Raw genomic sequence first — 64,221 nt, 5'->3', positions numbered from 1 at the left:
ATATATATATATATATATATATATATATATATATTCCCTTTAATTTTACTCATTGATTGTTGTTGTTTTTAAGCACTTTGATAACAGGTTCTGTTTTAAATGTGCTCTATAAATAGAGTTGACTTGACTTGACTTCCCCCTCCCTGGGCTGCCACCTTACCGTGGTGGAGGGGTTTGAGTGTTCCAATGATCTTAGAAGCTATGCTGTCAGGGGCTTTATGCCCCTAGTAGGTGTAGTGAACTAAGCCTCAGGTCAAATCTGGCCCTGAGGGCCTTCCTGGGACAAGAACTGTCATTTCATTGATTTGAGTCCAGAAACACAAAATTAAGTTCACCCAGAGACTTTCTAAGTGTGTCCTGCACTGATCAATTGAAAGAACACTCTCTCTTTTATTATCATTACTATTTTACAAATGTCTTGATAATCAAAAGTGTGTTTAGTTCAAACCATTTTAAATGTTGAAGTGAACTACTCATTTTAAATCAACTGTGAAACAGTATTAATGATTTTTAATCCTCATTCAAAGTAGAAATCAAGTTAATGTTTGTTACAAGAGTAATTATGCATTTTGATTTTCTGTCTGAAATGAGCAAGTTGTAAGTCGGTCAAAAGTCAAGTTTCGGTCAACTACATGTTTACTGGAAAGAAATGTCATGTTTAACTTTTTCAGATAGATAGAAGGAGAACTGGCTCCACAAAGTCTCGGTTTCTTCAAAACATCTTCTGTCTGTTCTTAAACAACCTAATCTTTCTCCTTGACTTTTAATAACCTCTTACATCACTAAGACCACACCCTGTTGGTTCGTTTCGACCAATCAGGAAGTTCTCATGAGGAGCCGGAAGTGAACTCTTTAAAAGGGTCAACATTTCCTAGTTCCAAAGAGAATGCTGGAATGTAGAACGGAGAATGCAGTTCGGAACGCAGAACAAAGTTCCGAGTCTCGTGGGGATTATGGAATATTTCACATCTGAGTGGAACCTCTGACGGACTCACAGCTCATGCGAGCCCACTCAGAGGTGAGCTGCTGTCGAACGAAGTACCGTCACTACTCCGAACGGTTCTCTGCTATCCTTACGGAGACGCTGGAAAGCGTTGAAAGAGAACTCTACACCGAGGCCGAACTATCGTCTGCAAGGTAAAGAGTCGATCTTCAACTGCGAAGTGTACCGTGGGATAAGCTGGGTCCAAAGGAGCATGTTGTCGTTCTGGTCTACAGACCTACATCTTATACAGACACATATTCCCTCATCCATCTTTCCCTCTCCATTTAAACTCCTTCATTTTCCCATCTTTAAAACTCTTCTATCTGCCAGTAATTAATCCAGATATTTTCAGAAATGTCTGTTGTAAAGCTGACCCAGATACCATGGCCGTATGGTTTCTGATTGTAAAGCTAATTAATTAAGCTGTTGTTGAAATCAATGTTGCCAAATTAATGTAAATGTTTGATGTTAAACTTTGATTCTGTTAATAAATGACCGCATTCATTTTGATGGGTCAAAGAAAATTAACGTCTCACATCACATTTAATCATTCAATGCACGATAGAACTCAGTCCAGAAAAATGAAAGAATACGTTTAATTTATGAATAATATCTCACAGATATATGTTCATTTACATAGGGTCACCCATGGCAGACAGGTGCTAGGTGAGGGACCAGACAAAGTGCAGCCCAAAGACCCCGATGACGAGACAAATAAATGGACCTAGTGTTCCCTTGCCCGGACGTGGGTCACCAGGGCCCCACTCTGGAGCCAGGCCTGGAGGTGGGGCACGCGGGCGAGTGCCTGGTGGCCGGGCTTTTACCCATGGAGCTCGGCCGGGCACAGCCTGAAGAGGTGACGTGGGTCCCCCTTCCCAAGGGCTCATCACCTGTGGGAGGGGCCAAAGGGGTCAGGATGCAATGTGGGATGGGTGGTGGCTGAGGGCGGGGACCCTGGCGGCCTGATCCTCGGTTACAGAAGCTGGCTATTGGGACGTGGAATGTCACCTCACTGGTGGGGAAGGAGCCTGAGCTGGTGTGTGAGGCTGAGAGGTTCCGGCTAGAAATAGTCGGACTCACCTCTACGCATGGCTCGGGCTCTGGAACCAGTTTCCTTGAGAGGGGCTGGACACTCTTCCACTCTTGAGTTGCCCCTGGTGAGAGGCGCCGAGCAGGCGTGGGCGTACTTATTGCCCCCCAACTTGGTGCCTGTGTATTGGGGTTCACCCCGGTGAATGAGAGGGTGGCCTCCCTCCACCTACGTGTGGGGGGACAGGTTCTGACTGTCGTTTGTGCTTATGCACCAAACGGCAGTTCAGATTATCCACCCTTTCTGGAGTCCTTGGAGGGGGTACTGGAAAGTGCACCTTCTGGGGACTCCCTTGTTCTGCTGGGAGACTTCAATGCTCATGTGGGCAATGACAGTGAGACCTGGAGGGGTGTGGTTGGGAGGAACGGTCCCCCTGATCTGAACCAGAGTGGTTTTCTGTTGTTGGACTTCTTTGCTCATCATGGATTGTCAATAACGAACACCTTGTTCAAGCATAAGGGTGTCCATATGTGCTCTTGGCACCAGGACACCCTAGGCCGCAGTTCGATGATCGACTTTATCATCGTCTCATCTGATCTGCGGCCACATGTCTTGGACACTCGTGTGAAGAGAGGGGCGGAGCTGTCAATTGATCACTACCTGGTGGTGAGTTGGCTCTGATGGTGGGGGAGGATGCTGGTCAGACCTGGCAGACCCAAACGTATTGTGAGGGTTTGCTAGGAACGTCTGGCAGAGTCTCCTGTGAGACGGAGTTTCAACTCCCACCTCCGGGAGAACTTTGAACATGTTCCGAGGGAGGTGGGGGACATTGACTCTGAGTGGACCAAGTTTCGTGCCTCTATTGTCGAGGCGGCTTACCAGAGCTGCGGCCACAAGGTTGTCGGTGCCTGTCGTGGCGGCAACCCTCGAACCCGATGGTGGACACCGTCAGTGAGGGATGCTGTCAGGCTGAAGAAGGAGTCCTATCGGGCCTTTCTGGCCTGTGGGACCCCGGAAGCAGCTGATGGGTACCGGCAGTCCAAGCGACATGCGGCTAGGGTGGATGCTGAGGCAAAAACTCGGGCATGGGAGGAGTTCGGAGAGGCCATGGAGAATTACTTCCGCACGGCTTCGAGAAGATTCTGGTCCACCATCCGGCGTCTCAGGGGGGGAAAGCGGTACCCCACCAACACTGTTTATAGTGGGAGTGGTGTGCTGCTGACCTCAACTCGGGATGTTGTGGGTCGGTGGGCGGAATACTTTGAAGACCTCCTCAATCCCACCGGCATGTCTTCCACTGAGGAAGCGGAGCCTGGGGACTCTGGGTCAGGCCCTCCAAACTCTGGTGTTGAGGTCACCGAGGTGGTTAAAAAGCTCCTCGGTGGCAAGGCCCCAGGGGTGGATGAGATTCGCCCAGAGTTCCTTAAGGCTCTGGATGTTGTAAGGTTGTGTTGGCTTACGCGACTCTGCAATATTGCGTGGACATCGGGGGAAGTTCCCCTGGATTGGCAGAAAGGGGTGGTGGTCCCCCTATTCAAAAAGGGGGACCGTAGAGTGTGTTCAAACTATAGGGGAATCATGCTCTTAAGCCTCCCTGGTAAGGTCTATTTGGAGGTTCTGGAGAGGAGGGTCCGTCGGATAGTCGAACCTCGGATTCAGGAGGAGCAGTGCGGTTTTCGTCCTGGCCGTGGAACACTGGACCTGCTCTACACTCTCAGCAGGGTCCTGGAGGGTGCGTGGGAGTTTGCCCAACTGAGCCTGGTCCGCATCGCCGGCAGTAAGTCGGGCTTGTTCCCGGTGAGAGTTGGACTCCGCCAAGGTTGCCCTTTGTCACCGATTCTGTTCATAACTTTTATGGACAGAATTTCTAGGCGCAGCCAAGGTGTTGAGGGGATCCGTTTTGATGGCCTTAGGATTGCGTCTCTGCTTTTTGCAGATGATGTGGTCTTATTGGCTTCATCAGATCGTGATCTACAGCTTTTGCTGGAGCGGTTCGCAGCCGAATGCGATGCAGCCGGGATGAAGATCAGTTCCTCCAAATCCGAGGCCATGGTCTTGCGCCGGAAAAGGGTAGAGTGCCCTCTCCGGGTCAGGGAGGAGGTCCTACCCCAAGTGGAGGAGTTCAAGTATCTTGGGGTCTTGTTCACGAATGAGGGAAAAATGGAGCGTGAGATCGATAGGCGGATAGGTGCAGCGTCTGCAGTGAAGCGGGCGCTGTACAGGTCTGTCGTGGTGAAGAGAGAGCTGAGTCAAAAGGCGAAGCTCTCAATTTACCGATCAATCTACGTTCCCACCCTCTTCTATGGTCACGAGCTTTGGGTTGTGACCGAAAGAATGAGATCTCGGATAAAAGGGGCCGAAATGAGTTTTCTCTTCAGGGTGTCTGGGCTCTCCCTTAGAGACAGGGTGAGAAGCTCGATCATCCGGGAGGGACTCAGAGTAGAGCCGCTGCTTCTCCACGTCGAGAGGAGCCAGTTGAGGTGGCTTGGGCATCTGTTTAAGATGCCTTCTGGACGCCTCCCTGGTGAGGTGTTCCAGACACGTCCCACCGGAAGGAGGCCCAGAGGAAGACCCAGGACACGCTGGAGGGACTATGTTTCTCGGCTGGCCTGGGAACGCCTCGGGATTCCCCCGGAAGAGCTGGCCCAAGTGGCTGGGGAGAGGGAAGTCTGGGCCTCCCTACTTAGGCTGCTACCCCCGCAACCCGACCCCGGATAAGCGGAAGAAAATGGATGGATGGATGGATGACTTGACTTCCTAGTCATGTTATCTGATTTGCGGCCATTTGTTTTGGACACTCGGGTAAAGAGAGGAGCTGAGCTGTCAACTGATCACCATCTGGTTTTGAGTTGGATCAGATGGCGGGGAAAGATGCCGGACAGACCCCGTAGACCCAAACTTGTAGTGAGGGTTTGCTGGGAACGCCTGGTAGAAGAACCCTTCAGAGAGATCTTCAACTCACACCTCTGGGAGAGCTTTAACCGCATCCCAGCTGAGGTGGGAGACATTGAGTCTGAGTGGGCCATGTTCCGAACCTCGCTTGTTGAGGTAGCTGCCTTGAGCTGTGGCCACAAGGTTGTCGGTGCTTCTCGCGGTGGTCATCCATGAACTCGGTGATGGACATCCCGGGTTAGGGAGGCTGTCAAGCTGAAGAAGGAGTCCTATCGGACCTTGTTAGCCAGTGGGACTCTGGAGGCAGCTGAGGAGTACCAGAGGGCCAAATGGTGTGCAGTCTTGGCTGTTGCTGAGGCAAAAGCTCGGATGTGGGAGGAGTTCAGTGAGACCTTGGATAGAGACTCTCGGTCAGCTCCGAGGAGATTCTGGCAAACCATCAGGCGGCTGAGGAGGGGAAAGCAGCACTTTACTAACAATGTGTTCATTGAAGGTGGGGTGCTGTTGACCTCAACCACTGATGTTGTCGGGAGGTGGAAGTAATATTTTTCGTACCAAAATCTTCACCTCACGAACTACAAATCTCAACACCTTCAACTCTAAAACATTGGCAGTTCTCTTTCTATTACTGACTACCATATAGTTAGATTTAGCTAAGTTTAATGATAATTTATTAAGTTTAAACCAAGTTTGTATTTTTATCAATTCTGTCTGCATTAACTCCAACATCCGTTCTATATCTTTACCCAAACAAAAGAAATGTGTATCATCTGCAAATAGGACATATTTAAGGAGTCCTGACACATTTACCAAGTCATTCACATATAAAATAAATAACTATTGTCCAAGTACAGAACCTTGAGGAACTCCACATGTGATAAAAGACAGGTCAGATCTTACATCATTTATTTGTACAAACTGTTTTCTATCTTTCAGATAGCGAGATACCCATTGTAGTGCTTGTCCTCTAATACCATATTTATTCAAATTTTCAAGGAGAATAATGTGGTCAACAGTAGCAAATGCTTTCTCTAAATCAACAAAAATACAAACACAATGTTGTTTTTGATCGACAGTAGTTGAAAGATGCCCCTAAAACAGTCCAACACATGATAGCAGTGCGTAAAATTTGGGCAGGCAAACCATACATGGAACGCCATAACCAAGTGGGTGGAATAATATGCATACTGATCGCTGCAGAGGAAATGCATAAGTTGTGGAGAGTCAAAACATCGGCAGTCCCAGTGATCATTAGAGTGCTCAGAGCTGTGACAGCCCAAACTGAAAGAGTGGCTCCAACACATCCTAGTACCTCAGAGACCTCTGTCCAGAAGAGTGCAGTCCTACGAACAGTTAAGACACTGCACAGAACTTCAAACTCCCAGGCCTTTTATATAAATCTATAAGTAAAAGATGTAAAAAAATATATATATATTTTTAAGTAGTATAAGTACAAGCCAGGAGATGGATACAGTCTCCAAACTTCCCCAGTACTTCTGTTATATCCATTATCAAGAAATCAAAAGGATAAGGGACATTTGTAAATCAACCAAGAGGTCAAGGTCAAGGTTCTTTATTGTCATTTGCATCACATGTGGTACATGTGGTTGAACGAAATTGTGTACACAGGGTCCCAGTTACATCCAACAAAAGTATAAATTGTAAAATAATAACAGTAATAAGATCTAAGATATCAAGTAAGAAATATACTAAGCATAGGGCAAAACAATATGCCGAGCACAGCAGCACGAACATGAGTCTGTGTGAGCAGATGAGTAGGAATGAACACAGCAGCATGAAATAATCAGCAGCATGAGATCAGCAGCATGCATAGTCAGCAGCACATATCAACAATCAAGTGGATTTACAGTGACTTTTTTTTTTTTTCCACAGTGATTATCCTGGTTAGAGATTCATAAGTCTAACAGCTTCAGGGTATAAGCTGTTCCTCAGTCTAGTGGTTCTACCATAATGTTCCTCAACCTCCTTCCTAGGGGGAGCAGGGCAAAAAGTGTGTGTGCTGGTTGAGTGAGGCCATCCTCACAAACTCAGTGACAGTGCAAAAAAGAGAATAATGAGAGCCTCCACCAAGAAACTTGTGACCACCCTGAAAGAGTTACAAGTCTTCAGCAGTTGAGATGAGAGACCATAGAGACTCTGACTTTTCCCTGGGTGCTTTTTCAGTCTAAATAGTATAGAAGCATAGCAAAGAGAAAACTACTTTAAAAGAAAAATAAAAAAAAAATAAAAAAAGTAAAAAAAACTCAATTTCTACCTTTTTTTTTTTTTGTCATTTGTCAATAAGTCAATTTTGTCATCTTATAAAGTGGTATTGATTAGTAGTTCTTCAAGTTCTCTGGAGGTCTTTCAACGTGTTTATTTAACTTCAACTGCTTTATTGATTCTGTTTTTCTTTCTTATTCCTGTTTGTACAGCTGATTTATTAAGATTTTTTTTTAATCCCCTATTTTAACTCATTGTTAATGTTCGGCATGCTACCTGTTAAGAGAAAATCTCTCACTAACTCTGTTTACCCTAAAAAGAAAAATACTCAACGGCAGGAGAAGATTTTTAACCAGCATTTTACTTGCAAGGACCCATTCAAAACAGATTACGTACATAGATACAAAATACATGTAACATGTCACATGTCACAGAATGAGCATCGTATAAAGTAATATGCAGACTTTTATACAGCAGCAGAGTCCAGTGGGTGTTCCCTCATAGCCAGCTGCAGTCAGACGCTCAGACATGATCAATGGCCGTCGGCGAGTCAGTCTCCAGATGGAGAGAAGGGAATGTTTTGGACATGTTCTCATATCCACAATACCAAGGAGGCACAGCAAATCAGCAAGACAACCTCCCGGTAGAGATGAAATTGGTAGTCAGTTGGTTTTCATGGCAGAGGAAAATATATGTTTCCCAGCCATCTCAGAAAATCACAACAAAACATTCATAACCTTTGACCAAAAATTGTCTGACTCTACCAAATTAACATTTATTGATCTATGCATTGTCTCTACCTGGTTCATCCTATTCAGGCTTATGGGGTTTTCTTCATCAGTCAATGGGTTTACAACCAGGATGGGTCACAAGTCCATCACAAGCCAGTATAATTACATGAATCAACTGCGCACACACACGTACACCTAAAGGGGAAAGGCACGTTAGCTGCAATTTCTATCTGCAATCATTTAGCTGTGCCACCTTATCAAGTCATCAATGGGACTATTTGGTTTCAACTTGAATATATATCAACTAACAGTATGAGAAATATGTCAAATGGGAGTCTAACAGCAACCCAGTACATGAGAAACTCCTTTTTACTCGATAACTATGCAATTTTTACCGTGTAAAAATAAAAATGAAATTTCACATTGTGTCTTACAAAGTGAATGCAAATGGATTCAACCTTTACATGAAGATACAAGTTAAAAACAAAACTGTGGCTGAAGTCCAGTCATCCATTTTTTAGTGTGCTTGTTCCTGTTCAGGGTCTTGAAGAGCTGGTGCCTATCTTCATCCACCATGGACAGCTGGTCAGTCCATCAATTTAGATGATCTGGGAAAGTTCACATTTGAATTCCACTGAATTATCTGTAAGATAATTTGAACGAAAACCTTCAAGCAATGTTGCAGCCGAAGATAAATTAAAATGAAAGAGGGATCAGTGCCAAGTTGTTACCAGACAAATAAAATAATAAAATAATAAATAAGTTTAAAAAAAAAAGATGAACACAAAGAATCTCAATATAAAACAACATGGCAAAATAACATTTATAAGATAAATCATAACATACAAACCCATGACGGTGTATACTTAGTAAAATCAGTACAGGGCCAGATTAGCACTTCTCGGTACACTGGGCAACAATCTTCAAGGGCCCCATCATCACGACCCCAGAATCACCATAATATGTCAAAATACAGAATAAATTACCATAATACACAGTAAATATACTTAAAATTTTATCAAGTGTATTTTTATGTATAAAAATCCAAACACTCATAGAACTATAAATGCTACTATGTCCTCTTGGTGACGCAAATCATCAAGACTGAGATAAGTTGAACGCACTTTGAACACCATATGACATCATGTGTACTTGTTTAGCAACGTGTCGGCCATTGGTGTCAGAAGCATTTGTAATGTGGTGGGGGGCACACTGATGGGTGGGGGGTCTGAGGGTCCTCCCCCAGAAATTTTTGAATAAAGTAGAGGCCATTTCCTGCATTCTGGTGTATTTTAACGGTTGTTTAACATCTAGTTTTGCCTACACAAAAAAACACTTGGTTCAATAATTACTTAGAGCAAATGGCACAACAAGAAGTAACCTGACCAACAGCTGATTCAATTAATTAAAACTATTATATATTCAAAGGTGACAATTTGATGCCCACATTAAAATTAAATGCTTGTAACTTAGTTGACTTCAAATGCAATAAGATTATCACTGAATGTTTGTGACAAAGGATTTAGTGATTATAACAAAGATTCCTTCAAGAAACCTCCCAATATGAATCATAAAACCAGAATGACTTCTGCTCATTCTAAATTTGTCAAATAGCCTAAATCTCCTAAAGGAGAATCATTTAAAAAAATAAATAAGATATATCCTGTACCCATGTTTCTTGAAAAAGATTTAAATTTGATGTTGATTTGAGTGCCTTTTGTAAGTCAGAAGATGAATCCCTCGAGCATTTTGTTTTCATGTCAATACAAAGACTTTGGTCAGACATCAGAAACTGGATTAATCTCAAACTTAACATTCCTTTTTTTGATGCTGCTGCCATTTTACTTTACGTGGATAACTTAAGCTCAGCTTTCTCTAATGCCATAAATATAGTCGTACTTATAGAAAAGTACCACATCCTGTAGTAACAGGAGGGATAATAAGTCCTTCCTGTTTTATGAATGATTTTAAGTCATATTATTCTTCATTAAGTAGATTAAAAAACTGCTAGAATCATCTCACAACAGATAACAACTTATTGTTTTAAATTAAAACAAGAAGTTTCTCAAGAAAAAAAAAACTGATGAGCTTGTCAGCAGGTATGGGGCGTTTACCTTCGGGACAAATTGAGGTCGTCGATTGGTCAGTTACTGACACGCCTTATGAGTTGATTGACAGGTCGCGCCATCGAGGATTTGACAAAAAAAAAAAAAAAAAACACGAGAGCTGCAGCAGCCACGCTGGGAGGAGGCGGGGATGCCCAAATGCAGTGGAAGCGCAGCAGTCTCTCTGTGCAGCGCAGGGCTCCAAGTAACGCAGGACATAACCAGATATTTTGTTTGTGACCTCACTGCCCTGGGCCCCTTAGAGATCATGGGCCCCTGGGCACTTGCCCAGTTGCCCATATGATTAATCCGGCCTTGCCAGTGACAGACTCTTTCTTGTATGGCTTTGTAGTCACAGTTTAAGCATACATTTTCGACAGTATCTCCCCCAATAACATATTAACATGTAAAATTTGATCTGAGTTATTTGTTCTTCTTTGTCATCAAATCCAAAAGTATGTAAATATGTTTTCTTCCACACAATCACATTTTTTTCACAGCATGGCAAACCTGTCCATAATTACTAACATAATAAAATCAAACATTCCTGTTATCCAGTGGTGGGATGTAACTAAGTACAAATACTTTGTTACTGTACTTAAGTAAAGTACAGATACATGAAAAATGTACCTAAGTAGAGTTAAATGTGGGTACTTTATACTTTTACTCCACTACATTTTACATCAAGTATCTGTACTTTCTACTACACTACATTTTTATAAGGCATTGCATTACAAGTTACATTCATGTTGTGGCTTTTTGATTTGTTTGTTACTTTGAAAGTAACCAATGGTGAGAGGGGAGTTGGTCCATTGAATCACTGCAAAGTGAGCAGGTAACGTTAGGCCCGCCTTCAAGAAGAGCTGGGCCCATCCATCCATCCATTTTCTTTACCCGCTTATTCCATTTTGGGTCACGGGGGTCGCCGGTGCCCATGTCCAGCAATCACTGTGGGAGGAGCGGGGTACACCCTGGACGGGTCGCAAGTCCATCACAGGGCCACATAGAGACAAACGAGACAAACAACCATTCACTCTCTCACTCACACCTAGGGACAATTTAGAGTTACCAATCAGCCTAACATGCATGGTTTTTGTCTGTGGGAGGAAACCGGAGTACCCGGAGAAAACCCACGCATGCAAGGAGAGAACATGCAAACTCCACCCAGAAAGGCCCCTGGACCGGGGTTTGAACCAAGGACCTGCTCACTGAGAGGCAGCAGCTCTACCAGTTGCGCCACCGTGCTGCCCAAGAGCTGGGCCAATGACATATATTCTAGTATATATGTCACTGAGCTGGATGCACCCGCAGCACCGCTAACACACCCAAAATGTATTCCACCGCAAGAGAGTCTGCCAGAAGATACACGCCACCCATAGCCTTATTGAAAGACTGCTCAGTACAACAGGACAGATTCTCTCTCCAAAAAGAGCCAGATTGAACTCAAAAATCTTTGAAAACCAACTTCTTCTGAACTTGAACAAGAAATTCTTGCTGCAATATTAAAATGTGTCAGTTCATGGATGTTAGGAGACAAGAGATGTCTCCAAATGGCTCAACACACGGGTCCAAGTTTTAAAAATGGTGTCAGGAAGTTAAAATATTGTTCAATATTGACCCATTACAAGGTTGAATAGACAGTATTTTAACTAGAGTTGATGACAAACTGGAGTTGAACTGATCAGAGTCTGTTCCTTTGTTAGTTGTGTCTAATGCTCTTGTTGTTCAGGCAGACAACTTTTACTTAAATGTGTTTACTGCAGTTAAAATGACACATTGGTTTTACTTTGTGTTAAATAAAAACTTTCAAAGGTATAATCATTCCTCTTTCTTATTTTGATTAATGACATTCAACTCTGCAGGTCATCCCTGAAATTCTGACGCACAGAATCACAAGTAAGTAATCACGAGTAAACACAATAAAAACATGTATTATCTGCAGCATCGTTCATTAAAATGGCTCAACACTATTAATTTATTACAGAAAATATACATATGGTACGCAGACTTAAAGATATGTAGACCATTGCATTATGTAATACATTCAGGAAGTACTTTTACTTTTAATACTTTAAGTATTTTAAAAGCAAGTACTTTTACTTAAGTAAAAATGTTAATGTGGTACTTCTACTTTTACTAGAGTACATTTTTGTTTGTTTATTTGTACTTTTACTTAAGTACAGTGTTTCTCCACCACTACTGTTATCAATTTAACCTGTCAAGCCAAGAACTATTTTCAGAGTCCGTCCTGTTATCGCCTGTGTAACTTTTTTAACGGCTCATTACGTTTTGACCCTCTTTCAGTTCACTTCATCACACGGACTTGAATTTACTTAACGTAAGCAGCAGAGATCCACCTTTCCGACACATTGATCCCGGGTTGGATCTCTGTTCTCTAGGTGTCTGGACTCAGTCTAATCAGATTAGGAGTGTCCATGATACTGATTTAATTATAATTGTATCATTAGTTCACAACATTAGAAGTCCCCAGCTGTATTTCTGCAAAGACAGTAAATCCAGTCGTGTCATTCTGTTATACCGTCATCTAAAAGGCCATGTAAGCAGCAGTGTCCAGGGATTCATCAATTCTTTCTTTAATTACAGCAGATACAACACAGCAGGAAGAAATGTATAAGAAAGGAGTTTTGCTTCCCAGATTAGTAATATGTCTTTGAGAGTAAATGTGCTTTAATTCCCTTGACATCTAATTTGATAATGCCTCCAGATTAAAAGAAGTGTTTTGGTGAACATGATTCCAGCGCCATTGTTTTGACAAAGAACAATGCATGGCTATTTCTTGTTTTTAGCACATAATCAGTAATGTGTAATTAGTTTAATCAATATTAGTGAAATAAATCCTCCCTGTGCGAGACCAGCGGGCTCCCCGAGCAATAATAAGGTTAGAAACACAGCAAACACCCCTTGCCTGTTAACTGTTAACTCCTTACTGATGCACATGGAAAAAGGCATTCTCTGTTTTGCAGAAGTTCAAAAGATGAGAACAGCTGTACGTGTCACGATCATTTCTGCATTGTTTACATTCCACTACCCTGAATGCTTTCATCTTTCCCTGAATATGACAAATGCTTGCTATATTTTTAAGCGGCCGTCGTGCGTGTGAGTGTGTGAGTGCGTGTGTGTGCTTCCTGTCATTGCTGAAAACAGTGGGAGTCATCTGAGTTGAGTATTGTCTAATCTGGCGTAGGCTGCGTTCCATCTGTCAGGAACAGCAAAGTATCAGAGAGAAATCTCAGGCCTCTCGCCTCTTCCATCCAGGATTAATTCACTTGATTCAAAAACATCTTAGTACTAATTGTTTGCTGGCCTGTTAATTTACTCTCAGCATGCTGACGTTGAAGACGCAACAAGAACATGATTGGTAATAAAAAGGTTTATACTTTATTAATTTGAATGAGGCCTAGAACAATAATTGGCATGAGTGCATCGTGAGCACATCCCGCAAATGTGCCAGAGTTAGCCATGTATGCCAGTTTTCATCTGCAGTCAATGGCAGGTTGATGGTCAAAAGTGAAAAAGATTAATGGGTAATTTAAAACACATGATTAATACAACTACGTGTTGTAGGATAAAAAATAAAAAAAAGACCTACATCAAATTAGAAAAATGCCGATGAATACAGTGAGGGTTATCCCAGTAATTCTAATCAGTCATACCCAGAACTAGATACAAACAACAACATTCACTGATATGCCAAGAGACAAACGAAGAATATTGTTACAGCTGTGCCTTAAATGCTCTGCTGGTAATCATCACAGCATAGAACAGCTGGACAGGAGCTGTCGATGAAGACAGCCCACCCAACCAACAGAGACTGTCCCCAGCTCACCAGCAAAACAAAAGAATAAAAACAGAACAGAATTCTTATAAATCTCTGTAATATTTATTTTCCTTTATTTTCCCAGAAAAATCCCTTTGAGATCACAGATTTATTTTCAATTCAGTTCAGTTTTTTTTATATAGCACCAAGTCACAGCAGAAGTAATCTGAAGGCATTGAAAAGAAACATTCATATATATAAATAATTTAACACTATTTATCTGAGAAGCAGACTGTTTTGAATTTAACTGCATCACAGAACTCTCATCTTGAGCAAGCATGAAGGCGACAGTGGAAAGAAAAAATTCCTTCACCAGGAAGAAACTTTTAGAAGAACCAAGCTCAGGACAAGCGTCTGCTTAGACTGGCTGGGTTTGAGAGGAACAGGAAGGAGGAACAGATACACAATGGCAGGTCGAGAATCACATTGTTAGGATAGAAATAGCATCAAATGAAAACTATTCAATTTTAACAATTAATTTTACTTTTGCAAAATAGGCCTGCGCCTGAAGGCAGCATAATATGCATGTTTTCCATCCATCCATTTTCTTTCGCTCATCTGGGGTCAGGTCGTGGGGGTAGCAGCCTAAGTAGGGAGGCCCAGACTTCTCTCTCTCCAGCCACTAGGGCCAGTTCCTCTGGGGAATCCCAAGGCGTTCCCAGGTCAGAGAAACATAGTGCCTCCAGCACAGCAGGCAGGTAGATGAGAATACGTCCACAGAACATTCTTTTCAACTCATTTGAGATTTGGGGCTGTAGCTGAGATATTATTTGAGCTTTTGAGATGTTAATCAGCAGCTCCTGATTGTAGAAAACTGCCTTGTTGTCATAGTTACGCATCATAACAAATGTCCAAAACTAAAAAAAAGTTTCATTAAAAATCCTTCCAGCTGCACAGCATCTGATACCAGAGGAAACAACCATCCAAAAAGGTGATTTACATTCAGAAAAAGAGGAATTAAAGTTTCCAAAAGCAAAATCTAAGAATGAAAGTAACAGAGCTGCTCCAACATGCAGCCACCTTGAGCGGCGCAATTCTAGAACATCCGAGATCTCGATCTTTCTGTCACATCCCAAAGCTCATGACCATAGATGAGGGAACGTAGATCAACCGGTAAATTGAGAGCTTCGCCTTTTGACTCAGCTCTCTCTTCACCACAACAGACCGGTACAGCGCCGACTTCACTACAGATGCTGCAGACGCTGCAGACGCTGCAGACGCTGCAGACGCTGCAGACGCTGCACCTATCCACCTATCGATCTCTCACTCCATTTTTCCCTGATTTGTGAGCAAGACCCCAAGATACTTAAACTCCTCCATTGGGTCAGGACCTCCTCTCCAACCTGGAGAAGGCACTCTACCCTTTTCTGGGTGTGCATGTTTTATTTATTTATTTTGGACTGTGGTAGGAAACAGAAGCACCCCGACAAAACCTACACAAACATAAGGAAAACATACAGACTCCACACAAAAAGACCTCGGCGCCAAACCAGGGATTGAACACAGGACATTTTTTGCTGTGAGGCAACAGTTCTAACCACTAAGCCATTGTGATACCAAAGGAAAATCTTATTAGAGAAACTTTTATTTTACAGCTTATTATTTTCACATTCAGCCTTTGTGTATGTTTTAATTGTATGTCCAAATTTATGAAGCCGTTACTATTTTATTTTATTTTTTAAAAAAGACATTTGTAAAATGTAATTTTATTAGCTGGTCAGTCTCAACAACTGACATAAGATCATTCCTTTGTATTGATTGTATTACGTTGAATCTGAATGAGGTGAATCAAGCATTGTATATAATCGTATCATCTCTTGATTAAATCCTGAATCATATCATATAGTGTTGCTGATCATGTTTCCTGACTTAATAAAATTGTTGACAGTGTATCGAGACATGCATGGTGTCAGCCAAAGACCACAGATGTTATGTTGTGTTGTTTATGTGTCTTATGCATGTTAACACAAGGTCAACAGTGCAATGAAATGTTCAAGATGAGAAGAATCGATTTGACTCGCTATAAACAAACAAGCAAAACAAACAAACAAACAAACAAAGAACTACTAAAGATGCAATAAAGTTACCAAATAAAGTACCAAAAAGTGAAAAGAAAAATATTATTTACAAGGTCCAAAAGAATAAATATAAACAACATGGTAGAATGTAATGGTGCAAGTAGGATGAATTTGTATAAATAAGTATTTAAAGGAAGTAATATAGGCTTAAATGCACATGATATGCATTGCACATATACAATAAGATAATTGCACAGATAAGATGCACTATTTTATTCAGCATTCATTAAAAGTGTAAGATTAGGTGCTGTTAAATGACCTTTGATGTTTTTCTTGTATCATTGTCGGTAAGAATGGCAAACTGAATCTGATGTTGCTTTTCATTTATATCTACATTTTTTGTCATGTAAACCTTTGTAATGAGCTCTGATAAATTAATCTGTTTAATGCTTTAATGTACACTGTTTGAAAGACTGTCAAATAATTCAGGCAATGTACATTTCTTCTAGTTTCATTTCACAAATGAATAACAAAAAAATGTTAGTGTTTAAAATGCTTTTCTTTTTCTTTTATCAATTTTTTTTTCAATCTTTATTTAGACAGGTTAATCCCATTGAGCCTTGGGGACTCATTTACAAGAGACACCTGCTTTATTTAACATAGCACAATGACAACAGTGAGTAACAACGACAACAATAGACAGTCACAAAAGAGGCATACAAAATTTAAAATTCTTTTTTTTTTTTTTTAACAAATCAAAACAAAATAGCAACCAAAATGACAGTCAAAAGGAAAAGTACCGAGAAAAAAAAACAGCTAAGGTGGACTTCCGGGAAACAGGAGTGGAGTAGGAGAAGGCCCTTTTGCCTAGTTCAGTCTGCACTGAGGGAACACTGCAGGTAATAATGTCCTGAGAGCGCAAGCTCAGACATGTAGGAGGAGATGTATGAAGGCAGCAGACCAAGAAGTGATTTAAAGAAGAAAATGTAAAATTTGATCACTATTTAAGTTTTTACTGTCATTTATTTATTTATTTTTACAAAAAGTGAAAACATCGCCCTTTATTTTAATTTCTTGGGAGTTGAGTAAAACACTTTCTGATACACTGCTCGAGTCCTGGCAACCCAAAAGAAATATTTAAAACACTGTGGTGTTTCTGGGGTTTTGTTCTGTTTCCTTGTGTTTCATTCACCCCTCAGTGTTGCTCCTCCCTGTGTGCAGCTCTGGTCTCACCTGTGTCTAATGCCAATCACCACAGGTGTTTCTCATTCGTCCTCATCAGTATCTGTATATGTTCTGTATATGTTAACAGAGGAGACAAAAAATTAGCCACATCTGATGGATGTGAAATTCTGGCTATAACATTCTGACCTGTACTTTACTGTATTTCTAATCTTTCCGTGAGTTATTGTAATGGTGTAAAATGACGTATGAAAGCTTAAAAAGTGCCCAAAGCAGTTAGCTATTTATACAGATTATGTTGGGTGTTTAACACTCCAAGTGAGATTTTGCAAATGTGTTTTATTTTTGTTCCCCTTACATAACACGGAGTCGAACTGTTCTTGGAGTGCTCACTGCTTGCCACCACTGAGAAGAACACAAACTAGTTTTGCTCCTCTCTGAAAGAACCAACCAGAGACAGGTCACACATTGCTAGCACAAAATTATATACAGTGAAACACAGGAAATCAACCCACCCACCCCCCCCCATCCATCCCTTTCCCCAGTGGCTCTGTGACATTAAATGTTCAGAGATGGATTTTGAGAAATCCGAGTAGAAAGTAAAACAATTTCTTTCAAGCAGTATCTTTCGATACAATGAAGAATGCAATTATTAAAGTCCCAGCAGTCCTTCCTTTGATTTTATCCTTTAATGGTGCCCCTATTGAGTTTGTCAAGTCCTACACATATGTGGGTCTCTTAGTCGATTTGCATATCTCTTAAGCTTCAAGTGGAAAACTTGGGAAAGAAATTAATTTTTTTTTTTTTTTTTAATTTTCAGAAGTAGATCCTGTTTAACTCTACATTCTGGAAACACCTTGTAAGTGTAACTTTCCTTCCCCCCATTGACTACGGTGACATGATCTACAGTATATGAACACTCCTACAAGAACCCTGCAGATGTTGGACGCTGTCTATCATGGTGCACTAAGATTCATAACTGGCTGTAACTACCATACCCACCACTGCACCCTGTATTCACTAGTTAACTGGACATCATTACCTTCACGTAGACTCTCTCACTGGTACATTTTCATCTTTAAATAACTTCTTGATCTGTTGCCTTAATACATCTCCTATATCTCATACATGTCACTACGTGAGTGCAACTGTAGTGAACTAAGCCTAAGGTCAGGATTTGACCTTAAGGACCTTATGGGACAGAACTTGTCATTTCATTGATTTGCATCCAGAAATACAGGTTGACCCATCCTGAGACTTTCTTTCTTGAATTAATCAAGTAAAAGAAGACTACTTTCGATTATCATTACTATTTTACAAATGTTTGATGATCAAATTGTGTTAGTTCAAACAATGTTTACATGTTGAAGTGAACTACTCATTTTTTTTATTAACTGTGAAACAGTAATAATGATTCTTAATCCTCATTCAAAGAAGAAATCAGGTTAATGATGCATTGTCTGATTTTCTGTCTTCAATGAGCAAGTGTGTAAGTTGTTCAAAGTTCAAGTTTCGGTCAACTGCAAGTTTACTGAAAAAGAAATGTCATGTTTAACTTTTACAGCAAGATACTGGAGAAGTGACTCCACGAAGTCTGAATTCTTCATAACAATCTTTTGTCTGTTCTTAAACAATCTTAATCTTTTTCCTTGACTTTTCATAACACCTTACATCACAAAACACACCTCTGTTTTGGTCAATCGACCAATCAGAAAGTTCTCAAATGAACCGCAAGTGAGCTTCTTTAAATGTTGGCACTTCCTAGTTCAACCAAGAGTTAGAGTTAGAGTTAGAGTTGGATGATGGAGAGTTCTGCAAGAGGTTCCACCTCCAGTTGGAGTCGGGTGGAGAGTTTGCAGCTCCAGCAGTTCCAGAGTTCATGAAGGCTGGAATTCAGGATGCTGATGAGAGAAAGAAAATCAAGCTGAACCAGAGAAGATTTGGGAATTATGAAAGTCTGTTGTGGATGATCTCACGACTCTGGAGGTTTAGCTGTTCTTACGGAGACGCTGAAAAGTGGCTCGAAGTGGAACTTTACGCCGGAACTGACATATCTTCAGAAAGGTAAAAGTCGATCTTCAACCAAAGTGTACCGTTGGGATAAGCTGGTCCAAAGGAGCGTGCATGTTCTGGTTAAAACAGACAAATTCCCTCACACATCTCTCTCCAGATAAACTTCATCTTTCCATCTTTAAAATTCTTCTATCTGCAAAAATCATTCCAGATATTTTTAGACATGTCTGAAGCAAAGTTTGTCAATCACCGCCGTGTGGTTGACGTTTGTTGTTTTGCTGGAAGTGAGAAAACAATCGCCGTGTTGTTTACTCCTTGCTAAACTGATTAATAAGCTGTCGTTATTTTCAATTCTTGCCAATTAATGTAAATGTGTGATGTGTTAAACTTGATTATGTTAATAAATGGCCCACTGTCGTTGGTGAGTCAAAGATAATTAACGTTTCCGTCCACATTTTATTCATTCAGATGCACGTCATTATACAGTCCAGAAAAATGAAAGAATCAGTTTAAACAGTATGAATATATATCAGTATATGTACATACTACACAGCTACAGCGTGCACTCAGGACATTATTACATGCAGTGTTCCTTCAGTGAGGACTGAATTTGGCAAAAAGGGCCTTTTCCTACTCCACTCCTGTTTCCTGGAATATCTTGCAAAAAGATCTGAAGCTCTCGACCTTGACCTCTCTAAGTGGCTTTAAACATCTGTTATGTTCCTGGGGAAAAACCAGTGCAGACATGTTCCTGTTTTTAAAACGTTTTCTACATCACCTTACAACCTAGCTGTTTTTTTTTTGTTACTTTTTTTGTTTGTTTTAATGCCATTTTATTTGCACTTGTTATTCTCAATTTGTACACATCCTTTATGATTGTCTTTGTTGTCTACTGTTGTCATCACTCTTTGTTAAAACCAGGTGTCTCTTGTAAATGAGTCCCCGAAGCTCAATGAGATTAACCTGTATAAATAAAGGTTGAATGAAAAAAAGGTATTGCGTTTCTTAGAGTATCAGTCATGGCCTTTTTATCCCAGAGTTTAAAGCTAAGATCATCTTGTGTTGAGAAATGAGCTGTAGCCCTTTTGATTAAATCTTTAAAAGACAGTTTTTGCGATCTCAGGCTGTATTGCCAGATGTCACACTCAAACTGTTAGAAAAGACACTCGGCAACTACCACATCAAAGTTTAGCTCAGCATCTGTAAAATTAACTCGAACTATAAATCATTCTCATGTTTGGGCTAATGTTGACAAGCTGTGGCAGACAAGATATTTCACTGACTCCAAAGGTTTATCAATTGTACTGATTACTTCTCTTTGATTTATTTATTTTTTTTACAAAATCCATTCAATGGTTCACGTGACATTTTGCTAACAGACTGTAGTAGTAACGTACGTACGTACGCCACCAACTGTAGTATGACAATATAGGGAAATATATTCATACTTTTCACGAGTTCCTCATCTTTCTGACTGTGTAATGTCGTGCATTGAATTTTAACAGAAATGTAACGAGAGACGTCATTTATCTTTGACCCATCAAATGAATGCGGTCATTTATTTTCAGAATCAAAGTTTAACATCAAACATTTACATTAATTTGGCAAAATATGAAAATAATAACAGACAAGTTTCACAAAATAATGGGCTTCAATCACACGGCGGTGATTGAGGACTTAGCTTCAGATATTTCTAAATATCTGTACTGATTTTAGGAGAAAGCAGAGTTTAAGATGAAATGGAGATTTATCTTACAGAGAGATATGTGAGGGAATTAATCTGTTATGACCAGAACGTGCACGCTCCATCGGATCTCAGCTTGCGACGGTACGCTCGGTTGAAGTAGATCGTTACCTGGTTGACAATGAAATCAGCTCGGTATAGAATCCTTCAGACTCTTTCAGCGTCTCCGTTGAGCAGCTGAAATCCTTCGAGAGTCGTGCGTGGTGTTCAAACAGAAATTATAATCCCAACATCGTCACTGCGTTCTGTATTCCAACGGAAGCACTCTGGGCTTCAGACATCAGACTTTCTCCATCGGACATCAGAGTTTTCTCCTTCAGCCTTCAGAACTCTCAGACTCTAGAACTTCTTCAGAACCTCCATCACTCTGAGACTCTTACTCTCTAACACTCCCAGACTCTAACAGAACCGGGAAGTTGCCACATTTTAAATGAGTTGACTTCCGGGTCAATTTTAGAGCTTTCTGATTCGTGGATGGACCAGAAAGAGGTGTGTTTTGTGACGTAAGATGTTATCATAAGTCGAGGTCAGAGAATGAGATTGTTCAACAACTAACAGAAAGATAATTGCAGAACAACCAGACTTCGTGGCGTCTCACTCTTATTATCTTCTGAAAAAGTTTAAACATGACATTTTTCTCGGTAAACATTTTAGTTGACCGAAAACCGACCTTTAACATACTTACAAACTTGGCTCATTTCAGACAGAAAATCAAGAAATGCATATTAACCTGATTTCTTCTTTGAATGAGGAATAAAAATCATTACTTACTGTTTATGTAAAATAAAAATGAGTAGTTCTCTTCAACCTGTAAACATTGAGTGAACTAACACAATTTGATTATCAAACATTTGTAAAACAGTGATGATTATAAAAAGAGAGTGTTCTTTTCACTTGAATCTTCAAGAAAGAAAGTCTCCAGATGGCTCAAACTGTATTCAGATCAATGAAATAACAGTCCCTGTCCATCTGATAGATTTGGGGTCAGATCAGGTTCAGATCAGGTTCACTACAAGACAAAAAGAGTTGACTCCAACTGTTAATGCTCACATTTAAGAAACTACGTTTTGCAACGAGTGGCACTTGTATTTGCTTTTGTGAATGATGCCCAGTCATAGTTGGACCAACATTTAGCACAATAATTGTAAATTTGACTAAATTATAGCCAATTTTGTGTTTTCTAGTTGGAGTTGATCATGGCAGCCATCTTAATCTGGGTTGGCTTCAAAAAAACGAATCAATATTAAACAAATATCTAATGATTATTTCCTGAAGGGTTCATTAAAATCTATTCATTCATTCATAAAATATTTTGACAAATTTGATTGTCTTAATTTTTACCTTTAACTATTTGCAAATAAAATAGGAAATCGGTTAGTCCTCAAACTGTGTTCGGGACTAATCTCTGCTGCTACTGCCACATATTTCTACCTCGATAACTTTAGAATTATTATAGCAATAGCCATTTTGTGTTTTAAGATTTGTTGGATGTGGTAACCATCTTGAATCGGGTTGTTTCCTGAAAGTCAATCAGTTTTAGATACACTTTTAGCAATTTCCATTGAACAATGTTTAATCGTTTTTGCTAACAGACAAACCCATGAACACACATACATAGGCATAAAGATTACTATATGACCCAAAGTTCATGCTCAATAATACAGGTATAAAATCCAACAATGTTCAGTCAGGTCATCTGGACTGTTTCTTTTTTGTGCTGAGACATTTCGCCCACCATCCAGAAGGCTTCATCAGTCTGAGGAAACACCAAAAGATGCTAAGATGGCCTCTGGGGCATGCCCTCTCCCTCGTTGACAGTCTTGTTGAACTGGTTCAAAACACCAAAGTCCATGCTCAATAATCCAGGTATAAAATCCAACAATGTTCAGTCAGCACAATAAAGGAACCATCCAGATGACCTGATGGAACATTGTTAGATTACTATATGACTTGTATATTTTGATGTATGGCAAAAAAATGACAGAGAAGAGACACGTGCATAAAAATAGTGTTTTAATTTTTTCGTTACTTATAAAGTCAGTGATCCAAATCCTAGACGAGGCAATAAACAACGTTAGATCTCAGCAGACTAGATGTCCATGTGGCGGTTGGAACTGAAGCCACAGCACAAACTATTTTCATCCCCACCTCCACATATGCACCAATTAATTTACAATCATTCGATAAAACACTTGGCGCTGTGAGAAAATAAATTAATTTTATGTGGTTTGGTTGTTTGTGTTGCGGCATTTTTTGTAGGAAGATAAATGTTGTTTTCAGCTCAACTCTAAACAGATTGTGGAGCTAATTATTTGTCTTCATTAGACACTGCAACCACAAGAAAAGGCCTAAAAAATTGAGATGGCAAAAACTGTAGGTAATATATGAAAAATAAACTCTGTGCCTAAATAATTCATGAAATTATGGATGAAAAATATTTTCAACATTGAAACAGACTGTGTACACATAGTACAGAATTACATGCGTGATATTAATTGAAAACAAATATTAAAACTGAACTCCGACTGTAATTAGATTAATACAGTGTTTTATTTTCTTTGTGTGGGTCATGTGGTCAATTATTGCAGGTTTTATAAATTAAGGCCAAAATGTTTTTATCACCTGCCTGTATACAGAAGGTGGATAACTACTGTATACTTATAAATATATGATTATAAATTTACAGCGGTGGCGGGAGTGGTGGCGCAGAGGTTGGAGGTGAACCTGGGATTGGAAGGTCGCCGGTTCGACCCCACAGACCGACATCAAAACGTGGGTGTAAAAGGTGAAGCACCCATGCCTGCCTCCACCCTCATTTGCCCCAATCTCGGGTCCATAGCAAAACCCTCAACCCCCACCATCTACTCCACTGGCCATCCTAGCTAGCAGCTCTCTGCTCCACACAGAGGGCTGTGGTAGCTCGGTGGTCTGTGGTTGCGTCAGGAAGGACATCCGGAGTAAAAACAATTGCCAAGTCTTTGTGCGAGTTAGTTCGCTCGCTATGGCAACCCCTGAAGAAGACAGCAGCCAAAAGAAGAAAAATTATAATGTTACAGCAGCGAGGTGGCTCAGCTGGTGGAGCTGTTGCCTCACAGCGGGAAGGTCGCCACATCAAATCCCAGCCGTGGGTCTTTCTGGGTGGAGTTTGCATGTTCTCTCCGTGCATGTGTGGGTTTACTCCGGTTTCCTCCCACAGACCTAAAACATGCATGTTAGGCTGATTGATAACTCTAAACTGTCCCCAGGCGTGAGTGAGAGTGTGAAAGTTTGTTTGTCTCCATGTGTCCCTGTGATGGACTGGAGACCTGTCCAGGGTGTCCCCCACCCTTCACACAGTGATGGCTGAATATGGGCACCAGTGACCCCTGCGAACCAGAAAAGAAGAAAAAATGAATAGATAATTAATTGATTATAGCGTTATCAAAATATATCATGAACCTTTGAGCAGACTTTAATTAAACTTGGAAAAAAAAAAAAAAGGTGATGAACTTCAAAATGGCTGCCACAGCCAAGTGACCTGAAAATCACAAAATGACTTGAACTACATTAATTTAATGTAATAGCACCGGAGAGTCATCCCCAACACATCAAGGATTTACACATCATGCACCTTTGTTCTAAATGTTGCCAGTAATTATTTACTAAACTTTGTTTTTAAAATATTTTGTAAACCACTGGATGCATTTAAATGAAAATTTAGTAATAAATACATACAGCCCAGTACATAACAGTTATTGCTACTGAAAGTAATTTTTGGTTACACATCTAGAACTGATAAACTTCTGGCTTCAACCCAATTCAAGCTGGCTGTTATGGCTAAACAATCTAAGTAAACACATTAATGGCTATAACTCGGACATATTTAATAATATTGAGTTAAAAGTTAATAGACTAGTAGCTGAGAGACATTCTCAGCATATACTTTGAGTGTTTGGTAACGCATCTCACAAATCTTGCAATATCAAAGAGATTGAGCAGGATGGCATTCACAAGGTTTGACCAAAACAACTATGACTCTATCGCCCTTCAGCATATGATGATCACAGTTTAAACCTTTGACATGAAAGGTGGAAGGTGAGATGCATTCCTTTACATCCTGCACATTTAATGTACTGCATTCTTATTATCCTAACTATCCATGCCAAAAGTACAGCAACTCAAGTTTCCAAACTTTTCTATTTACATCATGAGCTGTACATTCTACACTGCTTATACTCCCCAGTCATCGATTTAAAATAAAATAAAATAAATTAAACTATTTTACGACTCGCAGAAGTTCCTGCTTGCGCTTCTACAGCTCACCCGCTCCACCACCAAAGCCTTCGTCTGTTCCACCTCTGCTCTCCAAGTCTTTTACTTTTCCATCACTCCATCTCGTTCCCCACTTCCCCTGCCTGTATGAAGCTGTTCCAGCGTGTGATCAAAGGCACAGTGTGCTGGAGTTCTTTCCTCCCTCTGTCAGAAGCTCTGAGACAAGCGAAACAAAGGCCCGACAGTAGTCTGCCACAAATAACCTCTTCAACGCACAACCTTTGCTCACAGACATGCACAAACACATGCATACCAACTCAGCCTATGGCAGTGGTAGAAGTGAACGTGACAGATATGTGTGAGAGCGCTGAGTGTATCCTGCCACTTGTTGGCTCTCTATAGTGATTCCAGGCATAAAAGGATGCGCCTTCTAATTATCTCCTATTCACAACAAACTGACACGACACTTGGAGAATGACTTGAGTGAGAGGGGAGTTGACTGCCTGCTTTGTGGTGCAGAACGGGTGTTTGAAAATGTGGTACAGCTGAAATGGCACATGCACAAAGAAAATCATGTTCCTTCTTTCCAAAGGAAAGGAAATCAGTTAAAAATAAAACTGAAACTATTATTTTAAAGCCCATTGTCTTTCACCTACCTGTTCTCTATTTAACATGACCATTCATATGATCTGCTTTGCTTTTATAGCATGGATTTAGTTTGGTTGTAGATCGGATAGTATCTCCCTCACTTTGTATGCACCTTGGCAGGAGCCCCCACATTTATGATTTAATCTATAATACATTTGTGAACCTGTATGCTCCACACTGGTTAGTCATCATTATCTGCATCGTTTTTTATGTCTATATTCTGATTTACCTAATTTTGTATTTTGCATTGTGTTACCTGTTGTTTTGTCTGTACATCACTTTGGTTGGCCTTGTAGCTGTTTTAAGTGCTTTATAAATAAAGTGGTATGGTATGGTATGGTATGGTATGGTATGGTATGGTATGGTATGGTATGGTATTTGTGAAATGAAGATGTTCAGATTCGGCCCAGTTTTTAAATAATAATTATTATTATAAAGCAGCACTGTTTTTAGATCTAGGTATTTGGAACTGTGTCCTTAAAGGTTTTCTGTCTAAACTAGAACACCCATGCAGGTGTCAGTATGCAGGTCTAGCCCCAAACAATTTATGAAAACCCAATGAAGATGGGTTCAGAACAAGTTAAAGACACCCGTGACAACTTTGTGACAATGTTGAGAGAACATTTATCTCACAAATTCTTTGAACATGTTAAAAATTCAACAAAAACAAGAATACAAGACTCTGCAGTTTATGTGAGGAAATTAATGGCCTCCTGTATATGTTTTGAGATTCCCTCATAAATGCTGTTTGTTAACTATTCACTAACAGTTGCAGCCCAGGGAAAAATGTCAATTCAATTCAGTTTATTTACAGTATATAGCGCACAATTACAACAGAGTTGTCTCTGGCACTTTACAGGAACATTCACATACATAGAAAAGCCAATTAGTAAAGTTCTCCATCTAAGGAAGCCAGCAAAAACTGGCTTTAAGGTCTAATGGAAGCTTATATATTGGCTACAAGTCCCATTATTTTCAAAAACAGGGGAAAAATAGCATTGTTATTTATTTTTTTGTTTTTGTTTACCAATGTATTCAATTTTATAGACATGTTACTCACTGTCTTTTTATTTTTTATTAAATTTGTACTTTTCATTATGCTCATACAATACAAAGTGTGTCAACATGTCAATATTTAAAAGTGACTTCTTCATGTACCATCATGATCCATGAATCCATAGCACCCAATCAGAACATGATCATAAGCCTTCTTCAAGTGCTACTCCAAAATCTAAAGTCTGACAATCAGTTGGAGCGTCTCTTCCAACACTCTAGTAAAATTGACAAAAGAAGCTACCAAGTGTAATCCCTTGTAACACAATGTATGGTCACCCTTTCAAAAAATGGTTTGTCATTCCATAGTTGTTTTCACAGTCCTCCATGAGACATTGAAGAGGCATGCTAATCATGAAAAATGACTTTTTTCTCACTGCAACTGAAAAATGATCAAGCAATAATAATTGTATGCGATAATCTTGTGTTAGCTGCAATTCCTATGTATTGCCATTACATCAATGCATAATAGTTACTGTTTACACCAAGAATCACTTCAAAACTGAGACATTTTCATACCTTTAGAATATAATTTCACTTTCTACAGATAGTGTATTTAAAGCAGATACACTACATATAACCTGAAGAGTTTTGTTACACTTCCAGGAGGTTTTGCAAAACATTTTGTTGTTCAGAATCCATTTTCGGTTTGTCTTAAAACTAACACCCACCAGCAATGCACTTTGCAAAAAAGGATAAAAAATCCTGAATTCATTTGAACTTCAGACTGGCAGTATTTAGCGTTATGCAACAGTTTTTCGTTCATCGGCAGCCAAATTCAAGCTTTCAGATCACATACTTGCACCCATCTGAGACCTGGGGTTTATAAAGCATCTGAAAAATGAGAAAAGGTATTTTGCAAGGGAGAATGAGTTTGGAGTGATTTGATCCAATTTGACCTCCAGTAGGAATGCAGCCTAATAGGGCCTGTGCTTTGTGCAGATGTTTGTATGTGAAGCGCACTTTAACGAGGGCTGGTTTATTATCACCCGCCTCTGAAGATGAAGGCAACTGACTTGAAGACAACTTCTGATCTATTGATATTAATTTGAGTCAACCCAATTCAAGATGGTCGCCACAGCAAAGTGATCAAACACATGAACTACTCAATATTTGTTTTCAGATATTGAGCTAAAACATGGTGTGGTAGTAACTTGGCTGAATCCTCTAAAATTACTTACAGCGCTAACTGGTTGTGCAAGACCTCTGTTTTAAACTTGCCCATTAACAATTAAAATCAACCATGTCTTTGAGTTAATAAAAATCTCACAAACCCCTGGACAGATGTTAATGGAATTTTCTGAAAATAAACAATGGATGTACATTTCCAACTGATTAACGTTTAAGAACAACCCAGTTCAAAATGGCTGCAATGGCTAATCAGTAGCCATAACAAAATGACAGCAGCTTAACAAGTTTTTCAGGCACCATTCTTAACTGTGATGTGGTAGTAGCTGAGAGTCATTCAGAACACACTCTATCCTCTAACAGATCATGTTGTGAAGATTCTGAAGTTTTTTGTTGTCTTTGCTCTTTCCTTTTGTTTTGGAGGAGTGCTGATATGAGGTTTTGGTGTGCATGCTGGGAGCAGAGCCTTCACTAAGCCGATTCTCCACAGGTGTGGCTTTAAACAGTTCACATCAACTCGGTATCGGCCAATTGTGTCTTCATTACTTGTTCCTGCTCGGTTTGTTGACCCGCCTTAGCTGTGGTCCCAAGTGAGCAAGCAATTTTGAAATCAGAAAACTGTAGTCATTGATTGGCCCGTGTATTGACGTCACTGGTTGGGCCATGGCAATACTGGCAAAATCCTCCTGAAACATCATTTTCAATCCAATTGTTGCAGTGTACTTTACCACGTTAGAGATGGCAAGCAGCAAATCCCATATAATCCCATAGACCAATTATGAGGTGCAAACATTTTTATCTATTTTGGCTGACAAGCACGTACAGCATGAGCTTGACAGTGCTAAGAGGAACGAACGAGTGTACAGGGTCTGAAAACCTGGCCTCCCACAGCTACACTTGAACAAATAAACAGTGCTGGGACAAATAAAAAAGAAAGAAATCTGACTACTGTACTATTAAAGTTTACAACAGGTGAAGAAGGTCGAACTGGAGAGACTGGAGGTGGTTCGCTGAAATGAACATCATATGGGCACCGTCCATCCAGCAGTGGTACAGTAGGAAGTCTGGACTTGGCTCCATCTGTGGAGACATCTGAAGATGATGAGTGCTGAGTTTTCTGCTCCCATGAATTTATTTAATTTGTGTGATACTTTTTGCACTTTAGTGTATCTGTCTGTTGAACTTGGCTAGTTTGGCTGCTCATGTCTTTATGCAGACCGATTATCGTGGCTCTATTGTTAGCATGTGTTGCTAAATAGCTACTAAACATATGCTAACATTCATTCAACCTTTATTTATACAGGTGAGTCCCATTGAGCCCCAGGGACTCATTTACAAGAGAGACCTAATTTTAACAAAGAGTGATGACAGCATTAGACAGCAAATACAACAGTAGACAATCATAAAAGAAAGCTTACTAACTGAGAAGAACAAATGAAAGAAAACGGTATTTAAAAACAAAACAAAAGCAGCTAGATTATAAAGAGATAGCAACATGCTAGTGTAGCATATATGAGTGGATGGAGGATGTAAATCACATTTTTTGGATGATCGTTTCCTCTGGTATCAGAAGCTGTGCAGCTGGAAGAATTTTTACTGAAACCTTCTTAGTTCTGGACATTTGGTATGATGCGTAATCATGGCAACAAGGCAGTTTCTACAACCAGGAGCAGCTGATTAACATTTCAAAAGCTCATATCTCAACTGCAGCCCCAAATCTTAAATGAGTTGAAAAAGATGTTCCGTGGATGCATTCTCATCTACCTGCCAGCTGTGCTCGAGTGCCTGACCACTGAGATCCTGGAACTAGCAGGAAATACGGCTCATGACAGCGGAAGGACAGGATCGCCCCTCGGCACCTACAGTTGTCTGTCCGCAGCAACGATTAGCTCGGCAGACTACTGAGAGGAGTGGCCATCACTCTGGGAGAAGTTCTGCCCAGCATTCGGGCGGTCCTACAGCCCGGGGGGACCGAGAGGCCAGCCGAGTCCGGGTGGACGAATCGGACAACATCTGCAGCCAATTTCTTAGGATCCACTGTGGGATGGACCTTTACAAGAGATCCTTCCTGTCTACAGCCATCAGTACCTATAACATCTCTTAATGAAATGAGGATAACGAGTTACAACAACAAATAATTTCCCTTTGAGATTAATAAAGTATTTTTGAATTGAATTGAATTAAAAGAGTAAACATTAGTAAAACTGTAGCTGACAGAGTCTAAGCACAGTGAATGTGTGAAAACGTCAAATATTATTCAAGTTGAAAGTACCTTTAAGGAAAACGGTTCAAGGTGTGTCTGGTAGACATCCCCAGGGTCAGATGTCATAGTTAGGGGAGCACATCTTCATGGTACACTAGTTAACAACATACGCTATCAGCTATCTTGTTGTCTTGTCCTGACTGAGAAATGCAATATTTTATTTTCATTATTATTATTAATCTATTTTACCAGGAAAAAGAAAAACCCAGTGAGATTAAAAACTGTATTATTAAGACTGCCCTGGCCAAAGCTACTGGCATAAAACTCAGTTTCATAAACCAAACTTTAACAATAAAAACATTTAACATTGTTTTTTTTTTTTTTTACTTAATAACAACAAGTCACATTTCAATCAAACTGTTAAATATCTTATTTAAAAGGGTATATCTGTACGTACCAAAATATAACTATTAATATCAGATAATTGAGAAAAAAAAAACTTTTTAAAATACCACTGAACACGTTCAACAAAATCAGTTCCTTCATTTTTATATTAGATTAAAGTTTATTCCATATTTATTTGATGGTGTTTGCTTGTTTGTTTGCTTGCTTGTTTATTTGTCTCACATATCTGTTGTGCAGACCGATCAGCATGGCCGTATCGTTAGCATGCTTTTCTAAATAGTTAGCAATATTTAGCAGTATACGTTAGCAATACAGCTTAATAGCTCTCAGCTGTTCTGGATGAAATGATTGACACTCAGGGTTTATTAGGTGGAGCTGAGACAGTATTCTTCAGGGGTACATTAGTCATCTCATGGTGATGTTCCTGCGTCAGAGTTACTTCTGTGTTCACCTGTCCCTGTGTGACTACCAGTGAAGCAAAAGAAGGCTAATTAACACTTACCTTTCTCCAGGACCCTTTTGTGAACCTCCTGTTCCCCTCGTGTGAGCGTCACCCTGCTGGTGTACAGTTCTGCTCACTGCTTCCGCTCCATAATTGGTCTGTGTAAGTCACCTTCATTCCTGCAATGATCCTCTGGCTTACTGCTCTGGAAAAAAACAGCTTTGTCTCGGCGTCCACCTGCTGGCCTGCTCCGCCATCTTCCAGCATGCTCATCTGCTGCCTGCACCTACCCACCATGTTACTCCAGAATCCTCTGCCCCCTCCTCAGAGCCTGGAAAACAAATACTGTAAAATCTTGTTCTCTAATTAAAAATCACAACAAAATCAACAAACTTACCATCTTCTCTCAACCCGTTGGTAAGTTCTGCTGCAGAGTTTTGTTCTATTTGAATAAGCCTTGTTTTTAACTTTTCCCGTCGTTTAAGAGTTCTTGGTTTAAGCTTTTAGTTACTTTGTTAATCCCGGGGGTGGGGGTGGGGGGTGGGGGTGGGGATTTGAGGCATGCAGTAGTGCAGAAAAAAAAAATGCATATGAATGTTCAAAAAAGAAGCAGAGTAAATTTGAAAAAAATAAAAAATAATAATAAATATATACACACACACAAACCCTTTCCAAAAAAAAATAGAATATCATGGAAAAGTTGTTTAACTTCCATAATTGCATTCAAAAAGTTCATGTATGATAGATTCAGGACCCACAATTTAAACAATTTCAAGTATTCATTTCGTTATTTTTACATAATTTGGGCTTCCAGCTCATGAAACCCATGAAAACAGGATTTAAAAAAAAAATAGAATACTGTGAAGACATCAGCCCAAATTACTCAGTTTTGTAGAAAAAAAATAAAGAAATTAGGATCACAACAAATCAATCAAAGTATGGTACTTTCAAAATGATAGGTCAATCTTCAGTACTTGGTGGGAATCCCTTTGCCTTAATCGCTGCCTCGATGTGACGTGGCATTGAGACAATCAGCCTGTGGCATTGACTGGGACAGGGGCGGACTGGGACAATAATCCAGGCCGGGAATTTTGATACCATCCCAGGCCACCACCACCTGATTAACGCAAACCACCAAGACTGAGTTCAATTGAGCGCACTTTGAATGCATGTTGTTTGCACACGTCTAACTGAATACCTACATAAATCTTTCTTCTGTGGTGCAATAATCCATCCTCAAATCACATAAACTGAAATTATGTTGCCCTATATTTTGCTATGCATAAGACTGAACTTAGTTTTTTGGATTAAAGACAAAAGTTTCAACAAGTTTTTTTTTTATTTGTCCAGAGGACCTGACTTAACTTTTTTAGATACAAAAAAATCTGAATTCCTAGACATTTCAACATTAAACTTTTTTCAGATCCTAACCCATATTATAAAATTTGCAATATTCTTTGTAAAAACTTAAAAACATTTGCTATATTAAGTCAGTTTTGGCCCACTTAGGTCCCTCAAAGTGAAGCTAGCATGTGGATATTAAGCTGTGCTGATAAACTGTGCCAGAGTTCAATTTTTTCAACACAAGTGTTTCTCTTACCTGCTCCATTACGAACAAGCATTAATTTATAGCACTTAGCAGCATCCGCGGCCAGAGCTTTTCTCTTTTTTATCCTCTCTCTCTCTGCTCCACCTTTCCTCTTCTTTGGCTGTCTCTGTTGCTCCATTCTACAACTCAGAGATGCACGCACCGCGTGCCAACACCGTCGGGAGCGCGAGTCCTAGGGTGGGGAGGGGGGCGGGCGCAATGTGTGTGTGTGTGTCTCTGCTCTGTGACACACAGAAAAGGAAGGGAGGGGGCCGGCCCGGCCGGGGGATGTGCCAGGCTTTCTCCGTCGCTGCAGTGCAGCGTGAGACCTGAGCCCAGGCAAAAGTGAATTGTTTATTTAAAATAATAAAGTCCGTGCGACCCGAACCGAGCCTTTAGTCCCGTTCCTCGGCAACCAGGCCACCGGGAAGTGTCCCGTCGTGCCCGACGGTGAATCCGCCACTGGACTGGGAGTTATGGAAGCCCAGATTTCCTTGATGCTTGCAGCCAGCTCTTCTTTGTTGTTGGGTCTGGTGACCTTCATTTTCCTCTTGAGAACACCCCATAGATTCTCAATGGGGTTTAGGTCCAGTGAGTTGGCTGGCCAGCCAAGCACTGTGGCATGGGCATCAAACCGGGTTTTGGTGCTTCTGGCAGTATGGACACGGGCCAGGTCCTGCTGGAAGATGAAATCTGCATCTCCATACAGATCCTCAGCAGAAGGAATCATGAAGTCCTCTAAAACATTCTGGTAGACTGTTGCGGTGACCTTGGATTTAATAAAGCAGAGTTTACCAACACCTGCACCGGACATTGCACCCCAAATCATGACTGATTGTTGATATTTCACACTGGACCTCAAGCAGTATGGGCTCTGTTCCTCACCCTTCTTCCTCCAAACCCTTGGACATTGATTTCCAAATGAAAGACACACTTTACTTTCATCAGAAAAGAGGACCGAGGAACCCGACAGTTGTAGCCCATCTCCCGGATGTGTCTGAATGTGGTGGTTTTTGAAGCTGTGACTCCCGCCTCATTCCACTTTTTCTGGATCTCTGACAGATTCTGGAATCTTCTCTGTTTGATAATCCGCTGAAGCCCACGGTCATCTCTTTTGCTGGTGCATCTTCTCCTGACACATTTTGCCCTTCTAGACTTTCCATTGATATGCTTGGACACAGCTCTCTGTGAACAGCCAGCCTCATGAGCTATGAACTTTTGTGGCTTACCCATCCTATGGAGGGTATCAATGATGGTCTTCTGGCCAGCTGTGTCTGCAGTCTTCCCCATATTGAACCAAACTGAGACAACTGAACCAAACTGAAGCAATTTAATGACACCTGGGGAAAGCTGAGCAGGTGCTTTAAGTTTAGTAGATGATTAGTGTGTCACACTCAGTTTAAAATATTCGTGCCCTGCAACATTTGGACTGAATTCTTCACAGTAATCTATTTTTTTTTTTTTTTAATCCTGTTTTCGTGGGTTTCATGAGCTGGAAGTAACAAGAACCAGATTTAGGGATTCAAACCAGATCACAGACAGCAGGAAGGTTTAAAAGATTTATTGATAAACAGCTTCTGGTGGAGGTCGGAGTCCTTGGGCCAGCACGATCTGAAGAGACAGGAAGGTTAGTGAATTGGAGTTCAATGACTTTGGTTTGATTGTTCAGTTTATAAACACCAACCTTCGTAAACAGGCGAGGACGGATTTCTTTAGAGTTGGATTGTGTGATGTCACTGTTGGAGAAGGTGAGCTGGTTTTGAGGCAGGGCTGAGCTTGAAGCAGTTAGGAGGACGATCCAAAAGACTGGTCCAGGGAGACATGCGAGGGTCATGCACAGAAGATCAGAAATCCGAAACCAGACTTGAATCGTGATCCGATAGACGTGGTCGTTGTAGAGAAGGCAGAGGTCGTTACCATAAGCAAAGTAGACAATCCAAAGCAAGCAGGCATGGTCAAAATGGGTAATCCGTAAGACAGGCATGAAGTCAGAACTAGTGATGGCAGTATGAAACAAAAGCTTCAAAACATGCTTCGAACCCTGCAGTAAAATTACATCAGAGCACTGCTTCGGAGCCTGTTTTGGTGCGGAAAAAGTCACGTGACACGTGACGTCCGAAACACAAACTGTTTCGTTGTCAGAATGAATCGTTTGACTAATTTGCGGTCCAATCAGCTGATTCCCTGGCACCGTCTCGTCTCGATTCTGACAGGTGACAGGTTGAGACAGTTTTGAATTGAGAGCGCTCAACACTTTAAAACAGCTCTAAAATGTTTGCAATGTGTTGGAGAGTAGGTGTATTTTTGCTGTTGTGTTGTTGATAAAGTTGAAATTGAGTAATTATGGAGGCAGCCAGGAAAAGAGGTCGTTCTAACATGTGGGAACACTTCTTTCTGCTCATGATAAGGTGGTTTTGGCATTTAAATGTCAAAAAAGTTATAGTAATGTTCAGCAGGGAATACATTATCTAACCCATGTATTTAATATAAATAAATAAATGACGTATGTGATTTTAATAATCATATATGGGTTCAAATTAATGTTTTTATTTACATTAGTGTATTTGTGCAGGTGCAGTGTTTGGTGTGTTCAACTGAACTGAATCATCATGATACCTCCTCTATGATTAGACAGTTCAGCGCCAAACATGGAGAAGCTGGAGACGTCATTTCATTATTTTTAAGAATGATAAAGACTCGGACTCTGCCACAGTTACACAAGCACAATACCATTGCAACATTGTTATTAAATCTCTTCAATGCACATGTATCAATCTTTATTCAAAAACATGTATGCATAAATAAATTTTCAAACCAGACAACATAGAAAGTTGATGAATTTAAAAAATCAGTTTTTATTTTTTTACCACAGTAAAGTAGTTTCTTTAACACTAGTAGTTCTTCGGTGTGTGCCACCAAAAGCGTAACGCCTAATTTGAGAGCAGCATTGCAAATTGCCACAAGAGGCCACTGTAACTGAAGCTTCAACAAATTAACCTATTTTTGAAACAATTTGGCCCAACTGGTTCAATGCTTCATAAAAGCTTCATTTGCTCATCACTAGCATGAACCAGGAAGACAAACAAAACTGTGGCATGGATGCTGGACATTTACTCACGGTGAGGCTTTCAATAATCTGGCACTGATTAGTGTGGCTGTGGGGTCATACAGGTGACAACAGGTGAGCTGCATGAGGGCTGATTGTGGTGACTCAGCTGAGTGGGCGTGGTTACATGAGCAGACTGAGGTGCAGGTTGACAGGAGTTGAGATGAAACAAACTAACATGAACAGGAACTGTGGCAGGCAGAGCAGAAAACGTGACAGGAAGCCCAAATTATGTAAAAAATAAACAAATAAATATTTGAAATTGTTTAAATTGTGGGCCCTGAATCTATCATCTATTAAATATTAACTTTTTGAATGGAATTATGGAAGTTAAACAACTTTTCCATGATATTCAATTTTTTTTGGAAAGGGTCTGTATATGCACATGCACAAGGTGGTAGGGAGTGCTACTCATCTGGCTAAGGTAAAGCTCATCCTCTCACAGCAGCAGCTGAAAACAATAATCCATGCCTTCGTCACATCTTGGCTGGATTACTGCGACGCTCTTTACCTTGGAGTCAGCCAGTCCTCCCTCAGACATCTCCAGTTAGTCCAGAATGCTGCTTGGCTTCTAACTGGAGTTCATAAGAAGGAGCACATCACCCCCACTCTGGCTTCACTCCACTGTTCATTTTAGAGTTCATTTTAAGATTATTTTATTTGTTTTTAAAAGTTTTAATAGTCTTGCCACATCCTACCTCTCTGAGCTGCTTCACCCATCCTCTCCTGATCTCTGCCTCAGATCAGCTGATCAGCTGCTCCTGGAGGTGCCGAGGTCCAAACGGAGGCTCAGAGGAGACAGAGCTTTTTCTGTTCCCGCTTCAAGACTGTGGAACGATCTCTCTCTTCTCATCAGACGAGCCCCTTCACTGTCCAGTTTTAAAACTCTTTTAAAAACAGATTTTTTACTCCCTGGCTTTTAGCACAGACTGAATTTGTTCTGCACTGTATTTATTGTCAATGTGTTGATCTTAAACACATTAAGGTCAACATTATTGATCTTAATGTTTTAACAACGGTTTTATTTTTCATTTGTTTAAATTGTCTTGATTTTATGTGTACAGCAATTTGTTGCAGCTGTGGTTGTTTTAAAGGACTTTATAAATAAAGTATTATTATTATTATTATTATTATGAATAACCTATACAGTTTATACAGTACATACATATCTAAGCATACATACTGTAGTTTTCTCAGTTTTACCACCCTAATCACCTTCCTCCACAGCAGCTAATCAGCTGATTAGCCTCACCTACATCTGTTTTCAGACCTGCACCTCCTGCACTATTTAAGCCTCGGCCAGACGTTCAGCCTACGCTGGAGCATTAATAGGCTCTGTGCACATGCGTCCTGAATCACTTCCCCTTTGACCGGATGTCGGCATTCCAGTTTCCGGTCTAATCCCCGGTCTCGGTGAAAATGGCGTTTTCTAGATGTTTACAAGAGCTGCCCAAGATAAATATCAGCGATGTTCATCGTATTGTTGATGGCTGGTCCCCTGCTCCGACAAGCAAACGTAACAAGGGATTTAAATTGTATATCTCAAGTTACCTGCACAACTACGAGGGTAAGTAACGTTAGTTTGATCGTTGTGATGTTGCTAACTGTTTGCAGCTAACGTTAGGCTATTAGCAACACGACCATTTTTGTGTATACTCACGTTATAGAAACAGGTTTTCCACACTTAAACAAAAGGCTCATATTTTGTGATCATTCTACTAACATTCTGCTCTTCTCAGTTTCTAGCAAAAATCAGGACACAGGTGAAGTCGTTGTCAGGGCTCTGTGTCACAGGTCCATGAAGAAAAATGAAAAACCTCACAGTTTAAGTGTAGGGTGAAGATAGGATTGTTCAGATGACAGTTTTAAGATTGTTGGTTCAGTAACCCGACGTTCCTAATGTTAATGGGGATTTAGCTAAGGTGGTAATTAATTCTTAAATAAAAATAAAATGGAATTGGCTATTTGATGAATATTAACACGTGAGTTTGGCCTTGCTTGTCCCCATTTGGTTATTTGCTGCATGCATTGTTCTTCTTTTATGGTTGTTATGTGTTACTTTTAACCCAGAGGAGACCCGCTAGGTAAAAATACCTGGATAATGTTACAGAGACTGTGAGTGTATTCTTTAGATTTAAGTAAAACTAATATGCATGAATTACCAAATTAACACTGGGTTAAAAGTGTTTTGAAATCAAGTTATCTTTATCTCATCCATTCATTTAAGATGTAATCTTGTGATAATTGTATTACACTACTCTTGACCTTCATAGAACATACTCCAAACTAAATATATAATCACATAACATGATACTATGGTTCTATGACATTAGTTATAAAAAAATATTTGGGAAGCAAGATTGCATCATGAAAGAATGGCTGATGAGTGACCAAGCTAAGATAATAAGTTCTTACTATGACATTCTTATGCAGGTGGTCCTGAAAGACTCGTGTCCTGTGGAGCTGATTCACCACAGCTGTACGTGTGTTGCTGGTGCAGCATTATGCAACCACTGTGTGGCTTTGCTGTTCCAGTCAGCACATTATTCTGAGCTGAAACTGTCAGTGGTCCCCCCTGTACTAAGCTGTACAGAAGGAGAACAGCAGTGGCACAAGCCCAGAACTTTAGTAAGTTTTCTCTTCAATAATAGACTCAATTTATTACATTTTCTTGCCGTATAACTTGTAACTGTGTCATGGATAACTGAATAGGGTATAAAACCTGGCCCCGTGGACAAGATGACTGTGCTGTCTGCTAAACCGAAGAGTGGAGCAACAACAGAGGGTGTAAGGTAAAAAAAAATCAATAAAAATTCTGATGTATTACAACAGTGTTTCTCAACCCTGGTCCTCAAGGCACACTGCTCTGCATGCTTTATAGATTTCCCTGCATTAACACAGCTGATACAGTTGTTAATCAGTTACCAACTGAAATGAGCTGTGTTTAAGCAGGGACAAATCTCAAACATGCAGGACAGTGTGCCTTGAGGACCAGGCTTGAAAAACACTATTATTTTATGTTTCATATCTGAACGAAATGCATGTGGGTATTCTATTTTTGACTCATGTTCTTTTCTTATTTTTATACACAGGAGCACACTCTACAAAGGCCTTAGTGGGGATTTGCCGGACCTTTCTGTCCTTAGAGTAAGTAGTTGTATTTAAATTACTGATAAATAAAAATGAAATTAACAGTAGGCTACAATGTACTAACAAAGAGTTGTAGACTTACCGGTGTATTGAATAATTTTATTTTCAAGTGCTGTCTCTTTGTAAAGTGTAGAATTTTTGAGGGCTTAAAATTAGTTGATATACATGTATTTTACATTTTATTGAAATAATTGTTTTCACTTTCCCAGGTTTCCGAGGTGTATGAAGATTTTGCAGCAGCTGATGCACCAATGATCTGCAGCATGGGAATCAGCCATGAATTTCCCCTTGTTGACTCTGCCCTTGGCAAAGTTCAGGCTGGAAGTCCTCTGTCCTACCAACAGCCAGCAACAGCAAAGAGAGACATGTCCTTCCATGCTGCACCACCCCGCCCATCTCTGCCTCTTAAGAACTACCACCTACAGCCATCAAAAAGCATGTTTGTTTGTTCTGAACCACAACAGCTACACCTTAAAAGTATGGAGGTCACCTGGGACATGGTGAATAAATTTGAATGTGCTACCAGAGCACAGAGTACATGTCCTGAATGGCATCAGCTAAGGAGGCATAGGTTGACTGCCTCCCGCTTCAGGGAGATCTGCCAGGTTCAAGATAAATCTGAGGAAGATCTGGCAAATCGTCTGCTGCAAGGGACCTATCAGACTGCAGCTATGAAGAGAGGGCTTGAATTAGAGGCAGATGCTATCTGGGAATATTGTCAAATTAAAAGAGTCAACCACTATCCCTGTGGATTTGTGATTCACCCTGATGCTCCTTGGCTAGGGGCATCTCCAGACGGATTGATCTTTGATCCTTCTGAGCCATGTCAGTTCGGGCTGATTGAGATTAAGTGTCCAAATGTGAAAAGTTATGTTGACTGTCCATATCTCCAAATGAAGTCAGGCAAATTGGAACTAAAAAAAACTCATGTTTACTATTGGCAGGTTCAGGGGCAGATGCTAATAACTGGGATGAACTGGTGTGATTTTGTTGTCTCAGCTGAGGAAGATATTCTTATTCAAAGAATTTATGCAGACACTAATGTGATGGATTCAATCAAACACAAAGTAGACAGATATTTTTTCTATGTTTACCTGCAGAAATGTCTAAATTAGGAGTTTGATCAAATCAAATGTACAAATTTGTTTCAAAATATTTCCATCATGAATATCTATTTACAAATGTAAGACAATGTCAATGTAAGTAAATGACAGCATTTTCTGTTTCTTCAAGACTGTGCCATCAGCTTTTCTGTCAAACTTCATATCTCCATTTCCTGACCAAAGGTCCATTTTGGTAATTTGACAGGAGACAGGCAACTGTAAAAATTTGGTTTATGCTTCCTGCAATGGAGAGAGGGATAGTGGAATCAAAGAGTTTATTTTCTTTAACTCTTCTTATTAACCTCTCAACATGCACCCTCAAACGGGCAATGGACTGGGTCTTCAAAACGTCGACCTCTGACATTTGGGCCCTCTTGGAGAGGAAGGCAGGACGATGAACAGTCCCAGGTACGAGATCATCCACCAAGAATCCCTTGTCCACCATGATGGCCATGTCCAGTGTCAAGAGTGATGTAATCCCTGATTGACGGAACACTTCCTTGTCACTCATGGAACCCTCAAACAGTGCTGACACAAATGTCAGGGCTCCGTGAGGAGACATGCCCACCATGGCCTTAAAGGTACAGTGGGATTTGTAGGTGGAGAAGACTTCACTCTGGAGGAGCAGGGATGAAGGTGTTTGACACCGTAGTTCTGTACAGTCCAGGATAACTTGTGTGTCACTGTAGCGGCCATCAAAATCCTGTGGAAGACTGGAACTCACAGCTGCAGGAGACATCCACACACAAATTGAGCCCAATAAGCAGTACAGGAAGTTGGCCCATGTCACAATAATGCGGCTGACTGTTGCTCTGTGGATGTTAAATCGATGGCCCAGTTCCCTCTGGGTACATCCAGTAGACAGGTAGGAGAGGAAAAGAAAAAGCTCATCTATTGGCAGCAGTTTCTGGACAGAAAATTATTTAAATGTTAGTTCAAAACCAGCATTCTCATTGTGTGTGTGTGTGTGTGTGTGTGTAACTTACAGTTGGTCTGGTAAAAGGGGTTTCAGTTGTTGTACTCATGACGTCGGTTTTCTTTGCTCTGGTGACCCTGACCATTTTGGCTGTTGCTGCCTCGATCAAGTTCCAAAACGCCTTCAGATGCTCATATGAGGGGAACCTAAAACACATAAAAAAAAAAATATATATATATATATATATATATATATATATATATATATATATATAAACTGTCACTCTCCACATTTATAACTGTGAAAACAGTTTTCAAATTTTGACACGGTACAACTAAGAACATAAATATCTTTCTTTGAAATTTTATGTTGTAAAGTGGAAAGAAAATTATACATGATTTGAAGGTTTGTAATTTTTTTATAAATTGAAAACTATTTTGAGCACAAATGTTCAGCCCCCTTAAATCAGAGAGTAACTTCTAGTCTTCATAAGTTTCCTGATGATTGCTAATGGCATAATAGTCAGCCTGTGTGTCATCTAATCACAGAAACCAACTATTTTCACCGACCTGAGGCTGTCACTAGCTGCTGTATTTGTATTTGACATTAGTTTACACACGGGTGGACTCCATAGCCATTTGTAATCATTAAAGCTATTTCTGAAGGAATATTGGTTACAGAAAAGGGAGCCGATTACTCGTACACACCACACTTTTCAGTATCATTTGTAAATACAGTACTACTAGTACTAGTACTAGTACTAGTACTACTACTACTACTAATAATAATAATAATAATAATAATAATAATAATAATAATGTGTTACATTATGTATAATTTCATTTCCACTAGTAAGTGTGTACTTGTGTTGGTCTCTCAAAGAACATTACAATGAAATTGTTTTTGGTTGTAATGTGACAAAATATACAATGACTCAAAGCGTATTAATTTTTTTCAGAGGCATAACGTAATATTTAGATTTTACAACTCTGACCTGGTGTAAAATCTGATGTCTTCTGGTGACGTAGAAAAACGTTCCAGTCCAAACGGCTTTTGAAGACTACAGGATCGGAGCTGCTCTTTCAGTTGCTCAATTTCTCTCAGCATGCTGTGATATTGCTCCCGGTCAACACACACGGTTCTGCTGGCGCCGTAGTCATGGTCCACGACCATAGGTACCATGACGGGTGGTTCATTGTCCTCAATTGGATCCGCCGAATCAGGTTCTGGATTAGATGGTCGACAACGGCGCTCCCAAACACCTGCTCGTGTCTTCCTGCTGTATTTGTTCCACTCAAATAATGATGGAACCGACCCAGCTGCTAAAATTCGTCTTCCCTTTTCTGTAGTAATTACTTCATTCTCCAGGAAATGTCGGCTACATACCTTGGTGTGAGGAGTTACCGTAAATCCCTCTCTTCTGATTTTTTGCAGCCAGCACAAACGAAGGCTTGTCTCCTTAGGGAAACGGTGAAAGCTCAAACGGCTATTATAGCGACCTGAAGACGAGCAAAGCGGCACACAACAGTGCTCCTTAGACCCAAACACCGTCGGCTGAAATCTAAAGCTGCCACGCACGTTATATTTTTGTTTATTTGACGCAGCAACACTCATTTTAGTTGTTTATCTCTGGGATGACAGGATACAGGAATTAAACCGGAAACTGGAATGCCGACATCCGGTCAAAGCGGAAGTGATTCAGGACGCATGTGCACAGAGCCTATTGCCTCTGGTAATTCAGCAACATCCTGAAACCTGAAAGTGTTTGTTTGTCTTGACTAAACTGTTGACATTTTGCCCGTCTGTCCAGTTCTGCCCATCGTGTCTGCTCGACTCCTTCCTGGCTCCTTGGCTGTGTCTGGCTCGCCTATCCTGCATACCCAACTGAGCTCTAACTCCGTTCTGGATTTGTCTACAACAACCCACTGTTTACATCATACTCACCCCTCTGGATCTTGCTTCCTCCATGGACTCTGAATCTCTCCCTTTTCGGCACGACCTACAACACATCCAACTGTAAGACAAACTCTACAACTAATCTGGATTCACCCTGTTCATCCTGTCTCCCATTTCCTCCTGCAGCCAAACAGTTGTTGACCAGCACAGTAAATAAACTATCACTCTTTATAAACCTGAGTCTGTGCTTCTTTAGTCCGCCATTTGGGGTCTAAAAAATTAACAGTCATGTTACATACATATGTGCATGTAGATATACATACACATGCACAAGTGTATGGGGTGCAGCAGATTTACAAGACCTTATTTTTACTGTACAGAGAGGACTTGAACATTTTAATGGCCTGATGGACAAAGGAATGGTTGCATCACAAACAACAATGAGTCCAGCTACAAGCAGGAGGTGGAACACCTGGAGAGCTGGTGCAGGAAGAACAGCCTTCACATCAATTCAATGTGGAGAAGATGAAGGAGATGGTCATGAACTTCAGACGGAACACACATTACCCCCCCCCCCCCCCCCACCCAACATAGGAGGATCTGCAGTAGAAGTGGTCTCCAGCTACAAGTACTTGGATGTGCACCTGAATGACAACCTCAGCTGGAGCAACAACACCACCAGCCTGATCAAGAAAGCTCATCAGAGACTCTACTTCCTCAGGCAGCTGAGACGAGCTGGACTGTGAAGCTCACTCCTCACCTTCTTCTACAGGTGTGCAGTGGAGAACATCCTGTACTCCATCATCAGCAGATGGCATGGAGGCTGCACAGCTGCAGAAATAAAAGCTTTCCAGAGAGTGGTGAAGGCTGCACAGAAGACTGTTGGAGTCAGCCTCCCCACCATCACAGACCTTTACACCTCCAGATGCAGGAAAAGGGCCACTTGCATCATGAAAGGCCCCACTCACCCAGCAACCACACTTTTTGCCCTGCTTCCCTCAGGAAGGAGGTTGAGGAGCATTAAATGCAGAACCACTAGGTTGAAGAACAGCTTCTACCCTGAGGCTGTTAGACTCATGAATCTCTAATCAGGATAATCAATGTGAACAAAAAAAATCATTGTAATGCCATTTGGTTGTTATGTGCTGCTGACTATACATGATGCTGATCTCATGCTGGTTAATTTCATGTTGCTGTGTTCATTAGTCCTCATCTGCTCACACAGACTCATGTTCGTGCTGTTGTTGCTTTGGTGCATTGTTTTGTACTATTAGTGCTCCGTATATTCTTAGATTAGAGTATTTCTTAGTTCTTAGTCTTACTAGTTTTATTTTCATTTTTTCATTTTTATTGGATGGACTCTGTGTACATAGTTTAATTCCACCTCATGTACCACATGTGATGTGAATGACAATAAAGACACCTTGACCTTCCTGAATCTGTTCATGGAGCAGAGCTGGGACAGCAGTCTACTGCTGAAGGATCTCCTCTGCTTCATGATGAAGCTGTGCAGAGGATGGACAGCATTGTCCATAATGGATAGTAGCTTACTGAGGGCCCTTTCCTCTACCACCGATGTGATGGACTCAAGCTCTGTTCCCAGCACAGAACCAGAAAACTCAGTCATGAAAGACAGCGGACGATATGTGTCCTCAGGAAATTCTAGGTCTTTAATGTGATGCATTTTTTTAGGAGAGATACTGTATGTGCAGGCTCTATACTGTCAATGTCAAACTACACTTTGAACAAGAAATGAAACAAACTTGAAAATTTGGGGTTTTCACGAACTAGCAATTAATCATTGATAAAATACAAACCAGATCAGCCACAACTCTCTTCTTGAAGATAGTCACATTTCTACTCTGTGGAAACTCCGTTCCTGCTCATTGTCTGCTGGGCGCTGTGAAAACTGTGTGGCTCATTATCCTCCATTAGGGGTGTTTTTTGGCTGAATCAGTGTGGAGGCAGCTTTGGGCTGTATAATGAGTATGCCTGAAATCACAGTTACAAGCCTCACGGAGCAGGTGCTGCTCGAACACAAACCACACTGTTATCTGCATCTCTGCCAGGACTGCAGCGTACAGACGTACACGCAGACATATCTACACCCGCTCAAGCAAGTCTCTGCACAAGAAACAACAGAGAGAAGAGAAAGGAAAATAAAATGTGTCCTAACATCTGCAGTCGAACTGAAACAAAAAAAAAGTAAAGCAAGTTAATGCCAAGCTGAAGATAATTCATGTTTTTTTTAAGGACTGTCTTTTTGTGCTTCTCTTTTTTTTTTTCATAAATTAAAGCCTGTGATTTTTTTTTTTAAGGATTGCAAGAAAAATGCACAAAGTCATCATCTGTTGGAAAAAAAAAAAAAAAAGTTGTAACTAACCCTTATATACCAGCATGTACATAAAGTTCAAATTCACAAGATTTCATTTTGAGTATTTGTTTTTGTTAAGTTTTAGCTGAATATCTATAAAATTATCACAATTTCTGTGTTGACTAATGTCAATTAGCTGTGGTGTCCACCTTAAACTTTGTCAATATACATCTACTTATTACATTCAATTTTCATTTAATTCTGTTGAGTGGTTCATGCAGTATGGGGCAGCACGCTGGCACAACTGGTAGAGCTGCTGCCTCTCAGCAAGAAGGTTGCCGGTTCAAATCCCGGTCCAGGGGCCTTTCTGGGTGGATTTTGTTTGTTCTCTCCGTGCATGCGTGGGTTTTCTCCGAGTACTCCAGTTTCCTCCCACAGACCAAAAACATGTAAGTTAGCCTGATTGGTAACTCTAAATTGTCCCTAGGTGAGAGTGAGAGAGTGAATGGTTGTTTGTCTCGTTTGTCTCTATGTGTCCCTGTGAGTCCCCCGCTCCTCGCACATGCTGGACATGGGCACCGGCGACCCCCGTGACCCAAAATGGAAGAAGTGGGTAAAAGACAATGAATGGATGGTTCATGCAGTATTTTATTTTCGGACAGCCTTGACTGACTCCTAGCAGGTAATGCTAAAGTGAAAGAAAGATCTGTTACAATAAGAAAGACCTGGAGTATGTGATGCACTGACTATCAGCTACTACAATCCCAAAGTTATAGCCAATATTTTGTTTTCTAAGGTGCTATCCTGATTTGGATTTACTAAAAAACAACAGTTTTAGATTTAACCTTTATTTATACGGGTTAGTTCCCTCAAGGACTCATTTACAAAATGTACATATACAGTGATTAAATTGTTGAAGTTTTAATACAATCTATCATGTTGTTCATGGTATATTTTGATAACACCATGCTGAGTTCAGCTGTTAATAACTAAATCTAAACAACTAACGTAGTGTCAGATATCACCACATCAAACTTACCTCAATATCTGTACAGTCACCTGAGTTACAGCCAGTGTTGTGTTTTATAGGGTCACTTGGATGTGACAGTCATATTGAATCAGGCTGACTTCAAATAGTAATCAGTTGTGGATAACTTTCAGCAAGTTTCATGAAACTCATCCAGTAGTTCATGGGTTATATTAGTAACAGACAACTCATATACACACACACACACACATGCACAGGTTTGTCTTGCTGCCTTTATGTGGATTTTGCATTGACTTTCATTCTTTTCTTTTTTTTATTATACAGCCTAACCCTGACCGTTACCCTACCATTACCTAACCATTACCAGTACATACCTAACCCTAAACCTAAACTATCCTTAATTCACACCTTAGTCCTAAACCTAAACCTAACCCCTAACCCACCAACAACACTAGAACCTTATGGGGACCGGGCTTTGGTCCCTACAAAGAGCAGTTGGTCCTCACAGTGTAGTACGTGTTCAAAAATGGTCTTCACAAAGTAGCATTAACAAGCACACACACACAAACGATTTGCTTTTTGGCACCGGGTGATTATAAATATATATAAACAACATATTTATCTCTTCCATAGACACTAGTTTGTCTGTCTTGATGTCCATGTTTTCTTCTGTCAGAGATTGCATTTGGATGTTTGTACAAGGTTTAATCAAACTGATTTCCCTGCTATGCCTCTAATTTCAGTTTATGTTTGCAGTGAGGTCTGTGAATAAATGGAAGGCAGTTTTTATCTCTATCGCTCACTCTGTTTATCTCACTCTGATGACATCAGTAGACAAGCCAGATTTTCTTTCACTTCCATATACGCACTTTGACAGACTGACATAAACTAAAAGTCCTATCAGGCATCATTACACCTATAACATGAGAGATTTAGATCCATTACATTATTGTTGGGTTTTTTTATGCCATCAGTAAATTGTTTATGTGTTGTAGATTAATGTCCTGTTGTGCTCGTAATTGTAGTCATCCAGCCCATATCTGCGTGAACAGATATTTGGAATGGTGTACAGATTTGGTTTGAACAGACGATGTTGGATTGGATAAAAAAAGCAACAGTTACAGTGTTTGAACAAGAATCAATTTAACTGGCCAACATAAAATTCACTGAAGTATGAGTCATCATTTACACCTCACTATGAGCCATCTAAACTTGCAGTTCACGAAAGTTTAAAGCAGTGTACAGGAGGTAACAAAAAGTTTGGATTATAGTATAATTTTTATAAGTTTGCTGAAGATAAATATTCTTATTTGTTGATAGTTGTGTTCAATTCAAGCTAAATCAGAGTCAGTCAGAGTCAGAGTCAGAGTTTCTTTATTGTCATTCGCACCTCATGTGGTACATGTGGTGGAGCGAAATTATGTACGCAGGGTCCCAGTTACATCCAACAATAAAATGTATAAGAAAAACAGTAATAACATCTAAGATATGAACTAAGAAAAACATCAACTAAATATACACTAAGCACTCATAACATAAAACATTGAACATCAGCACAAACGTGAACATGAGTCTGTGAACAGATGTGCACGCATGAACACATCAACATTGAAACAGATCAGCAGCAACATGAAACAGATCAGCAGCAACATGATATGGTTTTTCACAGTGATTATTCTAGTTAGAGATTCATGAGTCTAACAGCCTAATATACTGTAAACCGAAAAATATTGCTCTTACTATTATAATGCTGAAGTTCTTTTTGTGTGTGTGTGTGAACTTCACATATATATTAAAAACTCAATGTTTCAAAGAACTGCACATTTTAATATCTTAAGTGTTTTTAAAATTACTGAAGTAAATACTTTTAGAAAACTGAATGAAACCAAAAATAAATAAGATGCCCCATGTGGGATTCCAGTGATTTTCCTCTGCAGTTCTCTTTGAGACAGGCAGGCACCAATAAGCAACAGATGGGTCCAATCTGGATGATGAGCTCAAGGCATATTTGAGCCTGCTGAAGTGTTCATTCTGACGCTGGAACATTACATACCAATCGTTGCTGTTTCCTGAGAACCAGACCCTGGACCTACAGAGTATCTTTTGTGTTTAAACCACTAGTATCCTCTACCAACCTGGAATCCTCCACTCCCTCTCTACTGTATATGGACAAGTCTGAAGGAAGCTGTAAGAAATAGTTCTCAGAGATATCTGGACCTACATTACCTGGAACCTTACTTACCTGTGATCCTCTCTTTTCATGTCCTACCCAGTGCCACCTGTACATATCTTCCTAATTGTCACTTGTAAGAAAAATCCACTTACATTTGATCCCTGAGTTTGAGTTCTGTTTCTTCTCAATGTCCGTGCTTTGGTATTTAATCTTGAAATGATACACCAATGCCTATGCAATGACACAAATAATAATCAACAATCAAAAGAGAGACTTTTCTGATACAATATTAATTTGTGAGACATGGAATGCCAGGTGAATTTGCATATGAGAAGCTAACTTGAGTTTGAGTGCAGATGGACTAATGATTTTTTTTTTTTAATGGGGTAGGAACCAATATATCCAGGTCTCAACTTTCTAGGAGTGTCTTTGATATTGATGTCATGAGTGGAAATCCATACCTTTTGACAGGGGGAGTAAGATAGTGCTGGAACAATGGCTGTCTGCAAAACTATTGTTTTGTTCAGAAGTCCAAAGAAGGGCCACGTTGGTATGTCTTGGAAACAGATGGAGAGAGTAGCCCAGAGAAGCCTCGAAAGTTGATAATCCAGTGGCTGAAGAGGTTAAAGTGTTGTGTCCATACTCTGTCTATGTGAAGTGTTTGATCCAAGAGGAGTGTGTGTTGTTAATAACACAACTGAGAGATGCTTATACCTGGTTGCATATTTACCTGGTATTTGCTAGGTACTAACCGAAACTTACACAGTGCAAACCTCATATTTATCAGTAAGTACTTGGTGCATAATCGGTACTTACCTAGGTTGGTTTCTGGTATGTATATAGTATTTACAGTGTAGAGGGATATGGGGTTGGACATATATTGTAAATTATCAGTTATGAGTTAAGCTCATAAGATATGCATTTATTTTGCAAATAACCTCATTGTGTGTGGGCACCACCTCTTTTCAGAGGAAAAATCAGTCTCTAACCCTAAATTAAATGTAAACTGAAACGTGGATCCTTTTCTCGTGTTTAAAGGGCATCAAATCAGTTAATACGCACAGATATGCCAAAATAATCACAGATTTAGTTGATTTTATGTATTTTATTACAAAAATAATAACCTGTGATATATCTGATGAAGATTATGCATAACAAACAAATGAATAATGAATAGTTTTGTATCAAAGGTCTACGTGATTATTCAAATCAGTGAAACTTTAAAACAGCAGATTTTTGGACTGGTTCTGTTTGTGAAGTAGTTAAAATTGTGTCTAAATGAGTTGTAGTGTGTGTAAAGCAAGATTATTGTGATGCATGATCACCAGAAAGGCATTAAAGGGTCTCTCTCACCAGAACGAGCTGTCAGAATGTTCCACAACTGCTTAAAATGATACCAGCAAGGCCTGAGATGATCGGGTGACTGAGAGGCAGATTGTCTCCTCAAAAGTCACCTATCACCATTGGAGGGACGAAGGTCCAGCCACTGGCTCTGAAGTCAGCTGGAATTTATCACTCTGCGGTGCGATGGCTCTGGTTCGGTCAGGTTCTCTCGTCCTGAGACGTTTGAAGAAAAGGCTGCTTCTCTCCCTTTCTCTTCCTTCCTAGGATATCTCACTAGGAGGAAGTTGAAGTGGGTTGTGTAGAAGTAGCAAAGGTGATTGAAGTTGAAGATGAAGAAGAAGTGAAGATGAATAAGATAATGAAGAAGTGAAACTTAACTTAACTGTCTGTGTGTTATAGATTGACTTTGGTCCACCTCTCGGAAGAGGGGTGGTCCTAACTCTTTGTCATGTTTGATAAAATCTAATGTCCATTTTCTCTGTCTGCCTTTAAAAGACACTCTTCTTTTTAAAAGAAAAACATAAGACAAGTGATTATCTTAAAGAGAGATTACTTAAAACACACATTTTCATAAATAAACATTCAGTTCTGAAGCTTTTGAAACAACATGCAATGTTCATCAAAAGATGTTGCTGTTCATCTCCTGAAAAGAAAATGTCATTAACCGTATGTCCCACCACGTTCCCTGAGGTCAGTGGACCAGTTGCTCCTCACAGTTCCAGGAACTCGTCTTAAGCGCAGAGATGACAGGGCCTTCTCTGTAGCAGGACCAAGACTTTGGAACGAGTTACCTCTGCTTGTCAGACTGGCCCCCTCCCTCTTGGTTTTCAAATCCCATTTAAAAACCCACTACTATTCAGTAGCTTTCAACACCAGAGGATCTGTGTTTTGAACCTGTACGCTCCACACTGGTTTGTCGTCATATTTATTATCTGCATCTATTTTATGTCTATATTTTTGAATTTACTTCATTTTGTATTTTGCTTCGTGTGTTGTCTGTTGTTCTGTCTGTACAGCACTTTGGCCTTATAGCTGTTTAAAGTGCTCTATAAATAAAATGGTATGGTATGGTATTAAACAAAGGGTTCTTTAAAATGTGTTATCTTCATGGGAATCCATCCTGGGAGTAATACTCCTTTTTGATAAAAGTTAAAGTCTCAGCAGATGTTTCAGCTTCGAGGTCAGTTGAACCAAAACTCATTAGAACGATCTGTCCGTTTCATAGGAAATGAGTTCATATTGGCAGTGAAGTTAACAAAGTGACAGTTTTTTTTTATTACACTTTCATTAGTGCCAACTAAGAAGTTATTGCTGAGCTGGACACCTGTAAAGCAAAGTCTGTTTGTTCCCAAGGGAATAGATGCATCTGATTTTAAACATTTTAAGCACAAAACACATGAATGATGTTTGTTTGAGATGAGGTGAACTCTTTTTCCGTTTAAGCTGAGATGAACTGTTTTCTGAGATGAGGTGTTCTTTTTCTGAGGTGGTGTTCCCCTACAGCAGGTATCGGTATCAGGCTGTGATATGTGTTGCTTCAGTATAATATAGCAGTGAACAAAAAACAATAATTTTTGTTGAAATTGTTTAAGATATTTTTTGTTATGCTTTTCAACTGTATTAGTATCCATACTGAAATACCGTGTATTATCTGATCAAACAATAAATAGTATGTTTAGCAAAAAAAAATAATAAAATAAACCAGAAGCTTTTTTCACTTTGCATCAAACACATAGAAAAATCCCTATTTTAAGACACTCAGTATTTGTATAATTTCTAAAATAGTAGATGTATTTTAGAGAGTTCTGGATCAAGATATTTTTGTCACCGAGATGAATAATTTAGGATTAAGTATCAGCCAATACTATTTTTTATTCCGATACTCAAATTAAAGAATTAGATCTAGTTTATACAGTTGGGACTTACAGACTATATAGATTAATGCCCTAAAATCCAATATCCTTTTGTGCTGCACACCTCAGTGGTTCTACAATGCAGTGAAACAATATGTGGTCATATTGTTCATCAAGTTTTTTTTTTAGTTTTTTTTATTTAATCATCATCAAGGAAACAACCTATGCCAGGTGTTGCTGAATAATTTTATATATTTTGGGTATATACTGCGGATCCAAAGGGTCCAAAAGGCAACAAAATCCAATTTATTCACAATAGTGGAGGGTTGGTTATTCAGAGAGATTAAATAAGTAATCTGTTCTGTAATCCATAATGCCTTATCTCGTCCCATGGGAACTTGTTTCCTTTTAGGTTTCTCCAAACTGTGTTGTTTGTGTTAGCTTTAAGATTTAGCAGGGTGGCCTTGGTGTACTAAGCTGAGTATTTGTATATTTTACTGCATAATTAAATTGGTGATGAGAAATGCAGCCTAATCATCGCCAACACAATGAATACGCTGGATGGATGAGGTAAAGCCCTAGACAGTGCAACAAAGACTAGAAGTGTCTTGATCGAAACCCCAGTCAGAAGATTGAGAGCATTCAGTCAACTTTTATTTATACAGGTTAGTCCCGTTGAGCCTCAGGGACTCATTTATAAGAGAGACCGGATTTTAACAAAGCGTGATGACAACAGTAGACAACAAAGAACCAGCAGACAATCATAAAAGAAAGCATACTAATTGAGAAGAACAAATGAAAGAGAATAGTAATAATAAATAATAACAAAAAAAATGAAACAAAAACAGCTAGATTATAAACTTGTGTAGAAAACTAAAAACAGGAACATGTCTGAACTGGACGGGTCGCAAGTCCATCCCAGGGCCAGAATTCAAAATCCAAATTTAAAATCAGAATTTATAAGAATAACAACATTACTGTTTCTTGTCTTTATCAATTACTAGTCTCCCTGGAAAATGTCATGTTGGCCTGCGGTAAGTTTTTCAACATACTTTTATTTCACTGTCAGAAACTTATTTGAACAAAAACAAGAATTTACTGAAGTAAACCTGCCCATGTTGTATTTTTTAACAAAACTTTGCGAGACTGGGAGTCTTGTAAGGTGTATTAACAACAGTTAAGGAGGTGTTTAGATAGTCTTGCTGTTGGGTTTTGTTATAAAGACATTTATAGCTCAGTTGAAATCTTGCTGCAGACTGTCTCCACCACAGCTTAATGCCATCCAGCTTTGTCACTGTGATAGAAAACCAGTTCATTATGATATCTCTCCTTCTCCTTGTTGGCTTTAGGCTTACACACTGATGCTGAGGCTTTCTGGTCTTCTGAAGAAGGTTTGTGCTGAGATATGTTCAGTAGTTCAGCCTTCTAAGCACTACAAATGACCCACAATACGCCAGAGTGCCCGCAGGGGAAATAAAGCTTCCAGACACGAGACTCCATCATCCCTGCATTCAAGTGAGAGAAGTACTGGGGCAGAGAGCATTTAACCATGCTTGCTTCACTGGCCTCCTGCGTCTTGTTAAAAGCCAATGGCCACTTATGACAGGAAGGATAACTTCGATGATGAAATGTAATGGGCCAAGAGGAAATGAGCCTGGCTGGGAAAGTCTGGGAAGTGGGAAGGACGAAGATATGGGAGCAGAGGGGACATCTCAATGAATCTATCACTGAAGGAAATCAGGAAAGTTTTACTTACACACACACGCTCCCCCACACACAAACACACACACACAGTTAAGAAGATGATGGAGCTCACTATACGTGCAAACACATTTAATAATGTATTTTGAAGGTTAAAAGGATAGTTAAGATACTTTGAAATAACTTTATGTGGAAGGGTTAAGCCTTCTCATTGAGGTGCAATTGTTTGAGATTACTTTCTGACTCAAAGTTGAAGGAAATTGACAAAATGTTGGGTGCAGTCTCAATGACTTCTTTTAGCATTCAAGCAACCAGTGAGCCAATAATTTCACATCTTGCAAAACCCTATTCCGGACCATGCACATAATTTTTTTCCACATGGGAGTACAGTTTTAATGAAAATATGCAGATTCGGAGCAGTTTTTCAAATATTACTTATCGGCATAGTTAGACCTGGACATTTGGGACTTACATTGTTTGAAAGATCTCATTCCATTTTAAAATATAGCTCTAAACCTCTAAAAGTACCAACTCTAAATTGAGAAGAATTTGAAACGGGTTCCAGATGGTAGTAACAATTTTGTCACTATTTTGAGGGAAAATTATTAAAAACACAATTTAATTTCTAAAGACGAGACTGTGAACCAATGCAACTCAGAAAAGTAGAACCCCTCCAAAAGTTTGGAGACTTCTTTGCATATACCATTCAACATTTAATGACCAACAATCACAGCCCAGTGAGATACTGGTTTTATGAACAGTTAATATCCCACCTGTTATAGATAGCTCTTTAAACAACTTTAACATGAAGAAACAGAATTTAAATCTACGGAACACCAAAATGGTCAAAATTAATTAAATAAATAAATATTATGAAATAAGTATCTAAGCTCATTAGTATGGCTTTTTTTTATTTTTATTATTCTTTTATTTCACAGTTGGGTTTTCCATGATGGCTTATTTATTTCATAAAGACATTTTTCAGCAGAATGATTCAGCTGTCAATCAATGTCAGTGGGTTGGACCTGCACACCTATTGTCTGATCCTTCACATCCATTAGTTTTCCAGGCTCACTGCAGGCACAGCTAGCCGTAGAAACTAGCAACAACTTGCTAGGTCAACAGTTATGAAAGATGGCAGAGCTGCATGAACTTCGTTCAGCTCAGGTAACTTTAGCAGATCAAATTGAGAGGATTACGTTCTCATGAGATACAGTTGTGAGTCGAGTTATACTGCAGTAGAGTGACCCTCCACTAGGATCCTTGAGCCCTCACTGGTGTGATTGTGCACGTTTACACTATGAATTATGGTAGGAACGCTGCAAAAATGCTGCGAGTTGCTTTCAAAATCAAAGCTGAAAATAAAAGCTGTTAATTATGTAATTCTTGTTGGTATGCTTTTAATGTCCGCCTGTGAGTGTTGAGCCATATCAATTTCACTTGTATCACTGTTATCTCTGGTTATGTAAGTCCATTGTGTGAGAATGTCAGTTTTCCCTGAAGCTTTAAATACAAAAAACTGATACTTTGCAGAAACCACTCTCACTTCAGGCTGACCCTTCCCTAGAAGACCTCCAGATGTTGTTCACCAAGTTTCAACAAGATCTGACGTTGAGTTTCAAAATAAGTTGTTTTTAAAAAAAAACTGTTAATTATGTCATTCTTGCTGATATAAGTTCAAGAATTACCTTTAATTGCATGTACACCAGCAAGAATGACATAATTAACAGCTTTTATTTTGAAACAACTCGCAGCGTTTCATAGCGTTCCTACCGTAATTCATAGTGTCCATCACAGGGCGATATTCTACCCATTCCTTTTATATGACTTTGTGTTTGGCAGTTTTATTTCAGAAGATATGGCAACAGGAACAGTTCATCTGTGGTGAAATATGGATACATTTATAGATTAATCCAAACTAAAGGTCACAAAACTAATAATATGTGGCCTGTAGTCCCTATTAAAAAGGTTTATAAACTCAATAATCCAGGTAGATTACAACAAAAATGGTTAAATCATGTCACCTGGACCAGTTTATATGAAAATGTGAAATGTGTAGTTCCTATGGAGGATCATAATGTTTTATTTATTTATTTAATTTTGAGCATTTTGGTGTTCCATATAATTCTGATTGAAGTGACAATCTGAGGTTTAGGCGGAGTGGAGCTGCTCAGATTGACCATTTTTAGCTCATCATGACAATCCATCTAGAGACCATTATTTAAAGGTTTACACTGCCATCAATTTTGCACAACACAATTATTCCAGCACAAATACTATAAAAATCATTCTGTAAGAGCTGTCAGGCTGCTCTGGAAGAGCCAAAGCAAATTACTGTTGCTACTATTTCTTGTAAATAACCATAAAGTTCTGTGTAAATATTAATGTAATGCAACATTTACAAGAATGTAAAAGTTTAGAAAGCAGCATTAGCATGAACTGCTGTGCAGTTCTGGAGACAAGAGCTGTTTTAAGATAGCAGCAATTCAGTTTGGTCCAATGTTCAGAATAGTCATTAGCTCATCTGTTCTATCTAATTTAAACTCAGTTTCTTCAAGCGGAGGGTGTTCAAAATTATATCTGCAACAAGTAAGATGTTATGTGTTCATAACTTTTACACAGAAACCTTCTTCTATGAAAGACCCCGTTAAGAGTGTGTCTAAAGGTTTGGTACCTCAGGGACACCTTCTTAATTTGTTCTGGTCCAAAGTCAGCACCAAATCCAACTGTAAATTTGAATAAATCTTATGTAGAGTCCAGACATATGTGACAGTTGTGTGTATTACATTAGGGTGCGAGTTCACTTTAGACAGAAGTGGTTCCCCTTGAGTTCCAGACGGGCTCCATGCAGTCAGATTGTCAGCGAACACATGTTGGCAGAACCATGTTTTTCACCTACCTGCTGTGAGAAGGTCAGCTCCTTGCTGTTGCAGACAGCTCAGCAAGCTGCTCTGGAAACAGTTATGCACGTTTTAGCAAACTTCAAAGCTTCCATTCTGACAGAATGATTTATTACTGAAGTCATGCTGGCTGATAACATCATTACCAATAAATCCCTTTCTTGTATTATCCAGGTAAAACAGCATTTGTGTAGTGATTTATATGCAAACTGGAAAAAGAAAAAGAGAGAAACAAGGACCCTGAATAAAAAATAAAACCTACAAAACTGTATTTTGGAACGCAGTCCGAAACATATTGCATCGAGTAAAGTACTGTTATGTGCCAGCATTCATCTTGCAGGGGGACTGGTGTTGTGGCCTTAGAATTACATTTGTGAGATTGGAAATGTCTTTCAGCGTCACATCTTGCCTTCAGCTTTACCTGACTTTACCTCTCAGGAAGAGACAAGACAAGTTTATCACTGCATTGCTTTAGTTTATTGCTTTCAGGATGTTGAAAAGAAGAGACACCATTTTCTGGACTTATTTTGAAATAGGATTTAGGTACCTTAAACCGAAGACATTTGGGATTTGTACCTTATTGAATCTTCACCATTGTAAGAAGATAAAAAGAAAGAAAATGTGTTGCGGCCTGTTTATATAAACGTCTGTTTAAAATCACACATGAAAATCTAAGCCGCATTTATTGAAAACATAAATTTAAAAAAATCAACATCAGAGCATAGTAAACTGTTGGAGAACAAAATAAAACATTGTATCCTACATTTTAAAGCACATACAAGATTTCTATCATTGTTTAAATGCTAAATTTGTTTTGGCTTTTCTGCAACATTTGTGTCATTAGCAAAAAAAAAGTCTTATAATACTAATTAATTAAAAACACTCTAAAGTTGCCAATCAAAAATAAATTTTACTCTTTGCAACATGCATCAACACGAATGCAGTGTCAGTCATCAGATACCCAGCTGGTATAATAGCCTGGCCAAAGGAGGAGATAGAGGCCACAGACATCAAGACACAAAAGCTCCCCTTGAGGGTTCCACCCTCATGGGGAGCATGAGAAAGGAGAGGCAGAGGACTAGTGAGCATCCAAGCCACCACGCAGGGTAAAACAACTTAGATCTTGGCTCCATCAGGAGGAAAATTCCCATTCATTAAATGATGAGTGATTGTCTCATCAGCAGCACAAACCCAATGTGGAAGAGGATGAATAAGAGGAACCAACATGGAAGGAAGGATAAACTCCTGCATGGCATGTACCACCAGCAGAATGAGGAAGTGGCTGATATCAGTTATCAGTGATCAGGCTCCTCTCTTGTGGAACCAACTTCCAATCTCTGTCCATGAGGCTGACACATTATCCAGTTTTAAAACTAGGCTTAAGATTTTCCTTTTTGATAAATCCTATAGTTAGGGTCAGCTTGGGTTTCCTGAGCTGTCCCTTAGTTATGCTGCTATAGGCTTAGACTGCTGGAGGACAAACTGACCACACTTTGCACTCTACTACTGTCTTTACTTACTCTGCTCTACCTGTTTTGTATTTGTATTTTTTTTTTAATCCTTAACATGTGTGTGTGTGTTTTTGTCTTTCAGAAACACCTGGACCTATATCTGGACCTGCCATTCTGTGTTTGTTTGTTTCTTCTTTCTGCCCTTTCAAACCTCAGCCAGTTGAAGTAGATGACTGCACATCCTGAGCCTGGTTCTGCTGGAGGTTTTTTCTGTTAAAAGGAAGTTTTTCTTTCCACTGTTGCCAATGTGCTTGCTCAGGATGGGAGACTGTGATGAAGTGACAATTCAATGCAATCTGCTGGATTCCTTAGGTAAATAACTTTTAATAATTGGCTTTTTATGTATGGGAATGTTTCTGTTCAGTGCCCTGAGATGACTTCTGTTGTGACTTGGCACTATAGAAATAAACTGAACTGAACTGAATTGAATAGATGTAGCAATCCTGAGTGATTGTAACATCAGGAAGGAGCGTGCAAAGCTTGAAGGCTGAAAGAGGCGATACAGAAGTTGTGGAGAGTCAACGCGTCAGTAGTCCTTGTGGTCAGAGCACTCAGTGCTGTGACCCTGAAACTGGTGTTGGTGGTTCCAACAGATCTCAGGAACAACCTCAGAGATCTCTGTCCAGAAGAGTGACATCCTAAGAATAGAAAATAAACTGTGCAGAACCCATAAAGTCCAAGGCCTGTGTTAGAGGCCCCAAGTTTTGAAGTGTTTGTAACTGTCCAAGTGGAAGAGTAGGTAGGGTAAGCAGTAAGTTTATTCATATAATAATTAAAAAATATTAATATACAAGAAACATCCTAATGTGTTTTGTTATGAGATTAGAAAACAAAATGTTCTCTAAAAATAGAAGGTGTTGGTACATAAAAATGGGGAAAAATGTGCCAGTAATATCTTTTAAACTTTGTCATTAATTATGTTTTGTTTGAATATTGAATATACACATAGAATATACACAGACACAACAAGATCACTTAACTTTCATGGTGACGGATGACGATGTGATCAGTAATTATGTTTTCAGTGGTGGAAATAAAATGAACCTGAATAAAAAAATATTGTGGGTAAGAATGTTTTGCCCCTATATTTAAAACATTAATGTATATAATTAAGTCAGAAATTGGGTAATTGAAGAACTAATACCAGGTATTCATACATAACTCAGATGTGGGTTTCGTAATGACTCAACAATTAACATGATTCATGCAGTAGGTGATAAAGGTTCATATTTGGTCTTTTAAAGACGCGTGTGGTAAACCAGTGCCTCCAGCTCGTATTTGCTGCTGTGTCACATTCTGCTCTTAACCCTCATGAGAGTTTCTGTCTTCTTTCTGTCCAAGCAGAGTGCTCAGGGACTCATAATCTGTGTTCAGCTGTCAAAACAATTTATCCAACCAACTGAAAAAAGAAAGAAAAAGCATGTGCCACTGAGTGTGCAGTACACTTCCTGCGCTCCATCTTTCCTATACTGTGTTGTGAAGTCAGTGCAATTTTTAAAAAAAATGAAGAAGCTTGCAGCCAGCGGTGCCGTCACATAAGCACGACTGTAATTTCAAGCCTCTCAGAGAGTCGTCATGTGGCGCATTGACTGAGCAGAGATAACTGGCCGAGGCAAACGCTCACACATCCAATCTATCTTCCTTTTTTCAGCCTGCTGTTCCCATTTTTGTGTGTGCGAGTTGCGTTTGCATGTTCAGAGACAACAAAACAGAAGCGAACGTAAGTAGAGGAGCTCATGGCTTTGAGTGTTGTGTGCACTGCTCGTGATGACACATCTCGCCCCACTAGTAGGTACCTGCTGTCACATCTTTGGAGAGTGTGCACACAGAGATCTGGCCGACTCACAGCAGAGCCAGCTAAACCAGGTGTCCCTGCTCCCAAAGATAAACCCCCTAAAGCTTGAATGGCAAGTTCAGCACTTTGAGACCGCACACACTCACTTTGTTTAACTTTTTTGTCTTCTCTTATTCTCTTTGAGTTAACAATGGTCACTTTTGCCTCCCTTAATGTAGCAGAAACACAGATGTCATGGTGTCACATGCAGCTTTTCTCCATATTTATGCTTAACAGCTGGTGTGTGTGTGTGTTTTCTGATTATCCAGAATAACTGAATAATGTGAATGCTAATAGGAGCTTCAGAGAATTTTCTTCCGCAGCCCACTGAGGGTTTAAGATTGATAGAAGAAGTGAAAAGGAAGGAAGCAGCGCTCAGAGCTGAGAAATCTCACAGTTTACGGACTGTGAGAGATAGCTGTGAGAACTGGCTGAAAAAGACTGCCAGGTTGAACGTGTTATCAAGGGAAACTTCAGAACCAGTAAGAAGAAACTGAACCTCTTGATGATACCAAACACATGATTACAGTGATTATATTTACCAATACTGTAGTCCCTTGTTTATTGTGGGGGTTCCGTACCCTGAAGTCCCACGATAAGTGAAAAATCACTAAGTAGGGATACAGTAGTCCAAGTTCAAGTTTAAGTTCAAGTTCAGTAAACGTTATATTAAGGCTTTATAAACCCTTCCCACACTCTTGCAATGTTCTGAACTCTTAAACCTACATAATTTTAACAACGTACGTTACTAAATTTTACTTACTAGCTCGGTTCGTTTCTGCAGACCTATCCTGCAGCGATGAAGCCCACAAATCAGTCTTCTAAACTCTTAAACCTACTAATTTTAACTACAAGCTACATATAAGTGTATATAAAGCTACTAAATTTTACTTACCAGGCTCTGCAGAATGGTTCCAGTCCGACCTGATAGATGAAAAAAGACCCAGTGCAGCATGATGAAACCCCATCCAGCTTGATGTGTTCATGCTGCTGCCCAGAATATCGTCCACCACCTCTGGCCCGGTCCAGACCAGCACCGTGCGACCAGAAGCTGACTGAACCCCACAGCCGTTTGTCGCCTGCAGCTCCCAGGATCCGGGTCACACTGAGTCCAGATCAGCTAAAGCTCAGCCACTCAGCAGTGAAGATACAACTTGAAGGATGAGTTCAGCTTCAGGATTGTTTGTGACTTTCCTGCCAGTCCTGTGAGCTGATCCTTACAGAACTTCTGACTTTGCTCCAAAACTTTCCCTCCATTTGCAGAAAGCAGCGGTTGGAAGCAGTGTTGACTTCTGGGAAGTGAACTGATGGCTTCTAGGTAATGTAGTTCTTTAGACTGGCAAAACAGCGAAGGCTTAATGAAAGAAAACTACAAAATGGCAGCGCATTTTTATTTTTTAATTACATTTTATTGTATTTATTTAAATTTTTTAGGGGGGGAAATATTACGTACAATACTGTACGTACACAAACCACGATAGAGAGATATCCTGATGCATGCTCAATAATCCAGGTAGAAAAATCAAAAAAAGTTCAATCTGGTCCTCTGGACATTCAAAAAAGCAAAAAACAAAACAAAGCAAAAAAATCTAGAAACGTTTCGTCTCTCATCCAAGAGACTTCCTCAGTCTGAGGTGCTGTTTTCAGCTCAGTCTCCTAAATAGCACCTTCTCAGAGTGGATCAACCAGTTTGCTGCTGACAACCAAAACCACTGGTTTCTATTTAGGAGACTGAGCTGAAAACAGCACCTCAGACTGAGGAAGTCTCTTGGATGAGAGACGAAACGTTTCTAGATTATTTTGCTTTGTTTTGTTTTTTGCTTTTTTGAATATCCAGAGGACCAGATTGAACTTTTTTGCACGATAGAGAGAGTCCGTGAAAGTCGAACCGCGAAGTAGCGAGGGACTACCGCATCTACTTTTACATGTAACTAAGGACCAAGTCTTCCATGAAGTGATGCTTATCACCTGTCACCTTTCATGCCAGCATTTTAAACTAAGATCATGAGAAGGGATGAAGATTTAGACATCCTGGTTAAAAGGAGGTTATGAGCTCTCTCATGCAATATTGTGACATCTAATTGAGTTTTTGTTCCAAGTGTGTGTTGAGGAAGAGTCTCAGTTACTACCACAAGAAACTTCAGCTTTTTATCTGTAAACATGATGACTTATAGTCATTTTTGTATTGGCTAATACAGATGTACACCCACCAATTACTTTCTGAAAGTTTTTTAATAAAATGTGTTCAATGGTTAACAAGATATTTTGCTAACAGAGAGGCAAAGTTGACTGTAACAGTTAATGTGAAAAATTGGAAAACAAAACTTGAGCATTTACTTAACATTCAAAATATAATTTGGGGATGATTCTCGGCTTTTACACCAAATCTCAGCTCATTATCTGTAAAAGTTGACAGATTTAAAGCCATTTGTTGTTTTCCTAATGTTGATTAGGTGGGGCAGCCATCTTGAATGTTGTTTGCTCTGAAAGAACATCAGTTGTAGATGTAAATCCAGTGGTGACTTTATGAGGGTTTCAATAATATTCATCCACTGGTTCAGGAGATATTTTCCTAAAAGACCAAAATGAACATGTGCAATCACACACACACAAAAACAGGTAAATGAAACCATAAAATAACACTTTCCTGTTGCTTAGTTTGAATAGTATCAGTATTGTTCACATTTACCCTCTACATGCTCCCTGGGATTTGCTGATAGAAGCCTGTAGCTAAAGCTGGGAGTAATTGCATCCTCACATTTCCTCCTGTAGGAACAGCTCTATGACATTCCAGATTGGCATTATATGAATGAAAATGTCTTAATCTGCAGTAGAATGACACAAGAAAATTGATATGGAAAGTGTTAGTACCAGCTCACAATTCATAACAAATATAACTCCAGTTGAAGTTTTAGGAGCAGTTAGTCAGTTTCAGCTAAATGTAGCATCATCTATCAGATAAACCTTCTTGTTACAGTTTGGCAGTAGTTATGTGAACATGCACAATAATATTCAAACTTGTGAATACTCTAAAAATGTTGCTATTCAAGTAAAAGTGCTTTAGCTAAAAAAAACATTCCCTATGTTGAATCAGAGTCCTTGGCAACAGTGTAAGTACAATTTGAATATCTGAATAACATGTTCCAGGAAAACTCTAAATATATACATGGCTCTGGGCTCTATTCTGTGTTTCAGCTAAGGTGCATTTTGTTAAATGATACCTATGTTTCATCACAGTACCAGCACATGTTTGATTTACCTCAAATTGAGGCAGAAAATAAAAACACTCAGTGCAGAGAAAGTCGAAGCAAACAGCAGTTGGTTGATGAGATCGGGACAGAACTCCATAGGAGTCACACAAAACTCCAAACAAGCAAAAACAGCCAACTTGAACAAGAGCAACAAAACTCCTCAAATCTTGACAGCACTTGATCTACATGAATCAAGGTTTAATCATAGAGCCCTGCTGTGATTAAGAGGACGTTCGAATGAGCCTAAAAATGTCTGAAATGAGCGTTTATGGAACAAGCATGTCATCAACATGTCTCTGACATCCTTACTCTGGTGGTTTCACATCAGTTCACACCTCCATTCAAGCATTCATGTGAGTCTGATTATTTTGTTACGTGAGTCCTATGTGCGTGCTCAACTAATCCCATCTGATAATGAGCTGCAGATCCTTCGCAGTTTAAAAAATGTCAATCAACCAGCCATGGGTGTTCCAGATCTCTTAAATTTTGCCTAATGATTGATTTATTAAACACTTGTCCTCAGTGTGCAGCATCATGTATCTGCTTTATAGTAAATTAAAAAATACTTGATAAATTATTGTTGTGCTGTAAAGGGTAAATAATGTTATAGACCTATTCCATATTAACATGGTTATTTTTGATAGCACTTCTTCTCTAGCTGCATTTTTTTCTGACAAAAAAAAAAAAAAAAGATAATTTAAACACAGGCCATGATTCATTAATGGACTGTGTGGCTTTTTCAACAACTGAACAAGAGAGATTGCAAATCCGCACAATGTCCTCTCAAAAGGCAACATGTGCCTTAAACTGTGCTGCCAACCAAACATTGTTTCTTGTCGCTTACGCAGGTTCCCCTTTTTTAAATGAGATTTTAGCATCCCAAGCCTATCATACTGTTAAAACCTGCTACATCATACTTTATCTATTAGGGCTGCAACAACGAATTGATAAAATCAATAAAAATCGATGATTAAAAGCGTTGGCAACGAATTTCATTATCGATTCGTTGTGTCGCGCGATTATGCATCTTTCACGGCACTGCGGAGCCGTTTCGTTTTGTTCACGGGCAGTTCATTGTCAATGCTGACTGACTGAATAAAGTTTGAAAAAAAAACTGCAGCACGAGTTGAACAGAGCAGGGGGGAGCAAAGCAGAGGCTGTTTTTAAAGGAAATTTAAGTAAATTTTACAAATGACCGACGCAGCAAAAACTGTTTGACCCAAGTCCTCCAAAGAGTGGGAGAACTTAACAAAGATAAAAAATGAGAAACATGCCGCTTTGAAAATCGCCGACACGACACGGGAGAACCACGGAGATGAACGTAAACATGTCGGAGTCACGAGCTGCAGCTGATACAACATGTCTCACTCCCAACTCGTGTTGCAGGTGAGTCTCTACAATTTAACACATTGTTCTGTTTCAAGAGAGAAAACGTAACGTCAGTCTGTCTGTAGCTGAAGCTGCTGCTTGTTACAGGGATAGAGAACGTGTGTTACTTTTTATTTAATTTATTTGGAACAAGCAGTGTTTAAATGTGATTTTAAAATAAATCTAACACAAAGATAATAATTTAATGATTAAGCTTCAACTTTTAATTTGCTGGCAAAGACTGAAGACACTCCAGGTATGGCAGGATGAATTGCATTTAAACAGGAATTAAAGTAATTTATTACATCTACTCAAATGTGTGTAATTAAGTATT

General features: G+C 39.7%; 2 protein-coding genes across 3 annotated transcripts; one reads left to right on the top strand and one right to left on the bottom strand.

Annotated features, from left to right (window-relative positions):
- Positions 1 to 36,932: 36,932 nt before the first annotated feature.
- LOC119408549 lies at positions 36,933 to 39,967 on the top strand. Of its 2 annotated transcripts, XM_037675393.1 has the most exons (6): positions 36,933 to 37,152; positions 38,019 to 38,213; positions 38,298 to 38,377; positions 38,678 to 38,732; positions 38,945 to 39,207; positions 39,634 to 39,967. In XM_037675393.1, exons 1-6 carry the CDS (start codon positions 37,054 to 37,056, stop codon positions 39,848 to 39,850), a joined length of 909 nt encoding a protein of 302 aa, XP_037531321.1. In that variant the 5' UTR covers positions 36,933 to 37,053; the 3' UTR covers positions 39,851 to 39,967. The 2 variants fall into 2 exon arrangements, with proteins under 2 accessions (XP_037531321.1, XP_037531320.1); XM_037675392.1 differs by having other exon boundaries at positions 38,945 to 39,967.
- Positions 39,956 to 42,469, bottom strand: LOC119408548. The gene is made up of 3 exons (XM_037675391.1): positions 41,749 to 42,469; positions 40,825 to 40,960; positions 39,956 to 40,745 (listed from the first exon to the last, which is right to left on the bottom strand). The coding sequence occupies exons 1-3, from the start codon at positions 42,366 to 42,368 to the stop codon at positions 39,990 to 39,992; spliced, it is 1,512 nt and encodes a 503-aa protein (XP_037531319.1). The 5' UTR covers positions 42,369 to 42,469; the 3' UTR covers positions 39,956 to 39,989.
- Between the last annotated feature and the right edge of the window lie 21,752 nt (positions 42,470 to 64,221).

Source organism: Nematolebias whitei, chromosome 4 (genome assembly GCF_014905685.2).
Source record: "Nematolebias whitei isolate Nwh7 chromosome 4, NemWhi1, whole genome shotgun sequence".
Lineage (NCBI taxonomy): Eukaryota > Metazoa > Chordata > Actinopteri > Cyprinodontiformes > Rivulidae > Nematolebias > Nematolebias whitei.
This window is presented reverse-complemented; position numbering and strand designations above follow the sequence as displayed.

Bases quoted from the DNA above. Each gene is read 5' to 3' on its own strand.
- LOC119408549 (XM_037675392.1), top strand. From the start codon at position 37,054: ATGTTCATCGTATTGTTGATGGCTGGTCCCCTGCTCCGACAAGCAAAC. The intron at 37,153-38,018 runs GTAAGTAACGTT...ATTCTTATGCAG, and splicing joins TTACCTGCACAACTACGAGG to GTGGTCCTGAAAGACTCGTG. The intron at 38,733-38,944 runs GTAAGTAGTTGT...TCACTTTCCCAG, and splicing joins CGGACCTTTCTGTCCTTAGA to GTTTCCGAGGTGTATGAAGA.
- LOC119408548 (XM_037675391.1), bottom strand. From the start codon at position 42,368: ATGAGTGTTGCTGCGTCAAATAAACAAAAATATAACGTGCGTGGCAGC. The intron at 40,961-41,748 runs GTCAGAGTTGTA...TATGTGTTTTAG, and splicing joins GACATCAGATTTTACACCAG to GTTCCCCTCATATGAGCATC. The intron at 40,746-40,824 runs GTAAGTTACACA...TTTTCTGTCCAG, and splicing joins CCCCTTTTACCAGACCAACT to AAACTGCTGCCAATAGATGA.